The sequence below is a fragment of the Nicotiana tomentosiformis genome, chromosome 3, assembly GCF_000390325.3.
Source record: "Nicotiana tomentosiformis chromosome 3, ASM39032v3, whole genome shotgun sequence".
Classification (NCBI taxonomy): domain Eukaryota; kingdom Viridiplantae; phylum Streptophyta; class Magnoliopsida; order Solanales; family Solanaceae; genus Nicotiana; species Nicotiana tomentosiformis.
This window is the reverse complement of record NC_090814.1, coordinates 64,738,505-64,810,593: the sequence shown is the minus strand read 5'-3', so window position 1 is coordinate 64,810,593 and position 72,089 is coordinate 64,738,505. Positions and strand designations below refer to the sequence as shown.

The window sequence follows — 72,089 nt, the reverse complement described above, 5'->3', positions numbered from 1 at the left end:
CTAAGGAGATTGGGAGTGAGATTTATTTTTAGGGGGCTACTAATGTCGCCAGACGAGTCGAGATGGTTCTTACTCAGGGAGGTCAGGGGTCTGACAAGAGGCCTCATCATTCCGGTGAGTTCAGCGGTGCCTTATCTAGAGGCAGGAGTACTTTTGGTAGAGGCCATCCTCCCAGGCCGTTTCATCCACCGCTCCAGGCATCCCACAGCGCATCAGGTGGTCGTGGCCCTCAGATGCATTATTCCGACCAGCTAGCCTACAGTGACCACCAGCTCCTATTAGTGCACCTCACTCCAGAGTTATCAGGGTGGTTAATTAAGTCGACAGGGTCAGTTTCAGGGTCAGCAATCTCAGCAGCCGAGGTTATGTTATACTTGTGGTGTTTTGAGGCACATTGCTAGATTTTGCCCTGGGCAATGGGCAGCTCAAGGCCGAGGTAGGGGCAGGCAGCCTAGAGCCCGAGCAGTAGCCCCAGCAGTGGAGCCTCAAATAAAGCTTGACGAGGAGGTTCCAGCCTAGATTGCTCCTGCCGGACCAGCTCAGGTTCCGAAGGGGTTCATTGCTACCCCAGTACTTCAGGACCCTTTGGTCCGTTTGGTGGGCCTTATGGAGAGTGTGGCCCAGACTGGTGCATTTCCTATGGCAACAACAGTCTCTCAGGCTGGAGGAGGAGCCCAGACTCCCACCACTCCCGCTCTGGAGCAAATAGCTCCCCAGTATCAGGCTCCAGCAGCTCAGCCAGTCGGATTAGTTTAGCCGGTTATTGCGGCACAGGTCGGAGATGGGCCAACTATGTCTTCTGAGGCTTTATGGAGATTGGACAGGTTTACCAAGCTCTATCCTGTTCACTTCAATGGTTCTCCTTCAGAGGACCCCCAAGAGTATCTTGACAGTTGTCACGAGGTTTTACGGAACATGGGTATAGTGGAGACCAATGTGGTTGATTTTGCTGCATTTCAGATGACTGGTTCCGCTAAGAAATGGTGGAGAGATTACTTGTTGACCATACCAGCTGGGTTGCCTGCTCATACTTGGGACCAGTTCTCTCAGCTCTTCATAGAGAAGTTTCTGCCTATCACATTGAGAGAGGAGTATCGCCGTCAGTTTGAGCATCTCCAGTTGGGCAGTATGACTGTTACTCAGTATGAGAGCCGCTTTGTGGATTTGGCCCGTCATGCCATTCTTCTGCTTCCCACCGAGAGAGAGAGAGAGAGAGAGAGAGAGAGAGAGAGAGAGAGAGAGAGAGAGAGAGAGAGAGAGAGAGAGAGAGAGAGAGAGAGAGAGAGAGAGTGAGGAGGTTTATTGATGGACTTGCTCAGCCTATCAGATTGCAGATGGCTAAGGAGACTGGGAGAGAGATTTCTTTTCAGGCGGCTGCTAATGTCGCCAGACGAGTCGAGATGGTTCTTACTCAGGGAAGTCAGGGGTCTGACAAGAGGCCTCGTCATTCCGGTGAGTTCAGCGGTGCCTCATCTAGCGGCTGGAGTACTTTTGGTAGAGGCCATCCTCCCAGGCCATTTCATTCAGCGCTCCAGGCATCCCACGATGCCTCAGGTGGTTGTGGCCCTCAGATGTATTATTCCGACCAGCTAGCCTACAGTGCACCACCAGCTCCTATTAGTGCACCTCCACTCCAGAGTTATCAGGGTGGTTATTCAGGTCGACAGGGTCAGTTTTAGGGTCAGCAGTCTCAGCAGCCGAGGTTATGTTATACTTGTGGTGATCCGAGGCACATTGCTAGATTTTGCCCTCGGGCAACGAGCAGCTAACAACATCAGAGTTCTCGTGCCATGGTTCCGGCACCAGTTGCTGCACCACCTGCTCAGCCAGCCAGAGGCAGGGGTCAGACATCCAGAGGTAAGGGCCAGACAGTTAGAGGTGGAGGTCAGGCCGTTAGAGGTGGAGACCAGCCAGCTAGAGGCCATCCTCGGGACGTAGTTCAGGGTGGTGGAGCCCAGCCCCGGTGTTATGCTTTCCCAGCTAGGCCTGAGGCTGAGTCAAACAGTAAGGAAATATGCACGGCATCACCCTTCGTGCTTTTACTCTCAATCTCATCATAAAATCAATAGACACGGCACAGCATCAGCCTTCGTGCGTTAACTCTCATATCATGGCATGGCATCACCCTTCGTGCATTAATACTCACAATATGGCACGGCATCACCCTTCGTGCATTAACACTCACAATATGGCACGACATCACCTTTCGTGCATTAACGCTCACAATATGGTACGGCATCACCCTTCGTGCATTAACACTCACAATATTGCACGAATATTTACTTGAAAGAATTATATTTAAAAGAAATTTACTTGAAAGAATTATATTCGAAAGATATTTATTTGAAAGAATTATAATGGAAGGATATTTATTTGAATGAAGTATATTCGAAATATATTTATTAAAAATGATTATATTCTAGAGACTTTTATTGAAAAACTTATAGATAAAATATATATATTTAAAGGACTTGATTAATTGGTTGTACATGTGTTTATTATTCGTTTGAGTAATATTTTATGGTATTCCTGTTGCCTTGCTGTTTAAATCACTAGTTGATTTGTGTTGCTATCACTGCTATTTATTTTTTATTATTTTATATATCATATTGCACAGGTTATTAGATTAGTGAGTGTCTTGACTGTACCTCATCTCTACTCCACTGAGGTTAGTCTTGATACTTACTGGTTACCAACCGTAGTGTACTCATACTACACTTCTGCACATTTTTATGCAGAGCCAGGTATTGGAGATATCAGACTCGGACAGAGTTAGAGTGGGATCGCAAGGATTCAAGGTAGAGTTGCTTGGTCGTCGCAGTTCCTTGGAGTCTTTCTATTTTATTGTACTGTTATTTATTATTGAGTATTCGATCCTTGCAATCATTTCATGTATTCAGTTAGAGTTCGTGACGCAGTACTACCAGTCTTGGGAGGTTTTTAAAATTATTTTCCCTTTTGGTTTCGACATGTGTATTAAATTATATCTTTATAAAACAAATGGCTTGAATTATGATTATAATCGGCTTACTTAGTCTTAGAGACTAAGTGCCATCACGACGCTTGTGGTGGAATTTTTAGGTCGTGACGTGAAAAATTCATAACTCAAGTTAGGGACCTCCGAATTCGATTCCGGGCATACGCCCAGGTCCCATAATTCGATACGGACCCACCGGGACTGTCAAAGTACGGATCTGGGCCCGTTTACCAAAAATGTTGACCATAGTCAGCTAAAATTAACTTTTAAGGCAAAAATTCTTATTTTTATTAGTTTTCAACATAAAAGCTTTCCGGAAACCTGTCCGGACCGCACACGTAAATCGAGGAGGGTAAAAATGAGATTTTTAAGGCTTAAGAGCGCAGATTCGAGTTCTAAAACATAAGATGACCTTTTGAGTCATCACATGTATACAAAGGATACAAAATGTATCGATTGTATTTGTTCGCGCAACGAATACAACTAAGGCAAAATATAAAAATACAGAAAAATAAATGTTCTTGTTGAGAGTCAAACTCAAGACCTCCACTAACTAAGTGGGCGCTCTAAAATAATTAATCCTTTATTTCATAAATTTGTTATAAAATTCAAATGTAGCTACGAATGATAAATACAGTGTAAACGTTTGATGTGTTGAGTAATTTTACCTTTTCTAAATTGAACTCTTATATTTGAATCTTCAACTTTCTCCATTTGGTCTTCAACTACTTTCATTGAATCTTCAACTTTAATATTCCCTAAAATTTCTAATTCTTCAACTTCGTTAGCAGAATCTTCGTTAGCAGTACTCTCTCCATATTTTGGATAAGTATATTTTATAGTAATGGAATTTGTTTTAACCTCATATAAGAGATTGAAATAGATAGGAAAAAGTTAAGTTCTGAATCAATTAAATGCATTCACAAGAATAGTAATGGACTTGACTAAGAGTGTGTTCGGTACAAACGAAAATATTTTTCATAAAAAATATTCTCTTGGAAAATGTTTTCCTAGAAAATGAGTGGTTTTATCACTTATTTTCTCTTGTTTGGTTGGTGAGTGAAATTATTTTTTCGAAAAATATTTTTTAATGTTTGGTTAGATAGTAGAAAATACATTTTAGAAAAAGTATTTTTGATGCTACTCTCCTTACTCCTTCCCCCAAATTCCCATGTTTCATGTGCTCCTCTCCCCCCCCTCTCCCCTCCCCCAAATACACGGCGTTTTCCGAACTCTATTTTCTTTAATAATTTAATTATTCTTTTAAAAATCACATAAATTCAAAGGAATTAATGTGTTGTTTTACTTTTTTACACAAAAACAACGTTGAAATTTATGCTTCATTCCTAAAAAGAAAATAGTCTTTTTTTGGTTGAAGAAAGTACTCTTTCTATGCAACATGAAAAGAAAGTACTCATTTTGTTGAAATGAAAGGAAATACTTTTTCTACATCACGAGAAGAAAATACTCATTTTGTTAAAATGAAAGAAACTACGTTTTCTACATCATGAAAAGAAAATACTCATTCTGCTGAAATGAAAGAGAAATACTTTTTCTTCATCATGTTAAAAAACTCATTTTGTTAAAATGAAAGAAAATACTTTTTACTACCTCATTTTGTTGAAATGAAAGAAAATACTTTTTTTAATCAAGAAAAGAGAGTACTTTTTTTTTTAAATAAAAGAAAATACTTTTTTTACATCATAAAAGAATACTAATTTTATTGAAATGAAAAAAAAAATACTCGATTTACGTACAACATGAAAAGAAAGTGCTCTTAATAATATTTTTATTTAGGGTGGGGGATATGGGGTAAGGTGGACGTAAGGGCAGGGTAGCGTGGGTGTGTGTGGGGTAGGGGTTGGGTTGGGTGGGGTGGGTGGGGGTGGATTGGTGAGGATGGGAAGGGGAATTGGGGGGGGGGGGGGAGGGAGGGGGGAGGAGGTTGAAAAAAGTTTTGGAAAATGTTTCCCTTCTCTTGAAAGCGAAAATATTTTTCTCCAATTGGAGGAAAATAAGTTCACGAGAAAAATATTTTGCAAAATATTTAAGCCAACCAAACATAAAAAAATTGGAAAACATCTTCGAGAAAATATTTTTCTTTACGCCAAACACACCCTAATCGTTTAAACGATCAAGTTTTAGCCAATCTGAACAATCATAACTTTACGCGTTTCTACTCTTCCCACTTATATTTTTATGGTATGTAATCATTTTTTTTACTTTCCAGGATAATTAAAATTAAGGGTAAAATCGAAAAATGATAAATTATACTTTGATTTTGTAAAATGTTAACTATTTTGACCAAATGTATTAACTAATTATGACAATTAATATGGACCTCAAATATGGATATATGAGATTAAAATCCAACTGTAACCCCTTATTATAATATAATGACACCATAATATAATCACGGATGTCTCATGCCTTTATTTGGTCAGCCAATTAGCGGTGGAGCCACCTTATTTCACGACCCTTAGACGGAAAATTACAGTACCATGTAGCTAGAGCTGTTTGTGATTGACCTCTTTTCCATGTAGCTAGAGCTGTTTGTGGTGACCTCTCTATGGCCAAACACTAGCTAAATATAACGAAGTAGAGTACACATAAAACTTTAGATTTAACATTTAATATAAATACAAAAAAAAGCATGAGACATCAATCACAAACAACTAAAAAGAAATTTTTTTTATTGATAAACATTGCAGGTTACATCTCTGTTTATCCCTTGATTCTTCCCTCCAATTTGTTATCCTTAATTCGAGGGCTTAACCAGCATATTTTTCGAACGTAGGATGATGAGAACTTCCTTAGGATGTATTTGATCTCCATAAAAAGGAAGAACATCCGTTGATCAATTCGGCGACTTTGAGAAAGACAATATTTGATGTCTTTGATCTCTTTGAATATTCCATGTATTTTAATGGAATTTCAAGATCGTCTTTAAAGGATATATGTAGCCTTATTTATAGGCATGAATTAGGATTTGGGTGGAGTGGTCACCAAGTAACCCTAATAAACTTCTAATATTTTAAGAGTCGTCTTGAATTTTAGATTTATCTTGATATGCTAAAATTTCAGTGTCTACAAATGCCCCTACTTCAAGGTTTGTCGAGGTGTAGGCTTGCTAAAACTTGAAGACGAGACTTGCAGTACCCGACCATCACAACAGATAATCTTAAAGCTTGTAGATTTTGATTTGTAGGAGGAAGAGATGAAGGGCAGACGGGTCCCACTGGGCGTGCCAGAATTTGCACCACTGGAAAATGGCAGAATTTCGACCGTCAAAACGGTCGAAAATTACGAATTTTTGACTACTTTTCTACCAAAATTGGTCGGTCGAAAAATAATTGATCGGAAATAATTTTCGACTGAATCCGTCAGTAATTTCCGACCAAAGTAGTCGAAACGTTCAAAAGGTCGGACGACCAAATATTTTCAAATTTTCAACCAAAGTGGTCGGAATTTACCGACCAAATCAGTTATAATAATATAAATAAAATTATTTATTTATTTAAAATTAAATAATAATATAATTTCTGATCAAATTATTAGGAAATTAATAATTAAAAAATAAATTTTATTTAATTTTCGACGGAATCCGTCTAATTTGTTTTTAATTTCCGACCGAATCGGTTGGAAATCTGGGAATATTTGGCAAAATATGGGCAGTTGTCCGACTGTTTCCGTCGAAAATCAGTCGGAATTTTCTGTAAAACTGGGCAGCATTCGGTTCTTCATAAATGCACTTATATTTCGCCTAAATTCATGATTCATTGGCAAGAATCTACGGTGGCAATCGAACCATGTATTTTTACCTCCATATTTCAAAGTAAATGCTTTTGTGTCTTCCATAGAACAAGGTCAGGCTAACTTTCCAGCAGTCGACCACCCGGACAACATTCCATTAGCAGAAAAATCATTTATAGTCCACACCAAAGCAACATGCAATCTGAAGTTTCTTTAGTTGATATATCATATGTTTCCGCACCTTGATGCCATAATAATTGTAACTCATCAATCAAAGGCTGCAAGTATACGTAAAGTAAACTTTTCGTATTGCGTGGACCTGGAACAATACAAGTTAGGAATAGATATGGACTTGTCATACACAACTCGGGCGGAAGATTATACGGGGTAACAAACACTGGCCAACATGAATATGGTGCAGAAGAGTAAAAAACTCATGATGCTCAAAGGGTATCCAATGTAACTCAAAAGATGCACTCATCATCTTGAGACAACAAATGGAGTAAATCTATCAGTACATAATCCCAACCTAATGTTTCTTGGTTTACTAGCAAACTCGGGGAACACCCTATCAAAATGCTTCCATGCTTCTCCATCTGACGGAGAATAATTGAGACCGAAAATATTGCAACAATCGTAGTATTTGATTTCGAGTAATTTGAGTGTTTCAATCATGAATCCACTGATTCTTCTTTTCAATAGTAAATAAATTCAAGGGCCTTCGAGCTTGATTTTGAACCTATATTTGTTGTCACGAACGATGATCTTGAATTCAACTAGCATGAACTTTGATTTGAACTCGTACTCCTTGAATCTTGATTTGTTCTTTGTTCTTGAGCTTGAACTTGATTTGTTCTTCATTCTTGAACTTGATTTGTTGAACTTGAACTTGATTGCTTGAAGCTTGAAACTTATGGAGGAATTTGCAGCGTTTGATCCACGAACTCTTTCTTGCTTCTTGTTATAACTTATGATGTCTTTTCTAGGTTATGAAGACCTCTATTTATAGTTGTGGAAGGGGAAGAGTTATGATAAGAACAAATTCTTTTCGACCAATCAAATTGAAGTATGACATGACCGCATTTAATTGGCCAGAACATGTCACTTGCACATGTGGCGCGATTTCATTGGCCTTTTAATGTGACTTAGCTTGATAAGCCTTGTCATTTTGACACGTGGCATGATCCTATTGGCTCTTTCGCTTAACTTGGCGTGCCACGTCATATGACATGTGGCACCGAAGTGGGCCTCTAGGAAGATGACATCTTGAGCTTAATGAAGTGGGCTCATCACTTTCCCAATTAAATGGGCTAGCCCAATGGATTAAGACTTATTTATTTAATTTATGTATATTAGACTTATATAATTAATTCAATTATATTAGCCCATAAAATTTATTTGGACCAATATATCTTGAATTTTAAAATATAATCCTAATTATTTTATGGATTTAATTTTAATAAAATTTATATGCCTACGGTACCCTCCAGTAATTTAATGTTCAGTAATTGTCAATACACAAGTAGATGCAAGCCACATGTACATCAAAAAATACTGGTCAATACACAAGTAGATGCAAGCCACTAATTGTAAGCATGCAATTCGCCGATCGTTCTAATTATTGACATCCGTTACTGCTTAGCTTCCTCAAGATTTTTACTATAGACTTGTAGTGGGTGTTTGTTATAGTGCTTTCTGTTCCTATTTTTACGTAAGACGAGTAACGTAATTTCTCAGATTTCAACTTAAGAACGGGTAATTCATCCAAATTATTCGAAACCACTTGTAACTAACTCTAAAGATGGATTTTCCAGCAAACAGAAGAAGATGCGTTTGAATAAGTAACAAACAGCAGAAAAGGAAATACATGGCAATTCTATCATATCAAACTGGTATCGGCAAAAGTAAAAACCCCTTCTTAAAATGTTCCATCAATTTACCTTTTTAATACAATGCTTAATGTCGGAGCAATTTGATAGGTTTATATTAAATGTCTCGTTTATTAGTTATTCAAGTTTCTTAAAAAGTCAGTAACAAACACACCAACTTATTTATATTCCTACTTTCTTGTTCAACAATTTCCTACTCCTCTGTCTTGACCTTTTCCTTCATTAATCTACATTCTACACTATCATTACTCTAAGCTTCATTTCCAAGACAATATCAACACTTATATGTTTGCTGTAAATATTTTTCTCAATTGATAAAAAACTCTCCCCATAGCTTTGCCTAGAAATTAAAGTGACGGTTAAATATAGTGATTGCGTAATATGTTTTACGCTGTTTGTGTTAGTATATAGTTTAAGTTGATTTTTTACGTAAAACTAGGTTGGATATAAGGTTGTTTGCATGTAAAAGGTTAAGAAGCTGTCTTGTTTTCAATATTGTCATGCATGAATACAAGTACGTAATTTACCAAACTTATGAGAGTAAAAATGACGTGCATGACAGTGACAGAGATATCAGCTACAAACACGATGACATAAGAGAAATTAGTGTTCTCATCCACCAAAAACCTACTTATGGAAAAATTAAACTTAAATAAAATTAACACTTGTGCTTTCTAGAAGCACACTTTTTTGACTCGAGGTAAAGAAAGGAGTGAAGAAGTCAAAGAGAGGGGAATAGGAATATGTTAATAGACAGTCGACCAACTTTAAAGACATCATTAATCAAATCAAAACTTTAATTTGGTGTTGTTTTCTCTAACTAAATACTCACTTAAAAGTTAAAACCAATCAAATCTCATTATTCTGATAGAACACACCCAATTGAAAGGAAAATTTTATTCATCTCTAAAAGCGGACTTACCATTACCACAGTAACTTAATATTCCAGCATTGCATGATAAGCTACCCACCAAGTATTCAATAGTTAAACTTTCTCATTAACAACTGTTTGTTAATTATCAAAAACCAATATAGTTCAACTCAACATAGTTAAATTTAAACGCTCTCATTAACTAAAAAAAGAAAAGAAAAGAAAAAATAGAAGTGCACGAGCCTCAGGCGGCCCTCAGCTGATTTATATCTTAGTCGTTTAAGTAGAAATACTTAAGTTAAAATCTTAGTCGTCTGAAGCAATGCCGACTCGAAGTATATACTCAAGGAGCTTGATGTGATTAAAAGAGTCACATTAAAGACCGAGTATAGCAATTCTTGAAAGTCATGATTCCGGAAGTTATAACAAGAATGCTTTTTAACCTTGCTTATACTTTACAACAAATTTATCCTGTCGCTTATGTGCTATTTCACTTTTTTTTATCACATTAATTCGGTTTAGAATATAATATAATAAAATTTTACTGTTGATGTATATCTATAATTTAAATTTGATGAATTAACTTTTAAGGTTAGTAATATTTTTCAAAATGTTATTAACTTTGTTCAATATAGTTGATTTAATCCATATATTCGGTACTCTGCATTGAAAATAATGGATTAAATTGAGTCTATTGAACTCATTCTCTAATAATACCAAAGATTGTAGTGGGATAGATAAGGCCCCATCATTTTTAATCATATGGTTCAGCCGTGAAAATGAATTTATTTTTGGTAAAAAACACTTTGCTACAACCTAAATTAGGTAGAAAACAAAAAAAGAAAAGAAAAGAAAAGCAACTTATTCAATGACTTCGTTGAAAAAAGCATTGGCGACATCAAGTCAAATTCCGCTGATGTCATTACGTGGTTTACTTGTCAATTTCATCTGTGTTAAAGCTTTCAAAAAGTCATAATTTACGCATTGTTCCTTTTTTAAAAACGTTGTGGGGAACACCTATAATGCTCCTAGTTTCGGAATTAAGTGTCTTATCTTAATGTTATATGTTATTTCAATTAATACCGTTTTTTTTCTTCGTAAAATGGACTTACCAATACTTTTTTATTTTAAAAATCAACTGTATTTCTCCTTTTAGATTCATTTATGTTAGTGTTAACATAACTAAACCTTTTTTTAAAAATCTAAACAGTCGTCTTCTGAATAACATAATACACCCAAATTGCCTCAAAAGAAGAGAGATCCGTAACAATAAATAGTTTGGGATGATATTTATTGGACTCTGAAGGCAGGGAGACAAAACTTTATGAGTTAGGCAGCAGATTCTTAGAAAAATGTTACATTTTTTTGTAGAAATAATTTTTATTAATTTTTTTGCATAATTAAAGGTATGTGAGGTATGACATTACAATGAGTATGATATGGGATACAAGAATAGTGTTATGTTAATATTTTTTAAGAATTGAATGTTGATATTGATGCCTATATATGTGTTCATTGAAGCACATAACATGGAGCAATTTGAGATATTTTCAAAGCAAATGATTTCTCTCCAATAAGTGAAAGAAGCTAATTTCCTTTTTTATTAGAAGATATTTTTACTAGACAAAACATTTTTTATCATTCAAATAATCAAATAAAGAAAAGATTTAATCGAGGAAAAATATTTCCCAAAAGAATAGTTTTCGTCAAACCAACTATACTGTCACCAGTATCGTAATGTTTTTCCCTTTCTTCTGGAGTACTTCGTTTGCACTCAGTATCCTTTGCTTTCAAATGCAAGTATCACGATTAATTAGACGAAAGAGAATTCAAAATTTAAAGTCTATAGATTCCTACAATAATTTTAGATATTAGCTTGGCTCGCACTTAATTATTTAGAGATAATTTATTTAATTTCTTAATACATAGTAAGGCTCGCATTTAAATATTTATAGATAATTTATTTGATTTCTTAATACATATACCAGGTATGAACACAAGATATTGAGTTCATGAACCTATAACCTAATTAGATGATATATGATCCGCCCCTGAATTAAGTATAACGTAGTCGAATACCATGATATATAAGGTAGAAAGAATTGACGGATACAAAAAAAAAAAAAAAAAGGTTATTCACCGACTTCGTTGAAATCCCAAATGAAATATAAAACAATCCATCACACGGCAAGTAATTTAGTTATGTTTAACCTTTTGTCTCTCTTAGAAGTCAAACTTTACGAATCATGCACCCGCAATTCATCCGGCTTAGATCAATAAATTATTACAAAATTCAATCGTTAACACAAAAAACTAAGCATGACCTTTATATACGGGTAAAACCGAGGCTAATGAGCACCCCGATTTTCCGGTAGGGGCAAACGAAGCTAGGAGCCTCTCGTATCAAGGCCCGAACATAACATCTGCCCTCAGAGCCATTGAGACCACGCCCCCGGATCCGGTTCGAGTTTCAAGACCTCAGAAAGTATTACCAGACGTCCGCGCACGATTAACAAAGGGCCATGATATCCGTGCCCAACTGAATATCACGACGTAAATCTCGGCCCGTATCGACAGCATATCAGTGATTAGCGAAAAGGAAGATTTTTACCTTTCTTAGAATTGTACTTAGGGTAAAACTCCCCTACTATATAAAGGAAAAGTTTATTATTCAATAAACACACTATAACACGTATATCAATGCAATATACATTTATTTTCTCTGCTCCTAAAAGTCATTCAAAGTTCTTAATTTTGCTTACAGTTCTTCATAAGTGTTTGGCTCTGAACTGAAGGCAGGCTAGTTGTTAAGCTCATAACCGAGCCCGGACTCAATACTAATACTGGTTTGGTTGTTTATTCTATCTTTAATTTGCTCATCCAACGTTATTAATCACTAGTATTGAATTAGTTCACATATCATTAAAATTGCATATAAATCCAATTTTTATCCATTTTTAAGGGTAAACAGTATGGCGCCCATCGTGCGGCTAAGGATAATAGTGATAATTTGATGCAAATTTTCATAACACACTCTGTTTTACGCTTGTTCTTTGAGATTTTAATTTCAGGTCAACCTAAAAATGTCAAACTCTTAATCTTCTCACTTGAATGTTGATACTGAATCTGGACATCACGACAAAAACAACAATATAGTGCCCGTCAACGAGGTGCCCCCTGCTGATCCCAACAAAATCCCAGTTGCAGACCCAATTGATGCCAATTCACATGTGGCCATCGACGCCAACCTGCCGACCGACCCCGAGAACAGCGTTCGCGGATGAGCCTAACCTACGATTCAATGTACGCCCGAAGGTGAAGGCAACGAGATCAATCGGCGGGTGATCTTAGAAATGTTAGAGGCCCAACAGACGGCGATACCACAACTGCAGAATCAACACCGCGCCCCCAACAGAGTTGAACCCGAACCATCCCGGGAAAACACCCGAAGATATGAGCAAGTCATAGAAAGGTCAGGTGAAGCTGAGCTCGGGACCAACCCCGAAATAATAAAAATGCTTGAGGAGTTGACCAAGCGGGTGGAATCGGGGGAGAATAAAATTGAGGACAACAAAAAAGTGAAGACATATAACTCCAGAGTTGATCAAATCCCACGAGCGCCCCCGATATTGAAAGGCATGGACTCCAAGAAATTTATCCAAAAGCCTTTTCCTCCGAGTGCGACCCCGAAGCCAATCCCGAAGAAGTTCTGTATGCCCCATATTCCGAAGTATATCGGAACCAAGGATCCAAATGAGCACCTGACCTCCTACACGTGTGCCATCAAGGGAAACGACTTGGAAGATGACGAGATTGAGTCGGTTTTGTTAAAATCGTTCAGAGAAACCATATCTTAGGGAGCAATGATATAGTATCACAACTTATCCCCAAATTCTATTGATTCGTATGCTATACTTGCAGATGCCTTTGTGAAAGCGCATGTAGGGGCCATCAAGACCGAGACCAGAAAATCAGACATTTTCAAGGTAAAACAAAGAGATAACGAAATGCTTAGAGAATTCGTATCGAGGTTTCAAATGGAACGGATGGACCTGCCCCCGGTAACAGATGATTGGGCCATTCAGGCGTTCACTCATGTACTCAACCCCCGAAGCTCCTTGGGTTCACAAAAGTTGAAACAGAATTTGATAGAGTAACCGACGGTAACTTGGGCCGACATCCATAATAGGTACCAGTCAAAAATCAGAGTTGAGGATGATCGGCTCAGGGTCCTCTCCGAGTCCGTTTATCCTATTAAAACTAGTGACATGCCTAAGAGAGTCGTCGATCATGAACCAAGATCGAACAGATACCAGTATCAACTGTATAACGGGGATCGAATGGGTAACTTATCTGGGTGTAACCCCAAAATGAAAAGAGGAACGATCGAGGCCATAGTAGCTGGGTACTCATGAGAAAAAACGGTTTCGACAGGTCATTCGGGGCAAGGGAGGCACCAAGGTTATCGAAATATAACTTCAATGTCGATGATGCCATCATCATTTCTGCCATCGGGCGCATCAAAGATACAAAGTGGCCTCGACCATTGCAATCCGACCCTACCCTACCCAGAGAGACCCTAACTTAATGTTTAAGTATCATGGAACTCATGGCAAAAGAACCGGGGAATGGCGTCAGTTAAGAGAAGAAGTGGCCCGATTATTCAATAACATGCATCTCCGGGAATTTCTGAGTGATCGGGCAAAATCACTTTAGGAATAGGGACTCCAACAAACAGACCAAATAAGAGGAACCTCAACACGTCATAACCATGATCATTGGTGGAGTCGGCGTCCCCCAGGGACCAATGCTAAAGCACACTAAGGTGTCCATCACAAGGGAAAAACAAATCTGAGATTATATCCCATAGGGAACCATTTCGCTCAATGATGAGGACAAGGCATCATACATGTCACGCCCTTTTTTCTCTTGAACGCAGGTTTCGACGTGTGACAACTCTTTTAAAAGGGTATTAAAATAGAATAGTCGTTACCTAATGATTTTAAGGTGTGTTAGGGAACCTATTTGCAAATAACTATGTTTGATTAGTTTACGTTACCAAAGATCGGGTCAGGGCTCAAATTACCTGAAAGAGAAGGTGTTAGGCACTCTTCGAGGTCCACAACTGTGGGTACCGACCGAAGTTTACGCTATGTGTATTATTGAATTATAATTAAGCTAGGTGATCATATAAGTGAAGAAAGACGCGAAATTTAAAGGTTCTATTGTAATATAATCAAGTGTAAAGAAAACTATATAAATACGAGTCTCAAAAGTTACAAGGACACAACTATGTTGGTCTATATTTGATGACTAAGTGTGAACAACAGACACATAAAGGAAAAGGGGTCCTAAGTTTTTTAGCCTAAAGGATCACCCTGTGCAACATAAATAATACTTTGCAACTCCCTTAAGGTAGGGGTTGCTCATATTATTTAGCGGGCACAAACTATCATCTCATGCTACCCGATTACTATGTTAAAGTTGTTTACTTAGAGCGCTCTAATTCAATTCCAGGTCGTCTCCTATGCGTGCACTACCCGTCCTATGCCTATGATCCTGGAGGCTTTGGACCTACTATTGGGTGGTTCTAGACTTTACTTAGGATGCTCAAAATGATAAAACTAGGTGCGCATTCAAAGCATATAGGACTTCACATAAAGACAACAAATGGCTCAAGTTTGCCTCCACACATAAGCAAGAAATGCACATGGGAAGATATAGGCAGTACACAATTAAGACGCATTAGAGTCGTTGAATCCTATAAGCATGGTTTCTATATGATTCTGATTTTCAGCATTGTACAAGCAGTACTACAACCTTAGATTAACGAATTAGCAGCTTATAAATGTTACAAACCCTATAGGTATGATATCTAATTGTGGCGCGATGAGGCGGTAACAGCTTTGAGAGTCCAAAATTAGCAGCGTTAATTTCGTAAACAGTTTCTTATGCGAGTAACAATATCCTATAGGCAAGATTCCTAACAATTGACAATTAGACTTGATTTTATAACACTTTATCCCTATAGGCATATCATCTAAGTGAGGCGGTATAAAAGTGACTGAAAGCAGCTGATTAGTTAATTAAAACCCTATAGTCATTGTATCTATATGAGTATTATCAAAGGTGTGCATGATTGTATCCTATAGGCATGTTGTCTAATGGTTAAGCAAGGCGTTTGATTCCTATAAACATGTTGTCTAAAACGTTCAGTAGTAGATATGGAAACAAGTGTAGTAATTACTTGAGCTAGCATGCTTTGGATAATGTACTAGTGTTAGACAAGTCAAGTGAAGTGTGTGCATGATTCCTATAGACATGATTTCTATTAATGTGTAGAATCGAAGCATATCAAAACAAATATCAAACAAGGCAATTAAATCCTATAGCCATGTTTTATACCCGTTCGTGTGAGTATTAGAATACCCCAGCCCCCTTTTTTACTAATTTCCCCATTGTTTGTTATTACAAGTCATTACAGGCCCAAATGAGATAATACAAACTTGAATATGTCAAAATACAGACTGAAACAAACATAAGCCCACTAAAGTAATTACAGGCCCATTGCAAAAGTAACCCAGGGGTATCCCAGGCCTTTTTCGGACAAACAGTAAGCCCAAACAACAAGCTCATAAGACAACTAGAGCACACCTGAATCCAGTTCTCAGGTCCAACAATACACATGGGCCAATCCTAGACCCAATGAATAACTTACTTATCCAAAGGGATGCCAGATTATACAAGTGAAGAAATACTCATGGAACAGTTTAAACACTTAGTTCCTAAAGCTGTAGCCATCAATAACTCTAGCCAAGACACATAAACAGGATTATGCTAAATTGAAAGGCACACAAGACACGTATGAAGCAAGTTCATGTTATGTTTTCCAGGACAAATAGGTTTAGAACGACATGATTAAACACTGTAAGATAGCAAAGCATTCCAAGTAGAATTTTAAAGCAAAGCATGATCCATATCAGCTTGAAAGTGACTTTAGATATAAGAGTCCTAATTATGAAAGTCTAGTAGAATTACAACCAAGGAGGATAGAAATTTTCTCATGAAAATATCTAACACCTAATATAATCATAAACAGTATAACAAATAACCTGAGCAAGAAAAACCTAACATGCTGGGTATTAGTCATAACACAGAGGCTCTAAATCTATATAAAAAAAAAGACAGTGTAAGAACTCATGGAAGATGAGAATGAGCCAACTTCTAGGTTAACATGGCAAACATGCATCACATGAAGAGGGCCAAAACTTATTCTAGTTGACTACACATAGGAATAATAGGCTAAATATATTTTGGAACTTACCCTAGGAGTCTTAAACAATCAGTGATCACATAATGATAACACAACATCAAGTTCACAAATAGCATAGAAACAAGTTTGCCTGGGAATTGAAACAGTATTGGCATATGGAATTCACATGATCACAGATTAATTTCAAGAAAGTAGCAGGTTATACATGAAAGACTTAGCAGGAAGAAGTATATTCGAACAAGTTCTGGGCATAAATTAGTTTCCTAGGAGTTTTAGCAAGGCATGAAGATGAACAAGAAACAAATATAAAAGATTCATGTATACATAAACATAGTTGACTAAACAGTTTTAAGATGATCAGAAGTCACCCATAATGAGCAGATATAAAAGTTTAGGATTTAGGTAGGTTTGGGTGCTAGAAAATACAGGACTGCATACTAAGTTCAAGGCGGATAAGATTGCAAAAAAAAAAAGACAACACAACACCGAAATCATATTGGTTCACAAAATAATTCGAACAACATGGATATACAAAGCATGAACACAAGTAAAAAACGATAGAATCGCAAGAGTCAAGGTACTCACCAGTTGCAAATTAACGAGCAAGTAAAGGAAAAATCAAATGCCAAGAGTTCCAAAATCCCAGTGCGCCAGAGTTCCCAAGGGTTTCAAGTGAACCCTGGGCAGTGCTCGCATTGAGAAAAGATCAACAATCGAATTCTGGTGGCCTTGGCTTTCAGCCGGCCAAGGTCTCAAAATTTAGAATAGTAGAACGAGTGAGAGTGAGAGAGTAATAGCAGTAGTTAAGGTCTGTTTTATGGGAGTTGTGAATGGATTTATATAGTAGCAAAATTAAACACACAAACAAGGAAAAATAGTCAATTAAACATAAAATAGGAAAGAATAGCATGCGAAATCGATTCAAAATTAATTTAGGAGAAATCAGACGAACCCTAGTTCAAGATGGAGAACAAAAATATTAAAAGATGAATCGGGCCCATATAGCCTAGTAGTGAGTGTATACAGACGAAATATCATCAAAATCTCAAAGATTGAAGGCGATGGCACTTGTTTTGAGAGATTGGTACTTGTCAAAAAAGAGTGTCAGTACTATATAATATCATAGTCTTGTAAGAATCACGTAGGGAATCCATGACTTGATCGGATTTGGAGAAGATTGGGGAAGGCGGTTTCTAGGGTTTCTTTCAGAGAAGGGAGAACATTCTAGAGGTTTTGGGGGCGACTGTTAGGTGGGAAATGAAGTAGGGTTTTCGAGTTTGGTTAATTAAACGGGCTTGGGGCGGGTCAAGAAAACGGGTCCCGACCAGGTTGGAATAAATGGTCCATTTTGTTTGGGCCAAGGTTTTGGCCATCTTTTGGTCCGAAAATTGGCTTATGATTGAGATATGACTTAAAATATGCGAAAATTATTTAAAATACTTTATAAAAAGTAATTTATAAATAATAAAATATTGTTTATGCAGTAAAATAATTTAAAATAATAGCTTAATACTATAAAAATATAAAAATGCTATTTTAGCATGAATAATGTAATAAATATAATTATGCGTAGAACATAGGCTATTATTGCAAAATTATGTAAATAGCTCAAAATGCAAATATAATTATATGAAATGAAGTAAAATATTATAAACATGTATGCAGATGTAAATAATACGTTTTGATGATTAAGTCATTACAAAATAATTTGAAAGGGTAATTAATAAATATTTGAATAATTTAAACGCAATAAAATCAATTTTAAAGCCTTAAAAAATATGGAAAAATTACAGAAAATACTTTTATGACTCTTGTAAATTGTTGGTGATGCAAAAAGGATATTTTGAAAATATACATGATATTTATAAAATATGAGGGCAAAATTGAGTATCAACAGTACAACCGCATAATGATGCATTGGTAATATATGTACTTATAAATAAATCTCGAGTTACGCGAGTGTTGATTGATCCAGGTAGCTCGGCTAATATCATCAGATCGAGGGTCGTAGAGCAGTTGGGTCTACAAGACCAAATAGTGTTGGTAGTCCGGGTTTTAAACAGATTCAACATGGCGTGCAAAACTATTAAAGGAGAGACAACCCTGCTGGTGAACACCGCCAGGACCATTCAGGAAACAAAATTATATGTGATCGGAGGGGATATGAGATATAATGCTCTATTCGGAAGACCATGGGTTCACAACATGAAGGAAGTGCCCTCGACACTAAACCAGGCACTGAAGTTCCCCACACCGGGAGGAATCAAGATGGTTTACAGAGAGCAGCTGGCCGCAAGAGAAATGCTCGCAGTTGATGAGGTGATCCTGATGTCCGCACTCTCGACATCAAAGAACACATATCCAGTTAGGAAGGAAGAAACTAAATAGCAATCATTGATACTGACCCCAACCGAATCGGAGTAGCAAGGAGCATGTGAGGATGATGATTATGGAGTCCCTAGGTCATTCATCGCCCCTGATGATTCTGATGCCCCCAAATAAACGGTCGAGGAGCTGGAGCAAGTCATATTGATCGAACACTTGTCCGATCGAAAGGTAAACCTGGGCATGGGGTTAACTCCCGAGCTCATGAAAAAACTCATTAAATTCCTTATAACTAACATAGCTTGTTTTGCTTGGTCCCATCTTGATATGACAGGGATCCCGCCAGAAATAACTACTCATAAGCTGAGCTTGGATCCGAGGTTCCACATGTTAAACATAGGAGGCCTCAGTCCAAAGTCAAGCATGCATTCATCTAAGACGAGGTATTCAAACTCCTTAAAATAAGTTCCATTCGGTAAGTTAAGTACCCTGATTGGTTAGCTAATGTAGTGGTAGTGCCTAGAAAGGGAAATAAATTAAGAATGTACGTAGATTACGCAGACTTGAACAAGGCATTCCCTAAGGACTCTTTTCCTTTACCTAACATCGATCACATGATCGATGCGATGACCGGGCATGAGATACTCAACTTTCTCGATGCCTATTCCGGGTACAACCAAATTTGGATAAACCTGAACGATCAAGAAAAAACTTCCTTTATCACTAAGTTCGGCACCTATTGTTATAACGTGGTGTCGTTCGGACTAAAGAATGCTGGTGCCACTTATCAATGCCTAGTAAACCGGATGTTCGGAGAACAAATAGGAAAATTAATAGAAGTTTATATTGACTACATGTTAATTAAGTCCCTGCGAGCAGAGGACCGTTTGAAACATTTGCAGGAAACCTTTGACATAATGACGAGGTATAATATGAAGTTGAACCCGGAAAAATGCGCATTCGGGATCGGATCCAAAACATTCCTTGGATTCATGGTGTCCTATCAAGGGATTGAGATCAATCCCGATAAAGTCAAAGTTATAGAAGACATCACCGTGGTGGACAGTGTCAAGGTCGTTCAGAGGCTAACAGCGTGCATAGCCGCCTGGGCCGGTTCATATCAAGGTCCTCAAACAAGAGCCATCGGTTCTTCTCATTATTGAAGAAGAATAACTTTTCTTGGACCCCGGAGTGACAACAAGCTTTGGAAGAACTCAAATGGTACCTTTAGAGTCCACCCTTGCTCCATACTCAAAAGGCGGACGAGCAACTGAACCTTTACTTGGTGGTATCCCAGGTAGTGGTAAGTGGAGTCCTAGTCCGGAAAGAGGAAAGTACGCAATTTCCTATTTACTATGTTAGTAGAACTCTAGGAGAGGCCGAAACAAGTTATCCTCACCTAGAAAAATTGGCGCTCGCTTTGTTAAGCGCCTCTAGATCATTAAAGCCATATTTTCAATGCCACCACGTATGTGTCTTAACTTCTTACCCACTAAGGAAAATTATGCACAAACCCGAGCTTTCAGGGTGATTAGCCAAATAGGCCGTAGAAATTAGCGGATACGATATCGAATATCAACCCCAAACCGCCATCAAATCACAAATTTTGGCAGACTTCGTGGCTGACTTTACACCGACCTTAATACCCGAAGTCGAAAAGGAATTGCTGTTAACCTCCGGGACTTCCTCGGGAATCTGGACTCTTTTTACGGATGGTGCCTCAAACACAAAGGGGTCCGAACTCTACATCGTGTTGAAGCCGGTTATGGGTAGCGTAGTTAAGTAGTCTATTAAAACTTTGAACTTGATTAACAATGAGGCCATAATTGTAGGTCTTGAATTGGCTAAAAGCCTTGGGGCCGAGGTGGTTAAAGCCAAGTACGATTCCCTCCTTATGGTAAATCAAGTCAATGGGATGTTCGAAGTAAAGGAAGAACGAAATGCAAAGGTATTTAGACAAATTGCATGTAACATTGCATCGATTCAAGGAATGGACTCTACAACACGTGCCCCGAGATCAAAATAGCGAGGCCGATGCTCTGGATAACTTGGGGTCATTGGTTGATGATGATGAATTCAACTCAGAAATAGTCGTACAACTCATGAAATAGGTAGTGGAAGAAGGCCATGCCGAAATAAACTCAACAAGTTTAACTTGGGATTGGATAAACAAATATATAGTATTTGAAGACTAGGAAGTTTCCCTCGGATCCTAAAGAAACAAGAGCTCTACACACGAAGGCGGCCAGGTTCAGCCTATCCGAAAGGACTCTATTAAGAAGAACATTCGACGACCCGCTCGCCATATGCTTGGGGCCGGGAGACACCGAATATGTCTTGAGAGAAGTTCACAAAGGCACATGCGAAATCCATTCGGGGGTAGAATCTTTGGTTTGGAATATAATCAGGGCCGTCTATTACTGGATCGATATGGAGAAAGATGCAATGGACTATGTACGGAGATGCGACGATTGTGAAAGACATGTACCGATGATCTATCAACCTGGAGAGCTACTCCATTCGGTCTTATCCCCATGGTCATTCATGGAATGGTAGGGGTGGGCATAAAATTCGAAGAATTGAATTTCGAACCGAACCGAACCGAACCGAATTAATTTGGTATTTCGGTATCGGTTTTTTTGGTATTTTAGTATACTTCGGTATAAATATTGCGGTATTTCGGTACGGTATTCGGTATTGAGTTTTTGATATTTCGGTATACCGAAATACCAAAATTTTTAAGTCCAAGTCCCCACCTCTATCTCTATTTCTATTTTTTCAGCCCAATAAACCTAAGCCCAACACCCTAAGACCCCTAATTCCCTAATCCCTTAGCGCCTAGTGGCCTCCCTTACACTTAGAGACTTACGACAGTAGGCATTTTTTGTTTTCTTCCCCTTTTGTATATAATTTTCTAAGTTTGCCTTTGAGTCAAAGCAGGTCTTAATGAAATCAAAGCAGAAGATAAAATACATTTATGTGCACAAAGAGGTTGAATTCTCAGCAGAAGAGACATTAGGCATAATCTTGGGAGATTTGAAAGACTTTGGTATGATATCGAAACCGTACCGAACCAAATAAGAAAATACCGAACCGTACCGAACTATTTTGGTATGGTATTTGGTATACATAATTGATATACCGAATACCGAAGTACCGGACCGTAGTTATTAAATACCGTACCGAAGTACCAAACGCCCACTTCTATGAAATGGGGAATGGACATCATTGGTCCCCTGTCATGGGCACCTGGTAAGACTTAATTTGTGATGTTTATTACCGACTATTTTTATAAATGGGTCGAAGCTTAAGCGTTCGAGAAAGTCTAGGAAAAAGGATTCATTGACTTCATTTGGGATCACATAATATGCTGGTTCAGGATACCAGCCGAGATCGTGTGTGATAATGGGAAGCAATTCATCGGCAGCAAGGTAAATAAGTTTTTCGAAGACCATAAGATTAAAAAGATACTATCCACACCCTATCACCCTAGTGGGAGCAGCCAGGTGGAATCTACAAATAAGACCATACTCCAAAACTTGAAAAAGAGGTTGACAAATGCCTAAGGGAAGTGGAAGGAAATTCTGCCCGAAAGTTTATGGGCGTACCGTACAACTTCAAAATCTAGTACTAGGGCCACCCCATTTTCATTGGTCTACGGTGCCAAAGCATTAATACTGGTTGAAGTGGGAGAACCGAGCCCCAGGTTCCAATATGCGACCAAAGAATCAAACAGTGAGGCCATGAGTACGAGCCTGGAACTATTTGATGAAAGACGAGAGGACTCCCTAGTCCGGTTGGCCGCCCAAAAACAGTAGATAGAAAGATATTACAACCAAAGAGCCAGCCTCCGACACTTTAAGATCGGGGACTTAGTGTTAAGAAAAGTAACACTACATACCTGAAACCCGAACGAGAGAAAGTTGGGACCGAATTGGGAATAACCATATCGGGTCGTCGGAATTATCGGCAAGGGCTCGTACAAATTCAAAGTGGGAAACGGTGCACATCTACCGAACAACTGGAATGTGGCGCACTTAAAGCGGTACTATTGCTAAGGTACGATCTCATTTACTTTTTTATAATATTATAAATCGGACTAACACTTGCAAGCAACAACCAAAGGAAAATATGACTATTAAGTATGAAAGCACGTGTTGCACTCTTTTTCCCTTGAACCAGTTTTGTCCCAAATAGGTTTTTCGGGAAGGTTTTTAACGAGGCAACAGTAAATCGTGCTAACTTAGATTTGAAGACCAGTTTTAAATCAGAATCAATGATCGTATCAACAGTATCCGATCCCTCTCAAGATCGACCTCGAATACTGGGGGCCATCCCCTTCGGGTTAAGGTTCTTAGCAAGGAAATAATGAAACTTTGTACTTGAACAACTTAGGCTCGGTGGTTAGAATTTGTTATAAGGGCCAAACGGTTAAGTGAACTGTGCCCGTATAGGCCACCTTAGCCATAATACAAGCTTTTGCATGCTTCCGATTATGTACTTTACACACGCTGCCGGTCACACCGAGATTTCAAGGCCTTGAGCAAACAAAGTTGCATCGAAGTCAGGCTTTGTTCAGATATATGAAAAACGAACAACTTATTGATACATTTGATTATATGCTAAGGCATCAGAAATATATGCAAGTATAGAGATTATGAAAAGATGCTAAAAAAGTAGAGACTTGAAATTGCCAGAAAGGAAAACTTTATATATTCCGGAATGTATTTACAAATGACAAACAAAAACGGCCTAAAAATAAATAAAAAATTTTCACAAGACAAAAACTAAAAAAGTTTTGAGGCATTCATGCCTGATCTTCACCGGGGCCCGACTCGTCATCAGAACCGTCGGAGTCTTTGGATCCGCCAGAACCCTCGGAGCCTTCGGCATCTTCAGGCTAGAAATGTTTCTTCACCTCGGCCATATGCTTGGGGCCGGGAGACACCAAATATGTCTTGAGAGAAGTTCACAAAGGCACATGCAGAATCCATTCGGGGGCAGAATCTTTAGTTTGGAATATAATCAGGGCCGACTATTACTGGATCGACATGGAGAAAGATGCAAAGGACTTTGTACGGAGATGCGATAATTATCAAAGACACGCACCGATGATCCATCAACCTGGAGAGCTACTCCATTCAGTCTTATCCCCATGGTTGTTCATGGAATGGTAGGGGCGGGCATAAAATCCGAAGAATCAAATTTCGAACCGAACCGAACCGAATTAATTTGGTATTTCGGTATCGGATTTTTTGGTATTTCGGTATACTTCGGTACAGTATTCGATATTGAGTTTTTGATATTTCGATATACCGAAATACCAAAAATTTTAAGTCCAAGTCCCCACCTCTATCTCTATTTCTATTTTTCAGCCCAATAAACCTAAGCCCCTTAATTCCCTAATCCCTTACACCTAGTGGCCTCCCTTAGGCTTAGAGACTTACGGCAGTAGGCATTTTTGGTTTTCTTCCCCTTTTGTATATATTTTTCTAAGTTTGCCTTTGAGTCAAAGCAGCTCTTGATGAAATCAAAGCAGAAGATAAAATACATTTATGTGCACAAAGAGGTTGAATTCTCATCAGAAGAGACATTAGGCATAATCTTGGGAGATTTGAAAGACTTTGGTATGATAATGAAACCGTACCGAACCAAATAAGAAAATACCGAACCATACCGAACTATTTTGGTATGGTATTTGGTATGCACAATTGATATACCAAATACCGAAATACCGAATCGTAGTTATTAAATACCGTACCGAAGTACCGAACGCCCACTTCTATGAAATGGGGAATGGACATCATTGGTCCCCTGTCGTGGGCACCTGGTAAGACTTAATTTGTGATGTTTATGACCAACTATTTTTATAAATGGGTCGAAGCTTAAGCGTTCGAGAAAGTCCAGGAAAAAGGATTCATTGACTTCATTTGGGATCACATAATATACTGGTTCAGGATACCGGCCGAGATCGTGTGTGATAATGGAAAGCAATTCATCGGCAGTAAGGTAAACAAGTTTTTCGAAGACCATAAGATTAAAAAGATACTATCCACACCCTATCACCCTAGTGGGAATAGACAGGTAAAATCTACAAACAAGACCATACTCCAAAACTTGAAAAAGAGGTTGACAAATGCCTAAGGAAAGTGGAAGGAAATTCTGCCCGAAATTTTATGGGCGTACCGTACAACTTTAAAATCTAGTACTGGGACTACCCCATTTTCATTGGTCTACGGTGACGAAGCATTAATACCGGTCGAAGTGGAAGAACCGGGCCCCGGGTTCCGATATGAGACCGAAGAATCAAACGGTGAGGCCATGAGTACGAGCCTGGAACTATTTGATGAAAGATGAGAGGTCGCCTTAGTCCGGTTGGCCGCCCAAAAATAGTAGATAGAAAGATATTACAACCAAAGAGCCAACCTCCGACACTTTAAGATCGGGGACTTAGTGTTAAGAAAAGTAACGCTGCATACCCGAAACCCGAACGAGGGAAAGTTGGGACCGAATTGGGAATAACCATATCGAGTCGTCGGAATTATCGGCAAGGGCTCGTACAAATTCAAAGTGGGAAACGGTGCACATCTACCGAACAACTGGAACGTGGCGTACTTAAAGCGGTACTATTGCTAAGGTACAATCTCATTTACTTTTTTATAATATTATAAATCGGGCTAACACTTGAAAGCAATCACCAAAGGAAAATATGACTATTAAGTATGAAAGCACGTGTTGCACTCTTTTTCCCTTGAACCAGGTTTGTCCCAAATATGTTTTTCAGGAAGGTTTTTAACGAGGCAGCAGTAAATCGTGCTAACTTAGATTCGAAGACCGGTTTTAAATCAGAGTCAATGATCGTATCAACAGTATCCAATCCCTCTAAAGATCGACCTCGAATACTGGGGGCCATCACCCTCGGGTTAAGGTTCTTAGCAAGGAAAGAAGGAAACTCTGTACTTGAACAACTTAGGCTAAGTGGCTAGAATTTGTTATAGGGTCCAAACGGTTAAGTGAACTGTGCCCGTATAGGCCACCTTACCCATAATAAAAGCTTTTGCATGCTTCCGATCATGTACTTTACACACGTTGTCGATCACACCGAGATTTCAAGGCCTTGAGCAAACAAAGTTGCATCGAAGTCAGGCTTTGTTCAGACATATGAAAAACGAACAACTTATTGATACATTTGATTATATGCTAAGGCATCAGAAATATATGCAAGTATAGAGATTATGAAAAGATGCTAAAAAAGTAGAGACTTGAAATTGCCAGAAAGGGAAACTTTATATATTCCAGAATGTATTTACAAAGGAAAAACAAAAATGGCCTAAAAATAAATAAAAAATTTACACAAGACAAAAACTAAAAAAGTTTTGAGGCATTCATGCGTGATCTTCACCGGGGCCCGACTCGTCACCAGAACCATCGGAGCCTTCGGATCCGCCAGAACCCTCGAAGCCTTTGGCATCTTCAGGCTCGAAAGGTTTCTTCGCCTCAGCCTTAAGATTTATTGCTTCCTTAATCTCGGACGACAGGTCAATGCCTCGAGCATGAATTTCTTTGAGGTTCTATCTTCGAGACAACCGCCTTGCATATTCGGCATTGGTCTTCAGGCGGGCGTCAGATGCTTTGGCATCGGCCTTGTATTGGGCCATCATCTCCTCAGAAACGGCAGAGGTTGTCTCCATCTTGGACTTTATTGCCTCGTGCTCTCTACCAAGGACATCCCGTTCTGCGACAGTCGAGCTTAGCTGTACCCGGAGATCTTCATTCAGCTAAGCCCGTTTGTCAGCTTTCTCCTTCGCCACTCGAAGTTGAACCTCTGCCGATGCTATTTTTGCCTGGGCAGTTTCCTTCTTTGAAGTTAGCAGAACCATATTTCTCTTCCACCCATCGTCCATGGCTTGGATCTCGTTCATATCTTTTCGGAGTTGGTCGACCTGGTCGATCTTCTGTTGGACCTGCAAGGTTTTGTCGTCAGCCACTATGACTAGTTCCTCATTTCTAACTTCAAAGACCTTTACCTTTTTAACTAAGTTGGCGTGCTCCCGCCTCAGGGCCCATGCTTCCTTCTGAGCCCTATGAAGCTAGGCCTGAAGATCCTTGACGGTCCTGTCTTGTTGCTCGCTGAGGAGCTTGTACATACCCTTCTTTCGAGCCTGCTCCTTGATCTAGAGCTCGAGCTGATTGACCTCGATACAATACTGGAGGAAGCTCTCATGGTGAAGTACCGAGGCCTGCAAAATAATGAATTCATGAGAGATATCAAAACCTAAGTAAAATTCAAAAAGACGTAATGATGCCTTGAACCGTCTTCAGCGCCTGCTGCGCCTCATTGAAAAGACACAACACGTCCACCTCGTTCATTTTTGCCTGGTCCTCCTCAGTCACCAGGCATCGTAGGTAGCTGGCTACTCCCACAGGAGCAGATAGAACCTGGGCATCCTCTAAGACAGTAAGGATAACGGATCTCTTGCGACCAGGGTCCACACTCGGAGCAAGAAACTGATTAATCAATTTTAGGCTCGAATTCGGCCCACCAACTCCTAAAGATGTATCTTTCTTCGGGACTTCCAGGTCGCCCAGCCCGAAAAAATCTTCCAAAGTAGATGAGTCCACACCATCAAAGAAAGAATGAAGGGGATCGTTCGCTCCATGAACCCTTTCATTGGACTTCTCTTTTCCTACTTGGGCCTCCTCAAGCATGAACTCAGTGTAGGAGGGCATCCACATAATTTTTATTACACTGGGCGCTTCCTTCGGAACGGAGCCAACATCCCGGGGGGTCCCACCCCCATCTCCATATCGGCCTCATAAGTCTGAGGGAGGTCAGCCTCACGAATCTCCCCCTTGACTGCCGCCTGCTCCCCGGGAAGGGTCGATCCATGGGCGATAAAAATGTCGTCTTTTTCCAACTCATCCTGAGCCGGAGAAGCGAATCGGAGTCTGGAACCCGGGAGCTGGCGCTCTTCTTGGGCTTGCGAGCCACAATCTTCTTTGGTTTCACCTCGGGACCCGGGGAGCCCGAAGGTTTTCTTTTCCTCTTTTTTTCCCCCTGCGATAGCCCCGATCTGTCCCGTAATAGAGAAATCTACGGACAAGGATACGTCCTCGTCCCCTTCCAAAGGCCTAATCTAGGTGGTCTTAAATAGACCTATAAAAGAAAGAAGAAAGTTTAGTGTGATGAGAGTTAAGAACACGGTAATAGCTATTCGAAGGAGGACCTTACCATGAGAACGGGCCTCCCATCGACCCTTTGAAAGCTTGCACCATGAGGGCTCGAAGTATGACATCTGTTTGCAGATGCCTTCGATCCACTCCTTAAGCTGGGGGACCGCATTTGGATATGGTTTGATTCGAAATTTCCTAAGAATCAACTTAGTGAAATCCCCTATTTCGTATATCAGAAAAAGAAATTATCCGCCGGGGTCAGGATTGCTCTCTGATAATGGATCCGAGATAATCCTTTGTTCCATAGCCCTTAGGCTATTTACAACTAGCCAATTAAGAAGTCTCAGGTGTACTAGTACTGCATCAAAGATGCAGTCATCGATTCTCCCCGGGAAACAGCTGCACAACCACAAATACGAATGATGAGAAAGAAAATAAAGAAAAATCGACGCTTAAGGAAGTGCTGCACTTACGAGATGCATTCCACTTCTCGGGGAATGACATAAAATCGAGAGGGATCAGATCTTCGGTCTTCACCCGAACGAAGCGCCCCTGCCAATCTTGTTCCCGGTCTTCATCAATACTCGAAAAGGGGGCCTTGCTGGCCCGACGAGTAAGCTTGATTAGTCCCCCTCGAAAAATTTGAGGATTGTATAGACGGGGCAGGTGGTCGATGGTGAACTGACGAGACTCAGTGTTATTCACAAAGTAACGGAGGAGGATCACGATCCTCTATATAGACTGGTGGATTTGCCTAAGGTACACCTCGTTTCTCTTGCAAAAATACAAAATAATTGGGTCTATCAGGCCCAATGTGAAGGGGTAAGTGTAAATACTTAAATACCCCTCCACGTGAGTAGTACTATCGTCCTCAGGCCCGAGGACTACTACGTCCTTGCCTTCCCATTTACAGTCCTCTCGGACCGTGGGAAGGATGTCTTCGGTAATGGAGCATATATACCTCGATGCTCCTTCACACCGGTCCTGTTTGGATAAGGGTTTCTCGACCTTGAAGTTGTCCGCAATTGAACAGCCCCCGGGAATAAACATTTTTAAGGGGGCTCGGGAGTCGATTCGGTGGCAGCCACTTCGGGAGCAGCTATATCGAGAACAACTATTTCAGGAGCGACCGCCTTAGTATCGGCGGCCGGTTGAGAAGATGAAAAGGCAGCCTGCTAAGGGACTGACTTGGAATTTTTGGCCATTACTATCTGAGAAAGTTTGAAGATTTAAAGAAAAAGTATGGAGGTTTGAAGGAACAAGTTTGAAGGCTGAAGAATAGAGTATGAAGATTCGAAGGAAATCTGGGTAAGAACCGAAGAACAACTATGAGAATTTGAAGATCGAGGATAAAGATATGAAGGTTTGAGGGAAGTTGGTGATAACTAGAGAGTTTAAAGGTAGAAGATTGATCGGAAAGTGGAAAAAGAGCAGGGGATAAAAGCTTTTATAGGGAAAGTACGCGACGCTTCGCATTCGGAGGCAACCAACCGATGGTTGACACGTGTCCGAAATCAGAGCAACGCAGCTGGTGGGACATTTCGACTTCTTCGTCGTTTTGATTGTAACAAGTAAGGAACCGAAGAACATCTATCATTTCTCATCGTTTCAGCAAATCTACTCTTTGAGAAACGAATGGACTATCTGTATACGGGTAAAACATGGGCTAATGACCACCACGATTTCCCGGTAGGGGCAAACGAAGCTAGGAGCATCTTGTATCTAGGCCCGAACAAAATAACTGCCCTCGAAGCCATCGAGACCACGCCCCACAGATCCGGTTCGAGTTCCAAGACCTCGGAAAGCATTACCAAACGTCCGCGCACGATTAACAAAGGGCCGTGATATCCGTTCCCAATCGGATATCGCGGCGTGAATCTCGGCCCGTATCGGCAGCATATCAGTGATTAGCGAAAAAAAAGATTTTTACCTTTCTTAGAATTGTACTTAGGGTAAAACTCCCGTACTATATAAAGTGGAAGTTTATTATTCAATAAACACATTGTAACATGCATATCAAGGCAATATACATTTATTTTCTCTACTCCTAAAAGTCATTCAAAGTTCTTAATTTTGCTTACAGTTTTTCATAAGTGTTTGGCTCCTAACCGAAGGGACGCTAGTTGTTAAGCTCATAACCGAGCCCGGACTCAATACTACTACTGGTTTGGCTGTTTATTCTATCTTTAATTTGCTCATTCAAAATTATTAATCACTTGTATTGAATTAGTCCACATATCCTTAAAATCGCGTATAAATTTAATTGTTATTCATTTTTAAGGGTAAACAAACTTGGAATATAATTTATTTCTAGTAACAATACTGAAAAGTGTGGATGAGTTGGGTCAGTGCCGAAATAGAACAAGTCCATTTAGAGACGGATCTAGAATCAAAAGTTGATGAGTTTAAACTTTAAAATACTTAGCATAAACTTATACTAGTACTTTTAAAATTATGAGTTCAAAATATAATATTTATTAAAATTTTAGAGGTTCTTTATCATATATTTATTTTTCATATTAAAAATTTTGAGTTCAGATAAACCCATAGTTTATGAACTCCATCCAGCAAGCTCAGTTGGTTGTGTCAATTCCAGCTCAATAAAAGTTACAGAAATGGTGGTATGTTGGTGATGATAGTGGCCTTGGTGGTAGAAGGGGAGGGGTTGCTAGTGATAGACGAAGTGAAAATGGGGTAAAATTGGTTGGGGCTGATTAGATGGCATATCACGTGCTGTCCTTGTAACTAAATTATAGTGTTATATGGGATTGGATATCCACCTTAAACAGTTTTAATGGAAACGGTGTAAATTTAATTGAATTGTTAGAGAAACCAATATTTTCGTTTAAGGAAATAAGGTCAAGTTTAGTGGGAAGGATCGAAAAGAAACGGAAATAAATATGAGCGAGGGTGTTATTAGTTAATTATGCTCCATCCTTCTTAATTTATATGACTAATTCTATTTGAAACGTCCCAGAGTATCACAATCGCACTAATAATGTTATATTTATATAATTTTCCACTTTACGAGGGTGCTCTTTGATGTTTCCAGTATTTTACTTTACATTTGTATTGATTTGTAGATATATACGTATATTGTTTCCTTTTTTTATTTCCTTTTTTTTGGGGGTTGGGGGGAGGGTTATTGTTTCCTTTTTACGCTATAGTAGTAGATTAATTGGTTTGACCAGTTTTGATCTTATTAAGAGCCAATTTTGCCAAGTTGCAAAAAAATATTTATTTTGAGAAGTGCTTTTTGAAAAAATACTTTTGCAAAGTAGTAGTTTGTATTTGGCCAATTCATTTGAATAGTGCTTTTTGTAAACAAATTGTGTTTGACCAATCTTTCCAAAAAATAATTTTGAGTATCAAATTACAAAAAAAGACAGTAAAGATTCGGCTCGTAATTAGTATTATTTAAAAAGAGATAATAAATTCAAATATTTATTATAAAGGAATTCAACTAAAATATAAAATATAAAGTGACGATATAAATTAAAAAAATTAGTTAATATAAAATGTAATTATTCCAAAGCAATAATATTGGGTACATGGTATTACTTATTATTTACATGATAATTTAAATATATCAAAATACATCATTCAATATAAATTAAAAATCTACTCTTTTAAATCACTATATAAAAGAAGAGATCTATTTATAATAGAGAGAATATTCCAAAAAGGAAATAGGAGAAAGAGAAAAAAAATTATGGAAATAAAAAAGAGAAGAAAGGTATGGTAGGAAAAAAAAGGAAAATAAAAAATTGAAATTAATAAGGTATAATTTAAAAAATATAAATTTATTGCAAGGATATTTTTATCTTGAACAAATTAATTTTCTGCTTATGCTTCTTGGAATAAGCTAGAATTCGTAGCTTCTCCCTAAAAGTACTTTACCTTCAAGAAACTTGGCCAAACAGACTCTAAATTAGGAAAAGTATTTTCATTTATGCGGCACATACATATAATCATCACAAGTAACTATCATTAAGAAATGATAGTTTATTTAATAAAATTTCGCCGTTATAAGAAAAAAAATATCATTAAGAAATTAAGAAGAAAAAAAATATTATTATTGTAAAGCAACCATAAAAATGTTACATATTTCCTTGAAATCTAAATACATTATTAACCTCAAAATAGAGACATTTGAAGAAAGCATTTGATGGAAATTTCTGCAGGTTGATAGGCTAATAAGTGGGTGCACCAACTCTTTCTACAGGGTTGAATTAGTTTTGCCCCATAATGTGACCTTCATGCTTAATCAAAACCTAATCTGCCAAACTTAAACCACCCTCTCTCTCTTCTTCTTTTCCTATAAAACTAAAGCCTCAACTCTCAATTTTTTCAGAAACATAAACTACTTGTATCTACTCTTACACTAGAAAGAGTTCTTACTAAAGGAAAAGAAAAAAACAATGCAGGGCTTCAACATGAGCATTGCCAACCCTTTGCGCTCTTTGTTAATCTATGGCATTTTGCTTCTTTTTGCAAATGCTGTGTCTTTAGCAAAAGCAAAAATCCACAACCACGATTTTGTTGTATGTTATCCAAATGTTCCCCTCTTTTCTCATTTTGCTAACATTTAGAAAATTTAAAACTATAGGAGCTAGACTGATCTCTGTTTTTGTGTTGGAACAGATTCAAGCAACGCCAGTAAAGAGGCTGTGCAATACGCGCAGCACCATAACAGTGAATGGACAATTTCCCGGACCAACTTTGGAAGTGAACAATGGAGATACTCTAGTTGTCAAAGTTGTCAATAGAGCTCAGTATAATGTCACCATTCATTGGTAAGTATTTCATGCATGCAGAATGCAAAGGACTTCAGTGTATATAACTTAAATCCTCCCTTTTCGTATTTTTGTTTTTCACAATTGTTTTTTCTTTTGCATCTGAAAATTAGGCATGGGGTGAGGCAAATGAGAACAGCATGGGCAGATGGACCAGAATTTATCACTCAATGTCCAATAAGACCAGGAGGGAGTTACACTTATCGGTTTACAATTCAAGGACAGGAAGGCACACTTTGGTGGCACGCCCACAGCTCATGGCTCAGGGCCACTGTTTATGGAGCCTTAGTTATCCACCCTAAAGAAGGAACTTCCTACCCTTTTCCTAAGCCCAAAAGAGAAACACCTATTCTTCTTGGTACTACTATTTCCTTCACCCTACATATTTTTGTAAATTTTATGTTTAATTTACAAGCATTCTTGAAATAATAATGATTTGGACATGGTGATTAGGTGAGTGGTGGGATGCAAACCCCATTGATGTTATTAGACAAGCCACACGAACAGGAGCAGCGCCTAATGTATCTGATGCTTACACTATCAATGGTCAACCAGGTGATCTTTACAAGTGTTCTAGTCAAGGTGAGTGTTTACATAAAAAATGTAAAGACGACAAATTTTAGACTGTCAGTATATATAACTTAAATCCTAATGCAGATACTATGATAGTCCATGTGGATTCTGGTGAAACGAACCTCCTTCGTGTCATCAACGCTGGACTCAACCAACAACTTTTCTTCACAGTAGCCAACCACAAGTTTACTGTTGTTGGAGCAGATGCATCTTATGTTAAACCTTTCACCACATCAGTCATTATGCTAGGACCAGGCCAAACTACTGATGTCCTCATCACAGCAAACCAACCACCAGCCCGATATTACATGGCTGCGCGCGCCTATGCAAGTGCTCAAGGTGCACCCTTTGACAATACCACCACCACAGCCATACTAGAATACAAAGCTGCTCCTTGCCCTGCCAAAGGTGTCAAAATCAATCCAGTTCTCCCATCTCTGCCCGCATTTAATGACACTGCTTCTGCCACTACCTTCACATCCAGTTTCAGGAGCGCAAGAAAAGTTGAAGTCCCAACTGAAATCGACGAAAATCTGTTCTTCACAGTTGGATTAGGACTCAACAATTGCCCTGCAGGGGCAAGCTCCAGCAGCTGTCAAGGTCCAAATGGAACGCGATTCACTGCTAGTATGAACAACGTGTCATTTGTACTACCATCTAATTTCTCCCTACTTCAGGCTCATCACCAGGGGATACCTGGAGTTTTCTCAACTGATTTTCCAGCAGTTCCACCAGTTAAATTCGATTACACAGGGAACGTGAGCAGGTCACTCTGGCAACCTATTTCAGCAACTAAATTATACAAGTTAAGATATGGTGCGAGAGTGCAAATTGTGTTACAGGGAACTAGTATATTCACAGCTGAAAATCACCCAATTCATCTTCACGGTTATGATTTTTACATTCTTGCTGAGGGATTTGGGAATTTCAATCCACAAACTGATACTGCTAAATTCAACCTTGTCGATCCACCTCTTCGTAATACTGCAAGTGTACCAGTTAATGGATGGTCCGTCATTAGATTCGTCGCTGATAATCCAGGTAAGAAGATAAAAAATGTTGAATTTTTTTGTATAACATGTCATTTATTCAAACTATTGGACTTAACAATTTTGGTTAACAGGAGTTTGGATAATGCATTGTCACTTGGATGTGCATATTACTTGGGGTTTGGCCATGGCTTTCCTCGTCGAAAATGGAGTTACTGAATTGGAAGCATTGGAGGAACCTCCAGTTGATCTTCCTGTCTGTTAACAGCACCATAGAACAAAATTCACAACATACAAAATTCACTTTTAATATTTTAGTCCTTGTCAAATTGATGTTCCCCTAATTTGGGGTAGTTCTTTTTATTTTTATTTTTTAATTAAGTACTAGTTTCTTTTTTGATACTCCTATATGATTTGTGTCAAGATGGTGCCAACACTTGCAAGTGATGAATACAACAGTTGTATTCTTTCACGTGCAATTAATAGAGATGAATTAATTTGATTTCTGAATTTACTTCCCATTCTGTTAAGCAACTTGGCATGTTCGCTGCCTGCTAAATGAACGCTATTTCCAAATTATACAGCAAAATAACAAGAAAATTGCAATATTTGCAAACCGAGAAAGAATATGTAAATCCTTACAAGAGAATTGAATAGTTCTAAACTGCAAGAATTGCTTAGCGCTCTGCCTCTCCTGAAACCAAACACTAAAGTAAAGATAACAAACTGGTCTGGAAAAAAAAGCACCACAACGAGGTAGTAACAGTAAGGAAAATTTACCTAGCTATGCGATTATGGGAGCCTAATTGCTGCTATTAGGGGTTGAGATCCCCTCCAGTAAACTTTTGTCCAGTTTTTCTCAATAGGGCTTTAGATGATTGCCACATGTACTAAGAAATTTAAATGGTGCTGATTTATTTAACTTACTCAATGACTAACTAGGGTATAAACGTGGGTTAACTAGACAACATCCCTGTCATCGTTACCATTGCATGTCCCCCGGCTTCGTCCTTTCATTCCCGTTATTAAGAAGCTAGTATCATATCTTAGCAAAGTTGCTAAAACTAAAATGACACACCCAGTAGTTCTCCCTCTGTCCTAAACTTAGAGAAATGAATTACTAAATTGTAAGTAATTAATATCTTTCTACCTATAATATAAATTCACAAGTGCAAGTGGCAAATCAGAATTCTGCAACTAATTAATTTATTCAACGACGAGTATTCGGTAAGTATGGTTTGTTCTCTGTTGTGACCATAGCTGGAAGTATATATAGTGAGTGAAAGCCATTGAAAACGCAATAAATTGATTCTAGAGTGACTATATGATGATACAAGTTGATATCCGATACCTTAGAGATTAGGTTATAAGCACGGTGTATAAACCCATTTCTTATTAGTATATTCTTATGCGATAGTGAGTTTAATTTGATGCGTACCCGTAATGGAATGAAAAGAAGAAGCTGGGGACATACAACGGTAATGATGCAAGGGATGGTAGGTCTTATACCCTAGTTAGTTCTTGAGTAAGTTGAATTAATCAACACCATGAAAATTTCTTAGTACACGTGGCAACCATCTAAAGCCCTATTGAGAAATACTGGACAAAAGTTTACTGGAGGGGATCTCAACCCTGCTATTAGGGACATTTACACCTAATTACCTAATATATCAAGATTTTTAAAAACATAGCAACTTAAGGGTTTATTGTCTCCTTGATTTTATACTCCAATGTTCTCCATTTTATTTTCCCCTCTAGCTCTTTCTCACGCCTCTTCCAAATAAAAAATTGTCAACTAGCGGTATATAATTTATTTAATAATCGTGTTGGGTTATAGCAACTCTTTACTATCGATTTGCTCATACAAATTATCACTCACCATTTGTCGCAACAGATTATAAAATTATTAACTAAAATTAAGCCGCACAAGAAAACAAGGCTAAACTTCAACAAAGTAATATATGAGTCAATATGAATCATATAGCTCTAGGCTCTAGCCCATGAAGCAAAATAACCAAATGAAGAAATGAATATCTGTGCGGAGGACGTCCTCTGGAACGGGTAAAATACGCAAATAGCCCTCAAAGTGGATGGTCTTGAATTTTTGTCATCGCTTGTCTCATGGGTAGAACTTCAACTTTAACAAGTTTTGCCCCTCCTGTTGGATAATAAAGGCCCAATTCTCTTATTACTAGATCAATAAGTCTGAAGTATTTATTATTGAGCTGTATAGTTGTATAGTCCAATTTTGTATTAGTATGTAGCCCATTGGTAATTAGTAAAGACCCGGCCCAACGACTTTGTATATAAAAGAAAGATATTCACATCTGGAAGCTTCGGATGCTCATTTTCATTTGAATACAGAAATATCTTCTCTCTTTCTCTCTCATTTCCTCGATACTCAAATTCTCGATTGTTTGATTTTCCATGAGTTTTACATGGTATCAGAGCGGTTCGTCTAGGTAATTCGATGAGGATTCTTCAAATTCATGGGCATCTCATTGTTCTCCATCAGAGATGAAGAGAGTGAGGTTTTCAGTTTGCCGGAATTTTGACGATTTTCTAGTTTCTACCGGTGATTTCTTCCCTTTTCTCTTAGATTTCCATTGTATTGTGTTTTTGCCTTATTCTACTGTTTGAATTTGGTTGTTGAATCCCTTTATTTTGTCACAATCACAACAAAAATCTAATTTTGAGTAAACCCTAGGATCATATTTTGCTATGGGTTCTGAGAAGTCTTCTTCTACTAGTTCTGATCTTCCTAGTTGTGATGATTCGTCTGGTAACATAATTGATCATAATCATCCCCTATATATTCATCTCTCAGATAATTTGGGACTTTCACTAGTAAGCAATATCTTTGATGGGACATGGTATAGTGACTGGCGACGAAGCATGTTAATTGCTCTTTCTGTGAAGAACAAATTGTGTTTCATTCAACCAGATTATAAGAAGCCACCTCCAAACTCACCTCATTCTCATCAGTGGGATATGTGTAACAACATGGTGATTTCCTGGATTCATAATCTCCTAACCCCCGTAATTCGAAAAGTGTTCTATACTGTCAACTCGCTAAAGATATCTGGATAGAGTTTGAAGATAGGTATGGACATCCTAGTGGGATTAGGATTTATCAAGTTAAGAGGGAACTTTCTTTAATATCTCAGGGCAACATGAATATTCCTAAGTATAATGCGAGAAAGAAAAGTGTTTGGGATGAACTTAGCACTTTAACTGTTCATTCTGATTTTCATTGTACTTGTGGAGGTGGTAGATTGGATATTCAGAAGCATGAGGAGGATCAGAAGTTGTATCATTTCCTGATGGGTTTGAACGAGAGTTATGCGAATGCTAGGAGTAATCTTCTGATGATGAATCATTTCCCTAATATTAACAAGGCATATTTTCTCTTAGTTACTGATGAGCGCCAAAGAGAAATTCAACCTCCTCCTTATCAGTTCATCTCAACGCAGCTTCTTTCTCAGTGGGTTCTCAAAGATCTTTTCCTCCCAAAACAAGTTTTGATCCCAGGAGATCCAATGTAGTGTGTAGCTATTGAAACAAGCTTGGGCATATAATGGAGAAATGTTATAGAAAGCATGGGTTCCCTCCGAACTTCAAGTTTACCAAGAACAATAGAAGGACTACAACCAATGTTCAGACTGAACTTGTCACGACCCAAATTATCCCTCCGTAAGGTGTCGTGATGGCACCTAGTCTTTACGACTAGGTAAGCCTAATATTACGAAAAATATAAAGAAAATATAACATTTTAAAGATAAACAACATATTATAAATAGCCAAGAGTAGTACCGCTCGGCATATATAAAATAATTTCCCAAGACCCGGAATATCACTAAGTCACAAACTGCTATAATCTATGTAACTCTATACAAAAGTCTGAAGATAATAAAGAAAGTCTCTAGGCGAGGGAGTAGAAGGGGACTCCGAAGATCTGCGGACCCAAGCAGTAGTACCTTGAAGTCTCCTAAAATCAGCAGCACGTACTAACCCCGAGGCTGATAGCTCGCACATGGATCTGCACACGAAAAATATGTGCAGGGAAGGGCATGAGTACACCACAATGGTACCCAGTAAGTGCCAAGCCTAACCTCGGTCGAGTAGTGACGAGGTCAGGTCAAGGCCCTACCGGAGTAAATATAATAAATTAAACAATAAAAGATATAAGTAAAATTTACGGTAACATAGTTAAAGAAATTCTCGAAAATTTAATAGTTAAGGGAGCACTCGGCTCAAAACAAGGTAAACACAATGGAAAATCTCCCGCGATACCGTCCCGTAGTTCCGAATGAATATGCAGTACAAGGGGATCTCCCGGAATACGTCCATAGTCCCAAAGTAAATATGTAGTGCTGAGGGATCTCCCGAAATACGTCCGTAGTCCCAAAGTAAATATGCAGTACTGGGGGATCTCCCGGAATACGTCCGTAGTCCCAAAGTAAATATGCAAGACGGGAGGGGGGAGGAGGGATCTCCCGGAATACGTCTGTAGTCCCAATTTAAATATGCAACGCAGATAAAATGGCAGGTATGGCATCGAGTTATACAGTTTATATTGAACACAGGTAAGGGAATAGGGATTTAACTAAGCATGGCGCACAGAATGTCAAATAGCAGTTAAAATACGTAAGCATGCTTTTCTACTCTAAACTAAACAATTAAGCATATTAGTGCAATTTAATAAAAGAAGCAATTTATGATTTTAAAAAGGATAAACAGGATTTTTGCAATAACAGCCTGTGTACGTACTCATCACCTCACGTACATGGCGCCCATACACCAAATAATATCAAGACATCCTAAGGGGAAAGTCCCCAACACAAGGTTAGGCAAGCCATTTACCTCGAACCACTCAAATTACCTCGATAACACGTTCTTACCACGAGTATCCGACTCCAAATGGCCCGAATCTATTCAAATAAATTGCATAATGTAAATATAACTACAAGTAATTAATTTAGCTAATTAATTCGAAGTTAAAGCGTGAAATTAGAAAAAATACCCAAAAAATACCCCTGGCCCACATCTCGAAATCGGGTAAAAGTCACAAAATACGAACACCCATTCACTCACGAGTTTACTCGTACCAAAATTGCTCAAATCCGATACCAAAATCTCTATCAAAACCCCACAATTCGGCCTAAGAATATTTCTCAATTTTTCACCCCAAATCCGAAATTTAACAATGAATTCAAGCATAGATTAGTGAAATATAACCATAAAGGAGTTAAGAATCGTTACCCAATCGATATCTTTGAAAATCCCTCAATCCCTCGTCCAAAATCCGAGTTCCCAACTTAAGGTTTTGTTAAAAATGGCATAACCTCTGTATTTTTGGAACTTTAATACTGCCCAGACGCGCCCTTCTTCGCGAACGCGGCTACACCCTCGCGTTCGCGAAGTACAATTTACTTCGGCCCAAAATCCTCCATTGCGAACGCTATACACATGTCGCGAACGTGAAGACCACTCAGTTTGACCCTTCGCGAACGCGGGATCTCCATCGCGAACGCGAAGCACGAAATCTCGCCTGCCTCCAGTTCTTCTTCGCGAACGCGTTGCTTAGAGGTTCCACACCTTCGTGAATGCGAGAGCGACATCGCGGACGCGAAGAGTAATTCAGCTGCCCTTCCCAGATACCTTACGCGAACGCAATGAAGAAAATGCCTGCAATAGAATACTAGAAATCTGCTATCTTCCAAAGTCCAAAAGTGATCCGTTAAGCATCCGAAATTCACCTGAGGCCCCCGGGACCTCAACCAAATATACCAACAAGTCATAAAACACCATACGAACTTAGTCGAGCTCTCAAATCACATAAAAAGGAGCTAAAATCACGAATCACCTTCCAATTCAAACTTAAAGAACTTGAAACTTCAAAATTCTACAACCGATGCCGAAACCCATCAAACCACGTCCGATTGACCCCAAATTTTGCACGCAAGTCATATTCGATATTACAGACCTATTTCAACTTCCGGAATCGGATTCCGACCCCGATTTCAAAATTTTCACTACCGGCCCAAAATTTCAAAAATTCGACTTTCGTCATTTCAAGCCTAAATGAGCTACGGACCTCCAAAACACAATCCGGACACGCTCCTAAACCCAAAATTACCTAACGGAGCTAACAGAAGTGATGGAATTCTATTTCGGAGTCGTCTTCATATAGTTCCAACTACGATCCAAATCCTAAGGCTTAAGCTCTCATTTAGGGAATAAGTGTCCCAAAATACTATGAAACTCAAAACCAATCATCCCGGCAAGTCACAATAGCAGAAATAGATTTGGGGAAAACAGTTAATAGGGGATCAGGGCTATTACTATCAAAATGACCGGCCGGGTCGTTACATCCTCCCCCTCTTAAAACAATCGTTCGTCCTCGAACGAGTATAAAGACATACCTGAAACTGTGAAAAGATGAGGGTACTGGCTACACATATCCTGCTTGGTCTCCCAAGTTGCCTCCTCGACCGGCTGACCCCTCCATTGGACCTTTACTGAAGCAATATTCTTTGACCTGAGCTTTCTGACCTGCCTGTCCAAAATGGCTACTGGCTCCTCAACATAAGATAGATCTCTGTCCAACTGGACTGAGCTGAAATCCAATACATGAGTCGGATCACCGTGATACTTCCGGAGAATAGACACGTGGAATACCGGGTGAACTCCTGCTAGGCTGGGAAGCAAGGCAAGCTCATAAGAAACCTCCCCAACACACCGCAATATCTCAAAAGGACCAATGAATCTCGGGCTCAACTTGCCCTTCTTCCCGAACCTAATGACACCCTTCATAGGCGATACCCGAAGCAAGACCCGCTCACCAACCATAAATGCCAAATCACGAACCTTACGGTCTGCATAACTCTTCTGCCTGGACTGGGTTGTGCGAAGTCTCTCCTGAATTACCTTTACCTTATCCAGGGCATCCTGGACCAAATATGTACCCAACAATCGGGCCTCGCTTGGCTCAAACCATCCCACTGGGGACCGGTACCGTCTACTATACAAAGCCTCATATGGTGCCATCTGAACGCTGGACTGGTAACTGTTGTTGTAGGCAAACTCTGCAAGTGGCAAGTATTGGTCCCATAACCCTCCGAACTCCACCACACAGGCACAGAGCATATCCTCAAGAATCTGAATCGTGCGCTCGGACTGCCCGTCTATTTGAGGGTGAAAGGTCATGCTCAACTCCACCCTAGTACCCAACTCCTACTGTACGGCTCTCCAAAATCAGGATATGAACTATGTACCTCTGTCTGAAATGATGGATACTGGAATACCATGAAGGCGGAAAATCTCTCTGATATAAATCTCAGCCAACCTCTCAGAAGAATAAGTGGTCAACACTGGAATAAAATGAGCTGACTTGGTCAGCCGATCCACGATCACCCAAATAGCATCGAACCTTCTCAAAGTCCGTGGAAGTCCAACTACAAAGTTCATGGTGATCCGCTCCCACTTCCACTCTAGGATCTCTAACCTCTGAAGTAATCCACCCGGCCTCTGGTGCTCATATTTGACCTGCTGACAGTTGAGACACTTGGCCACAAACCCAACTATATCCTTCTTCATCCTCCTCCACCAGTAGTGTTGCCTCAAGTCCTGGTACATCTTCGCGGCACCCGGATGAATGGAGTACCGCGAGCTATAGGCCTCCTCAAGAATCAACTCCCGAAGCCCATCTACATTGGGCACACAGATCCGGCCATGCATCCTCATCACACCGTCATCACCAATAGTCACATCTATGGCATCACCTTGCTAAACTCTATCCTGAAAATCTAGAAGATGAGGATCATCATACTGGCGCTCCATGATACGGTCATAAAGAGAAGACTGAGTAACCACACAAGCTAATACCCGACTAGGCTCTGAAATATCCAATCTCACCAACTGGCTGGCTAAGGCCTGAACATCCAAGGCTAGGGGCCTCTTAGCTGCCGGAAGATATGCCAAACTCCCCAAACTCTCTGCCCGGTGACTCAAGGCGTCGGCCACTACATTGGCCTTCCCCGGGTGGTACAATATAGTGATATCATAGTCTTTAAGTAGCTCCAACCACCTCTGCTGACGCAAATTAAGGTCCTTCTGCCTGGACAAGTACTACAAACTCCGGTGATCAGTGTAAATCTCACAGGGAACACCGTACAAATAATGATGCCAGATCTTCAGGGCGTGAACAATAGCTGCTAACTCGAGATCATGAACCGAATAATTCTTCTCATAAACCTTCAACTGTCTAGACGCGTAGGAAATCACCTTATCGTCCTGCATCAATATCGCTCCAAGGCCAATCTTCGAGGCATCACAATAGACAGTGTAGGATCCTGAACCTGTATGCAATACTAATACTGGGACTGTAGTCAAAGCTGTCTTGAGCTTCTGAAAGCTCTGCTCACACTCCTCGATCCACCTGAACGGAGCACCCTTCTGGGTTAGCCTGGTCATAGGTACTGCAATGGATGAAACCCCCCCACAAAGCGACGGTAATACCCTGCCAAACCAAGGAAACTACGGATCTCCGTAGCTGATGATGGTCTAGGACAACTCTGCACTGCCTCCACCTTCTTCGGATCTACCTTGATCCCATCACAAGACACTATGTGGCCCAAGAATGACACTGAATCAAGCCAGAATTCACACTTAGAAAATTTTGCATACAACCTCTTCTCCCTCAAAGTCTGAAGCACGGTCCTCAGGTGCTGCTCATTATCTTCCCAATACCGGAAATATACTAGGATGTCGTCAATAAACATAATGACGAAGGAATCAAGATAAGGTCGGAATACACTGTGCATCAAATGCATAAAGGTTGCTGGGGCATTGGTCAGCCCAAATGACATGACAAGAAACTCATAGTGACCATATCGGGTCCCGAAAGCAGTCTTCGGGATATCCGGCTCCCAAATCTTCAACTGATGATAGCCAGAATGCAAGTCAATCTTGGAAAATACCCTGGCACCTTGTAACTGATCAAATAAATCATCAATGTGAGGCAAAATATACCTGTTCTTCACTGTAACCTTGTTCAACTGCCGATAATCAATACACATACGCATAGAACCATCCCTTTTCTTCACAAATAAGACCGGAGCACCCCAAGGTGATACACTGGGCCTGATAAAGCCCTTATCAAGCAATTCGCAACTACTCCTTCAACTCAGGAGGAGCCATACGGTAGGGAGGAATAGAAATGGGCTGAGTGCCCGACAACAAATCAATGCCGAAATCAATATCTCTATCGGGCGGCATACCCGGAAGATCAGCTGGAAACACATCTGGAAAGTCCCTCACTATTGGAACTGACTTGAATGTAGGGGTATCAATACTGACATCTCTCACATAGGCCAAATACGCATCATACCCCTTCTCAACCATTCGCTGAGCCTTAAGAAATGAAATGATCCTGCGGGGAGTATACTCTAAGGTACCTCTCCACTCTAATCTCGACAAACCTGGCATAGCCAGCGCCTCGGTCTTAGCGTGACAATCAAGAATAACATAATGGGGCGACAACCAGTCCATGCCCAAGATAACATCAAAATATACTATACTGAGTAATAACAAATCGGCTCTGGTCTCAAAACTACTAAAAGCAATCAAACACGACTGATATACGCGGTCCATAATGAGAGAATCTCCCACGGGAGTAGATACATAAACAGGGGAACTCAAAGAATCCTGAGATATCCCCAAGTGTGGAGAAAAATAAGAAGACACATATGAGTACGTAGAGCCTGGGTCAAATAATACCGATGCATCCCTATGACAGATAGGGATGATACCTGTGATGACTGAATCTGAAACAACGACCTCTGATCGGGCTAGAAGGGTATAGTACCTGGTCTGGCCTCCCCCTTCAGGGCGACCTCGACCTCCCCGACATCCACCTCGAGCTGGATGAGGAGGTGGGGTGGCAGCTGGTGTTGGAAGAATGGACGGAGGACCCTTGGAGCACGTAGAGAACGTGGAGGCTGATAAGTCTGTGGAGGTGAACCCCTCCTGGCTCTGGGGCAATCTCTAACCAGGTGATGAGTGTCACCACACTCAAAACAACCTCTCGGAGGGCGCGACGGCTGAGACTGACTCGGACCTAGCCTGCTGGACTGGCCGGTAATAGCACCTTGAGTAGGAGGTATACTGGATACTGGCGGTGCATAATATGGCTCCTGAGGTCTAGGAGGAGCTAGAACACCGCTGGCTGCTGGAAGAGCTGAATGAACAGGGCGACTCACAAAACCCCTACCATAGCGTGTTGCTGGTGCACGAGATCCTGAATAATGACCAGTCTCTCGAGACCTCTTGGCCTCTCTCTCCTCTTTGCCCCGGGCAAACATGCCATCCACCCTCCTGGCAATGCTCATTGCCTGCTGATAAGTGATGTCCATCTCCAACTCCCTGGCCATACTTTTCCGAATACTGGTGTGGAGTCCCTCAATGAAGCAACGAACCCTCTCTCTGACGGTAGCAACCAGAGCCGGTGTATGGCGAGCTAACTCACTGAAACGGACTGCATACTCCGACACAATCATAGCACCCTGACGCAACTAATCAAATTCAGCGCGCCAAGCATCCCTGAGGCTCTGAGGAACATACTCATGCAAGAACATCTCTGAAAATTGAGTATAAGTGAGTGAGGCTGCCTTGTCCGGACTACTCAAATCATAGGCATGCCAACACTGATATGCTGCTCCCCTCAACTGGAAAGCGGTGAAAGAAACCCCACTCGTCTCCACAATGCCCATAGTGCGGAGAATACGATGACACTCCTCAAGTAAACCCAGAGCATCATCTGAAGCTAGTCCGCTGAAAGTAGGTGGGTGGTACTTCTTGTACCTCTCAAGTCTGAGCTGCTCTGCCTCAGAAGCAGCTACCCTGATCTCATGCTGCACCGGAGCCATTGGGGGCATAGGAATATACTCTGGGGCCTGATCAACGGACCCTCTGCTCAGGAGTGCGGGATGCGGGAGTCTGTGCCCCTCCCCTGGCCTGAGATGTAGCGGGAGCTATCAGAAATAGTCCAGCCTGAGCCAGAGTACTGAACATGCTCAAGAACTGAGCTAAAATCTCCTGGAGGGCTGGAGTAGCAATAGGGATCTCCAGTGCTGGCCTTCCAGCTGGAGCTGCTGAGGGCTCCTCTGATGCAGCTCTCGCAGGTGCTCGGGCTGCACCACGTGGTCGTTCTCTACCCCGACCCCGGCCTCTGGCGGCTCTGACAGGGGGCTCGGGTGCCAGATCGTTGGTCCTCCCGGTACGGGTCCTCAACATCTGTGAGAAAGAATAGAATAGAATCTTAGAATTTTTTTTATGTCAATAACTCGCACGACAAGGAAATCAAAGAAATATGATTGTTCTTAACAGTTACATAGCCTCCCGAAGATAAGTACGGATGTCTCCGCACCGATCCGCGAGACTTTAATAAACCGGCTTGTGACTCGTGACTCCTATGAACCCATTGCTTTGATACCAACTTGTCACGATCCAAATTATCCCTCCGTAATGTGTCGTGATGGCACCTAGTCTTTACGACTAGGTAAGCCTAATATTGCAAAAAATATAAAGAAAACACAACATTTTAAACATAAACAAAATATTATAAATAGCCAAGAGTAGTACCGCTCGGCATATACAAAATAATTTTCCAAGACCCGGAATATCACTAAGTCACAAGCTACTATAATCTATGTAGCTTTATATAAAAGTCTGAAGATAATAAAAAAAGTCTCTAGGCGAGGTAGAAGGGGACTCTGAAGATCTGTGGACGCAAGCAGTAGTACCTTGCAGTCTCCTAAAATCAGCAACACGTACTAACCCCGAGGCTGATAGCTCGCACCTGGATCTGCACACGAAAAACATGTGCAGGGAAGGCATGGGTACACCACAATGGTACCCAGTAAGTGTCAAGCCTAACCTCGGCCGAGTAGTGACGAGGTCAGGTCAAGGCCCTACCAGAGTAAATATAATAAATTAAACAGTAAAAGATATAAGTAAAATTTACGGTAACATAGTTAAAGAAATTCTTGAAAATGTAACAGTTAAGGGAGCCCTCGGCTCAAAACAAGGTAAACACAGTGGGAAATCTCCCGGGATACCGTCCCGTAGTTCCGAATGGATATGTAGTACACGGAGATCTCCCGGAATACGTCCGTATTCCCAAAGTAAATACGCAGTGCTGGAGGATCTCCCGGAATACGTCCGTAGTCCCAAAGTAAATATGCAGTACATGGGGATCTCCCGGAATACGTCCGTAGTTCCAAAGTAAATATGCAGTGCTGGGGGATTTCTCGGAATACGTCCGTAGTCCCAAAGTAAATATGCAGTGCTGGGGGATCTCCCGGAATACGTCCGTAGTCCCAAAGTAAATATGCAAGACAGGGGGATCTCCCGGAATACGTCCGTAGTCCCAATTTAAATATGCAACGCAAGATGAAATGGCAGGTATGACATCGAGTTATATAGTTTATATTGAACACAGGTAAGTGAATAGGGATTTAACTAAGCATGGCGCACAGAATGTCAAATAGGCAGTTAAAATACGTAAGTATGCTTTTCTACTCTAAACTAAATAATTAAGTATATTAGTGCAATTTAATAAGAGAAGAAATTTATGATTTTAAAGAGGATAAACAGGATTTTTGCAATAACAGCCCGTGTACGTACTCGTCACCTCACGTACATGGCGCCCACACACCAAATAATATCAAGACATCCTAAGAGGAAAGTCCCCAACACAAGGTTAGGCAAGCCACTTACCTCGAACCGCTCAAATCACCTCGATAACACGTTCTTACCACGAGTATCCGACTCCAAATAGTCCGAATCTATTCAAATAAATTGCATAATGTAAATATAACTACAAGTAACTAATTTAGCTAATTAATTCGAAGCTAAAGCGTGAAATTAGGAAAAACGCCCAAAATGTCACCCCAGGCCCACATCTCGGAATCGGGTAAAAGTCACAAAATACGAACACCCATTCACTCACGAGTTTACTCGTACCAAAATTGCTCAAATCCGATACCAAAATCTCGATCAAAACCCCAAAATTCGGCCTAAGAATTTTTCTCAAATTTTCACCCCAAATCCAAATTTAACGATGAATCAAGCATAGATTAGTGGAATATAACCATAAAGGAGTTAAGAATCGTTACCCAATCGATATCTCTGAAAATCCCTCAATCCCTCGTCCAAAATCCGAGTTCCCAACTTAAGGTTTTGATAAAAATGGCATAACCTCTGTTTTTTTTTGGAACTTTAATACTGCATAGACGCGTCCTTTTTCGCGAACGCGGCCACACCCTCGCGTTCGCGAAGTACAATTTACTTCGGCCCAAAATCCTCCATCGCGAACATGATGCACATGTCACGAATGTGAAGACCACTCAGCTTGACCCTTCGCGAATGCGGGATCTCCATCGCGAACGCGAAGCATGGAATCTCGCCTGCCTCCAGTTCTTCTTCGCGAACGCGAGGACTATGTCTCGAATGCATAGCTTCGAGGTTCCACACCTTCGCGAACGCGAGAGCGACATCGCGGACGTGAAGAGTAATTCAGCTGCCCTTCCCAGATACCTTACGCAATGGCGAGGACTCCCTCGCGAACGCGATGAAGAAAATGCCTGCAACAGAATACCAGAAATCTGCTATCTTCCAAAGTCCAAAAGTGATCCGTTAAGCATCCGAAACTCACCCGAGGCCCCCGGGACCTCAACCAAATATATCAACAAGTCCTAAAACATCATACGAACTTATTCGAGCTCTCAAATCACATAAAAAAAAAGAAGCTAAAATCACGAATCACCTTCCAATTCAAACTCAAAGAACTTGAAACTTTAAAATTCTACAACCGATGCCGAAATCTATCAAACCACGTCCGATTGATCCCAAATTTTGCACGCAAGTCATATTCGATATTACAGACCTATTACAACTTCCAGAATTGGATTCCGACCCTGATATCAAAATTTCCACTGCCGGCCCAAAACTCCAAAAATTTGACTTTCGCCATTCAAGCCTAAATGAGCTACGGACCTCCAAAACATAATCCGTACATGCTCCTAAACCCAATATCACCTAACGGAGCTAACAAAACTGACAGAATTCCATTCAGGAGTCGTCTTTACATAGTTACGACTACGGTCCAAATCTTAAGGCTTAAGCTCTCATTTAGAGACTAAGTGTCCCAAAACACTCCGAAACTCAAAATCAATCATCCCGGCAAGTCACAATAGCATAAATAGATTTGGGAAAAATAGCTAATAAGGGATCGGGGCTATTACTCTCAAAACGACCGGCCGGGTCGTTACAGAACTGGAGGTTCCCAAATATTTTGCTCAGACTGAGACTAAGACTTTTACTGAGGCAACAACTTCCATTGCTCCGGTTATTACAGGCTTGCATTCTACTGCTTCAGCTATCCCAGGATTGACAAATGAGCAATGTAGCCAGCTGCTCTCATTACTAAAACAACATCATGTATCTGATCAGCCATCTTCCTCAGCTTCCCATCTTACTACTTCCGCAAATTTTGCAGGTATCCTTAGCTTCTTTTCTAGTAATACACCTAAGTGTTCAGTTAATACTTGTTATTTTTGCAAGGTTGATAAGAGTTTTTAGATATTGGCAATGTTCATTTAAGTTACTTTTTGGCAATGTTCCAACTTATTCCAATTTAAGGGTGTTTGGTTGTCTTTGCTATGCTTCTAAGACTCCTGCTCATAGAGATAAATTTACTAGCAGGTCTATCCCTGCGGTCTTTATGGGTTACCCTTTTTGGGAAGAAAGGCTACAAGCTTATTAATCTTGAAAACAATACATTTTTCATCTCTAGGGATGTTCTGTTTCATGAGTCTGTATTCCCTTTTGCTATCATGTCTTCTGGTGTTTCTTCTCCTATTCTCCCCCCGCCATTTTTGCTTATGATTGTCCTGTTCCCTCTTCTTATTATCCTTCTCCTCCTATCTCCTCTTCCTCAGTTTTTTCCCCCATTTCTTCTCCTGTTTCTGGTTTACCTATTTCTTCTTCTCCAACTTCTGATTCTACCCTTTCTTCTGATGAATTTCCTGCCACTCGCTCTCCTTCATTTCCCTTTCCTATAACTTCTGAACATCCAATTTCTCCTACCAGTCCACCACTTAGTAATGCTCCCACATTCTCCAATCTTGTTTCTGTGCCTTTGAGAAAATCAACCAGAACCCATGTTACTCCTTCTTATCTCAATGACTACATTTGTTCTTCTGTCTCTACTTCCTTTCCCCAAGGCCCTGGGTCCAGCTCCTTGTCTGACCAACCTAGGACACAAGTAATTCTTTCTGAGCCTTACACCTAATCTCAAGCTGCTTTGGTGCCTGAATGGCAAGAGGCAATGGGGAAGGAATTTGAGGCTCTTGAGGCTAATCATATATGGTATGTTGTTCCTATACCTATTGGGAAGAAGGCCATTGGGAGTAAATGGGCGTATAAGATTAAGTTTAGAGCTGATGGTTCTGTAGAGAGGTATAAAGCAAGATTAGTAGTAAGAGGTGACACTCAAACTGCTGGGATCGACTACAACAAGACTTTTTCTCCTATGATCAAGATGACCACTGTAAAATGTCTCATTACTGGAGCTGTCAACAATCAGTGGCCACTTTTCCAGCTTGATGTGAACAATGTCTTCCTTTATGAGGACTTATCTGAGGAGGTGTACATGAAGCTCCCTCAAGGTTTCTTTGTGGATTCTTCTTCTAATTTTGGCCAGCCTTTTGTTTGCAAGCTTCAAAAGTCTCTTTATGGCTCAAACAAGCTTCAAGGCAATGGTATGCCAAACTTTCAAGTGCACTTTGTGCAAAAGGATTTATTCATTCTCTCAATGATTACAGTCTATTCACCAAGAGGTCTGGGGGGGGGAGGGGGTATATGGTTCTTGTGGCAGTATATGTATATGTCATCATTCTCACTGGGAATGATTCTTCCGAGATCTCTGCATTAAAGACCTATCTTGATGAGTAGTTTAAGATAAAAGATTTGGGGAGTTTGCATTACTTTATGGGCATTGAAGTGTCTTCTACTCCTGCTGGGTTGTTGTTGAATCAGAGAAAATTCATCTTAGACCTCTTAGCTGAATACAAATATACTGAAGTATCTCCAGTGGTTGCTCATCTAGACCTTACTTTGAAGCTAAAAGCTGCTGATGGGGACTTACTTCCTAATATAGAGTTGTACAAAAGCCTTATTGGTAAATTTAATTTCCTTACCCATACTAGGCCTGACTTGAGCTTTGCCGTCTAGCATCTCAGCTAGTTCCTCCAATCTCCCAGGGTTCCTCACAATTCTGTTGCTTTGCATCTTTTGCGCTATCTCAAAGGAACTTCTGATTATGGCATTCTTCTTAATAACTCTTCAGATTTTGCCTTGCATGGTTATTGTGACAGTGATTGGGCTGCTTGCCCTGATTCCTGCAAGTCTGTGACTGGTTTCTTTGTGCTTCTTGGTGGAAGTCTTGTTTCCTGGAAGTCCAAGAAACAGTATGTTGTTTCTCTTAGTAGTGCTAAAGCTGAATATCGGGCTTTGAGTAAGCTTGTTGCAGAATTAACTTAGTTAACTAGACTGCTGGCAGATTTGGGTATTGATGGTATATCTCATGTCTCTGTGTTTTGTGATAATCAGTCCGCTTTGCACATTGCTCGTAACCTTGTATTTCATGAGCGTACCAAACACGTCGAAGTTGATTGTCATTTTGTTCGGGCTAAACTTTTAGATGGTCTTATTGCATTATTTTCTGTTAGCAGTGCAGATCAGTTAGCCGACATATTGACCAAGCCTCTTACTGGATTAACATACCATGGTTTTCTATCCAAGTTGAAGGTGCTTCCCCCCTCCAACTTGCGAGGAAGGAGGGGGGGGGGGGGATTGGATAATAAAGGCTCAATTCTCTTATTACTAGATCAATAAGTGAGAAGTATTTTTTATTGAGCTGTATAATTGTATAGTCTAATTTTGTATTAGTTTGTAGATCATTGGTAGTTAGTAAAGACCTGGCCCAACTACTTTGTATATTAAAGAAAGCTATCCACATCTGGAAGTTTCGAATACTCATTTTCATTTCAATACAGAAATATCTTCTCTTTCTCTCTCAGTTCCTCGATACTCAAATTCTCGATTGTTTGATTTTTCATGAGTTTCACACCTTCCATGGTCAACACTTTTAATTTTTTATCTTGAAGTTCGGCCCATAGGGCAAACAGAGGTCAAAAATTAAAAACAACCCCAAAAAAATATCATGTTTCTGCAATCTTTTGCTTTGGAACGGGCTAATATTAGAGTGCTTCAGCACTGGGCTTCAACTAACTTCTTTTGGGCTGATTGTAATTTGTAGCCCAATTAATATTCTTGGACTTGGTTAATCCCATCCGAGGACCCAATTTCAATAACCATATACTCCCTTCGTTAAGAATAACATATTTCTATAATTGGAAATAATTCAACTTTAAACTTTTTACTTTATCTATTTTATCCTTAATGAGAATCTTTTATAACCACACAATGTTATGGCCCACAAAGCTTTTACCCCTTAAGCTTTTAAGACCACAGGTTTCAAAAGTTTCCCTCTTTTCTCTTAAACTCTGTGCCGAGTCAAACTATCTCGGAAGGAGTAACTTTTTTCTTTTCATTTATCCCCTCTTTACCTAATCAAGTAACGAGAGTACTGAACAACCTAGGAATCTTGATCAATTTAACAATCAAATAATTATTAGATTAGTGAGAAGATCTTAGATTCTCGTGGAGATTTCTTTCAATTGTGACACTGTAAACGAAAAATTCAGCATGACTTGCTTTGATTTGTTTACTAGTGCAAAATGCGCTCATGAATAACAAATTTCTTCAATAAAAAGAATCTTAAAATGTACTCGTCCAGAAGGAGAAATCTGTCAGTGCAATATTGATTTTTCTCTTTCCTTTGCAGATTTATTCTTTGGTTCTGTTATTTGTAAACTTTTTAAGGACGTTGTTGCACTCTTGCATTAACCAGACAAGAAAAAATTGAAAAACATTTTTCTTCGTACCAAACACATTCATAATGTTCTTTTATAATGACCACTAAAAACCCTCCATACTGAACGATCCGTATTAATTGAGTCAGTGGTTCAGCAATCGGATGGTTAGAAAAAGAGAGCATGAATTCGTACTCGAAGAAACATATCTCATTGTCTACTCTTGGTTCAGCAATCGAACCCGAGACTCCTTTGGTGGTGATAATTCATGCTCCTTAAAGTAAGGGAGTGACGGAATTTATTGAGTAGGGACAAGTACAGCTATCAGTATTTATGATCCATTAATTATTACTCCTATAACATTGCATAATCAAATCTGTCCACAGAGGTCCATAACGCTAGTCAAAAGAAATGCAGCTTGCTGTGTGAGATCGATACTACACGTAATACATTTTGTTCAGTATTGGTAAGTTTTATTTCTTGGAGCATTTACGGTCATGTCCTCTCATATCTCTGAAATTCTGGCCTCCCACTTCTATTAAACCATCTCATAACTCCCTTGCAAAACTTGCTAAGAGTACCTCATTAGTACATTCACAAAACGCAATCTTATTTATAAGTAGAATAAATGGAAGTCGATCAAAGTAAAGCATAAGCAAAATTTTTTAAAAAAAGAAAGTATTTTTGATTTTTTTTTTTTTACTTTTTCATGCTTCTCAAAACTCGATTCTATTTTTACTCAAAAATATTTTTTCTTCTTCTCAGCGCTTAGCCAAATACTTTAACTTTTAAAAAAATATTTTTGACCAAAAAATATATTTTTTGGCCAAACAATTAAGCAAAAAATTACTCCCTCAATTTCAATTTAAATGACACTCTTTTCTTATTAGTCTATTTAAAAAAGAATGATATATTTATATATTTAGAAATAATTTAAGTTTAAATTTTTAATTTTACCCACTTTATCCTTAATGAGAAATTTTTATAGCCACACAAATATTATGGCCCCACAAAACTTTTGCCCCTTAGGATCACATATTTCAAAAGTACTTCTCTTTTACTTAAACTTTATGCGAAGTCAAATTATATCATTTAAATTGAAACGAATGGACTATCACAGAATATATTGCTAGGTTGTGATAGTGCCACGCAGGCATGCTTGCCGATCGAAGCGACCGGTATGATTCTTGCTAACGATTAAGTGGGGACCAATAGATACTCTCTCCAACTCTGCATGTGCGCCACGTGTCCTCTAAGTAATACATTGATGTACGCGTTAGACTTAAAGAATCTACTGAGCTGACTGCTCTCATCTTGCGGCGTAATGGATGGCGGTGTTTTGCCCTTGGCGGCGTATATTTGGAACAAATAAATAGAAAATTGAAAACATAGAAGATAATTATCGCCCCCCCCCCCCCCCCGGGGCCCGTATAATACATACACATATTTCATATAATGAATATACTCAGGTTAGCATTATTTTTAACTTTTTTTTCATTATTGACACCTTAAATTACCACTACTACATTGTAATTAAGGGACATGTTTGTAATATTTGAACCAAATAATCTTCTTTCACTTCCTTTTGCTGCCTCTTTTCCGATCGACTTTCGTCTATTTACAATAACATGTCTTTCCATTTAAGGGCTCCTCTTGGGTAGGGCCGTTTCGAGATGTTTACTTTGGACAGTCTATCCCCAACTTGGTTTTAGTAATGTTTTATTGAACCAAGTGGAATAATAACACTTCATTATCCATGTGATTATCAATGTCAAAAGTATCCACTTGCAACTTGCAAAACTGCTGGCTCCTGTTAGTTTGGTAGTTGGAATTACAGTTTTAGGCAGCTAATACAAGACTGGCGAAGGATTTAGACCTATCGCGAACTAAGGGCATAATAGAAATTAAGCTAAAAGATTGAGGTCAAATAGAAACCTTCAGAGGTCAAAATCGGAAATCTAATGGCACAAAGAAAAAGTTAAACGAGTGGTTCCCGAAGCTTCAGGTGACACGTGCTGAATCATGCGGTATCTCAAAATCCACGACTCGACTTAACGATTGCCACGTCACCATATAGAGGAATTAAATAAAAAAGATGGAAATATCATGAAGTACTAGAAATATCTGGAGAAGGCTATAAATAGGCATTTAGCTATGTTACTAATGGATTTCTGATTCTCATCGTGTACAAAAGATTTTCAGATAAACCACACTCCAAAAACCAAACTCAACGAACAGAGCTATTTGATAAACCAGAGACCAAGAAGAAGAAAATACAAAGAAGAACAAAGCTAGGTTTTCGTGAAACAAGCGCGATTCTTGATTGTAGAGGTTCTTTAAAAAGGGCTATTGTTGGTGCATGCCTTCTGATTATTCTGAGAGGTATTTTAATCTCATTCCTTTTTATTCACTTAGATGTTGTTGGAATTACGCTTTCAATATTGGTTTATTTCTTGGGCTTTTTGGTTTCAATATTGTTTCTTAATATTTGATTAGTTTGGTTAGATGGAATTTTACTTCTTGCTCCTTTTCTCGGTTACATTGGTCTTCTTTTTTGCCATTTTTTTCTATATGTATATGTAATTCGAGCCGAAAGTAGCTATGATTCACACTTCTGGGTATTAAGAGGAAGTTAGGTCTCTCCTCTGTTTGTTGAAATGTGCTATAAGTGAAATCATGTGGTTCATTATTTCCTGATTTTGGTTTTCACCCTTAAATTGTTTTAAGGGTATAGTAGGGTTTTTCTTGGATTGTACTCCTAATAGATGTAAAACCTAGAGAAGTAGGGTTTGCAAAATAGATAAATAAATAAATAAATAAAAACCGGTGGATATATCAATTGTTGGTAGAATTGTTTTTCCTGCATGTTTTTTGTTAAAGCTTTAAGGCTTAGTTGGGATGCAGAGTTGCTTATTTTGTGAACAATTGTATCTAACGGTGGTTTTTGTTGCTTACAGAAATCAAAAGATGGCTATTCTGGATCAGGCTCCTAAAATGACTTCTTTGCCCCTGGATTGTTCTCGAAAGAGGAAATCAAGGAGTAGAAGGGATGGAACAAAGAATGTGGAAGAGACGCTAGCTAAGTGGAAAGAATATAACCAGAAACTAGACTGTGTTGATGATGAAGGGAAGACAGTGCGTAAAGTTCCTGCTAAAGGTTCAAAGAAGGGGTGTATGAAGGGTAAAGGAGGACCTGAAAATTCGCGTTGTAATTACAGAGGTGTTAGGCAAAGGACATGGGGAAAATGGGTTGCTGAGATCAGGGAACCCAATAGAGGCAGTAGGCTCTGGTTGGGTACTTTTGGCACAGCAATTGAAGCTGCTCTTGCCTATGATGAAGCTGCTAGAGCTATGTATGGTCCTTCCGCAAGGCTTAATCTTCCCAACTACCCTTCGTCAAAGGAGTCTTCCAAGGATGATTCTTCTTGGGCAACTACATCTGCATCCGACTCCACGGCCGGTTCTAGTCTCTCTGAGGTGTGTCCTGCTGCTGAACAGAAAGGTATCTCTGAGATAAAATTCGAAGATGGAGAAGGTGAATCAAGAATTGATGGCGTGACAACAGCCATCCATGAAGTTTCCACACCATTGACTTCAGAGAAACATGAAGCCAAGAGCAAGATGGGTGTTGTTGAAGCTAAGGAAGAGCCTAGAAGTATAGAAAGTATCAATCAAGATATGCTCAAGTCTGGACGGGATTATCTGGACAACCTTAATTGGGATGAGTTGTTTGATGTAGAAGAGCTACTGGGCATGTTAGATTCTATTCCTGCGGGTGCTCCAGCTTTTATGCAAGACTTTGGTTCAATTGCCGGTCAAAAAGAGCAATATGATGCCTATAACAACAATCAGCTCTCAAATTCGTCATTTCAGCACCAGAATGCGGACCTTAAACTGTTGGGAGGTACGCAGCAAATGGAGCAGCAGGCACCTATAGCAGTTGATTATGGATTTGATTTTCTGAAACCAGGCCGTGAAGAAGATCTCAACTTCAGTTTGGATGACCTTGCGCTTATGGATTTGGACTCTGAACTTGGGGTCTAAAACATTGCCTGGTTAAAAGATGCTACAAGCAACAACGTAAATAGAGGGCGTATCGTCACTAGTTGGCAGAGTTGAAATGTTAATTGTCATATTTTCGAGAGTTCTCTTGCTAGTTCTCTGGAGTTCTTATTTGATCTGACGAAAGACAATAAGACAGAGTTGTTAAGTTCGGAAAACTTGTGTAATTTGTTTTTCTTGCTGTTGGGCATTTATAGTTGCCCCCTCCCACACCAACAGCCAGCTTATTCTCTATAAGTTTTTGTATTAGAGAATTTGAGCTAGGTGGTCTAGAGGAGATAAAACTTTGTACAGATCTAACCTAACATTAGCAGTTCGTTTTGCCACTGTGAGCAGAAATAAACATCTTTCTAGAATGAGTGTAATATCGGTGTGGATGTATACCTTTCTTCACGTTTGTTCATGTAAATTTTGTCTTTAATATCTATGTTCTGGTGGTGTTGCTGATGTTGATTATCGGAACTCTTTATCTTTGGGATGGTGAGTATCCATTGATTGAGAACATATTGTCTTGGTTATGCACTTTATAACGTGATTGATGATATCTACGATGGATTGGTATATGGAAGAAAAACGCTGGAATTTAGTTGGAAACAAAGTTATAGAACAGTATGCCCGATCGAGGGCTGAAAGAGGGTTGTAACAAACGCTTCGCATCTTCCTGTCAAGTGTCAACCGTAAATTACATATGTAAAAACATAGAAAGTACGACCAGGACGTTACGGGTTGAGTCGTGGAAACATCGTCTTGCAACTGCGTACAATAAATTCTTGTGGTTCGGTCTTTCCCTGGATCCCACGCATAGCAAGAACTTAGTGCATCAGACTACAAAGAGGAAGGTAGAATCTGAATAGAAGAACATTTACGTTAGCGATTATTTTAATCTTATTGGTAATCTATGGCTTTCCGACCTTCCTCTTGATATCTCATGTCTGATACGAGTGTTCCTATTTGCTTGAAGTGAAGTGTTTCTGTTTGCTTGAAGTGAATACTGTAGCTTTTGATCATTATTATGTTGAGGATACTGTTTCTGTTGGATTAGGGGTGTTCGAGCTTCAAATGTATATCTAACCGTTTCCTATTAATTTTCTACGATTTTTGTTGGAACATCCCGAACTGTCTAATCCCATGTCTTTTATAAACTTCAATTCATGAAGTTATTTTTAGTGTAATCTCTGATGTAATATCTTCTCTCAAATAACTATACAAGAAAAAAAAGAACTTTTTTTTATAAAGAAAAAATTCCTTTATATTACGCTGGGGAAGGTAGATCACTGGTCTGGGCACTTTATCACTATCGCTCGACTAACCTTCGCCTTGGGCCTATGTTGTTTACTTTTGTCCTTGGTCTTCTCTGGACCTACAACAGAAGTAGAAATGGCGTGGCATAGCTACTTTTTAACATGATATTTAGTTTTTATCTAGTATTTTTAATGCTGAGCAAAAATAGCCACTACACTATTAAAATTAATTCGAAAAGACGGTGTTACCCTTTCTTCATGAGTGCTGTGTAAATATTAAGGACATAGTGTCCTTAACATTTACACTGCACATATGAAGTTAAGGACGTTGTGTCCTTAACATTTACACTGCACATATAAAGTAATTGACATGATGTCCTAAAGTTTAACAAAGGAAGATGCAAATACAGGACACTTTATCCTTAATATTTATACAACATTCATGAAATTAAAGACACTATGTCCTTGATATTTACACTGCATGCATGAAGATAAGGACATCATGTCCTTAATATTTCAACTGCACATATGAAATTAAGGACATGAGGTCTTAATGTTTAACAATAGAAGGTGCAAATACAAGTTAAGGACATTATGTCCTTAACATTTACACTGCACGCATGAAGTTAAGGACGCCATGTCCTTAACATTTACACTGCACATATGAAGTTAATGATATGATGTCCTAAAGTTTAACAACGAAATGTGCAAATACACGACACTTTGTCCTTAATATTTGCACATCATTCATGAAGTTAAGGACACCATGTCCTTAATATTTACATAACACTCATGTCTAGCACAAGGGTATTTTCGTTCGGGCAGGTAAAAATATAATAAGCACTGGCTAAAGAGTAAATACATTTTAAACACTAGTTAAAGAGTAAAGACTTCTCTAATTAGTGGCTAATTGTGCACTTCTCTCACAACAAAAACCCTTCAATTCAAGTAAGGAGATTTGCACAAGTGATTTTTACCTTCCTATACATTATTTGAAACCTTATTATCTTTCCTACTCAGGTTTCAATTTAATTACATGGTCATATATAATTTACCAATTATATACAAATAAGTTTTAAATGAGTATCCCTTTATATTAGGAATTGAATAAGGAATATCAGTTATTTTCTTATCCCTTTATACTTGCCCACACTCTCTCTCCGTCTCTATCTCTCTCCGTCTCTCTCTCTCTCTCTCTATGTCTCTCTACTCTCCTTTATTTTTTCTCCCAATTTTTCTTCATTTGATGTTCTCTGTTTTTTATGCTTTCTTTATGTATAGAGTTTTAATGTAATTCATCAATGGATTTCAATCATTTTAACTTAGCAATTTCTTTTCATGTTGCACAATTGGTGTTGAAATTGAAATTGTCAATCAATAAATTTTGAAGGTATTTGTCTCTCCACCATTGACCACCATTAAAAGCTTTGAAATCGAATATGGGTTTTTAAAAACCATTATTTGTTTGGATTGGGTATTATTTCAAACAATTGAGAATATTTTTTGGAGTTTATATCTCAATTTTGAAAGTGTTTTGGTGAATATTAGACTTGATTTTGGCTGAATTCCAGATTGAAACTCGAAAAAGAAGAAAAAGACGAACACATGACATACAATATACTTAAAAAATTGTAGTAAAATTGTATTATAATTGTATGTAAATTGTATTATGTTGTATATATATATATATATATATATTTATTTATTTGAATGTTGTACGAAAGTTAAAAAAAAGTTGTATAATGTATGAATCGTTATATAAAATTTGTGTTTAAGTTATCAATACCGTCTTTTTACATAAAGTTGCTAATATGTATCAAAATTGTATTAAGAGAGTGTCATGACCCAAAATCCATTAAAGGTCGTGATGGCGCCGGACACTGCTGTCAGGCAAGCCAAAAATAAATACTTAATTTGGTTCTCATTTTTAATATTTCTGAAATCATATTTTCTTTAATTAAATAGTAAAGGATGGAGTTTACAAGATAAATAATAATATCTTTAAAACTTCCAATACAGTGCAACCCATAATCGCCCAAAATCCGGTGTCACAAGCGCACATGCATCAATTAGGAATATAAAATAAAATACAATATCTGTCCGGAATACAAATTGGACAGGACAAATATAAATACTCTGAAGGAGACTCTGCTGGCTGCGGACTCGTAACGTGGAAAGCAGCTCACCTAAGTCCCCGCAATAACCGCGCCTCTGCGCCCACAAGGCCACTAGACATATATGCACCTACACACAAATGTGCAGCAAGTGTAGCATGAGTACGTAAATCAATGCATACCCAGTAAGTATCTCGCCTAACCCCGAAGAAGTAGTGACGAGGGGTCGACTTCGACACTTACTAAGGGCCAACAATATGATAATATAAAATTCTAATTATGTATGATATATATATATATATAAAGGCCAACAATATGATATTATGAAATTCTAATTAAGTATGATATATATAACAATAAAACTCAGAACAAGAAATAACTGAACAATTCATCACCATATTTAAGAACCCAAATCACTTCCTTCATTTAAAACAAATAATCTTTCAAATAAATAATTTATACCAATTATAAAAGGGACTTCCAGTTCTATTATCACGCACAAAATTTCACCAAGGATGTTCGGCCCGATCCAACATAAATGTAAATTGTGCATTGCCGAGGGTTGAACGGCACGAACCATAGATGCATCTATTAACCTGCCGAGGCGAACGACCTGCTCCCATGAGAGTAGTAGAAAGAATTACCCATCTCGCCGATCATACTTGCGATACAGTCAAATATATATTATCAATAAATCATAACTCTTTCTTGTTTCTTTTCAAAATAAAGACAATTCAACTTGAAGCTTTTAAATCCTTAAAATCCTCGACTTAGTTTCATTTGATACAATTAACAAATATAATCAAAAAACGGTATCCACAAAGTATGGTGTAAACCTAAAACTACCGGACATAGACAAGAATAGTAGCTACGTATGGACTCTCGTCACTTCGTGTGTATGTATCCCCCACAAATAATAGCACATAACTTAATTTACCTATGGGGTTAATTCCCTCTTACAAGGTTAGAAAAGAGACTTACTTCGCTCCGAAGTTCCATCACCGGCTCTCAAGCCCTTTCAATAACTCAAACAGATGCCCAACACTCCAAAACTAGTCAATAAACATGAAAATCCATAAATATACACTATAATATTTATTATAATCCAATTTATAACAATTCCTAACTCCGCTTGAAAAGTCGATAAAATCACCATCGGGCTCACGTACGCAGATTCCGAAAATTTTTGAAGATAAACCTTACCCATAGAACTACGAGCTCAAATATATAAGTTATTCTCAATTTCACGCCCCAATTCGTGGTAAAAATTCAAAAATATAATTTCTAGGTTTTTCTTCAAAATCCCAAATTTCTACAAATTTTCATGTCTTAATCCATGTATAAACCTGTAACGACCTGGTCGGTCGTTTTGAGAATTAGATCCCCGATCCCCTAATATCTTCTTTCCCCACATTTGTTTCTGCTTTTGGGATTTGCCGGAGTGATTGGTTATAGAATTCGGGGAGTTTTGGGATACTTAGTCCCTACTTATGAGTTTAAGCCTTAGAAATTAGACCGTAGTTGGAACTGTGTGAAGACGGATCCGAAATAGAATTCCGTCGACTCCGTTAGCTCCGTTGAGTGATTTTGATCTTAGGAGTGCGTCCGGAATGTGTTTTGGAGGTCTGAAGTAGATTTAGGCTTGAATTGGCGAAAGTTAGTTTTCGGCGATTTCGGCCGATAGTGAAAATTTTGATATCGAGCTTGTAATGTAATTCCGAAAGTGGGTGTAGGTTTGTAGTGTCATTTTTGACCAGTGTGTAAAATTTGAGGTCATCCGGACTAGATTTGATGTGGTTCTGCGTCGTTTGTAGAATTTGGAAAATTCTAAATTCTTAGGCTTGAATCCGTGCTTAATTCATGATTTTGGTATTGTTCGATGTGGTTTGAGGGCTCTACTAAGTTCGTATGGTGTTATAGGATTGGTTGGTAGGTTTGGTTGAGGTCTCGGGGGCCTCGGGTGTGTTTCGGATGCTTAACGAAATGAAATTGGACATAGGAAAATCTGGTGCCTTTGCTGGTTCTAGTGTTTTGCACCTGCAGAAGGGAGGCCATAGGTGCGAGAGCCGCAAGTACGGAGGGAGTGCGCAGATGCGGAACTGGTGGGGCTGTGATAGAGCGCAGGTGCGCAAGTTTGACTGTACTTGCGAGCCCATAGGTGCGAAGCGTGGGCGCAGGTGCGGAGCCTGGCTGCTTTAATGAAATGCGCAGATGTGCCGTTTGGACCGCAGGTGCGGACTCGCAGGTGCGCATGGGAAGCTCGCAGATGCGGAAATGGGCTTGTCAAGCTGGGCTCGCAGGTGCGGCTGGTGTCCGCAGAAGCGGAACCGCAGATGCGGCCCAGGGGTCGCAGGTGCGGACATAGTCCAAATAAGTGGACTTCGCACCTGCGATGGGTTTGTCCGCAGGTGCATAACCGCATGTGCAGTCCTAGGTCCGCAGGTGCGGAAATCGCTGGGTAGAAAAGGGGATTTCGAGGGTTTGAATAATACAAAATTCGATTTAGAGCTCGGTGGGAGACGATTTCTCGAGGGATTTTGAAGAAGAACTATTGGGTAACTAATTCTAACTCTATTTTGATAATAATACATTAATCTATTATTGTTTTCCTTGTGTAATTAAGGAAATTGAGGGTAGAAGTTTGGAAATGGGGGAAAAGTTTCCCTAATTAAAAATATAAGATTTGAATGGGAATTTGACGTCTGATTTATATGATTTTTGTTCGAGTGAACTCGTGAGTGAATGGGTGTTCATAATTTGTAATTTTTACCCGATTCCGAGACGTGGGCTCGGGGAGACTTTTTGGGCATTTTTCCTAATTTCACGCTTTAGCTTCAAATTAATTAGTTAAATTAGTTACTTGTAGTTATATTTACATTATGCAATTAATTTGAATAGATTCGGACCATTTGGAGTCGGATACTCGTGGCAAGAACGTGATATCAAGTTGATTTGAGCGGTCGAGGTAAGTGGCTTGCCTAACCTTGTGTTGGGGACTTTCCCCTTAGGATGTTTGATATTAATTGATGTGTGGGCGCCGTGGACGTGAGGTGACGAGTACGTACACAGGCTATTATTGCAAAAATCCTGTTTTTCCTTTCTAAATCATAAACTGTTTTCCCTTATTAAATTGCACTAATGCGTTTAATTGTTCAGCTTAGATTAGAGAATCATGCTTACATGTTTTAACTGCCTATTTGACATTCTGTGCGCCATGCTTAGTTAAGTCCCTACTTTCCTTATCTGTGTTCAGTGTAAACTATATAACTCGATGCCATACCTGTTATTTCATCTTGCGTTGCATATTTAAATTGGGAATACAGACGTATTCCGGGAGATCCCCAACACTGCATATTTACTTTGGGACTACAGACGTATTCTTGGAGATCCCCCAGCACTGCATATTTACTTTGGGACTACTGACATATTCCGGGAGATCCCCCTTTACTGCATATTCATTCAGAACTACGGGACGGTATCCCGGGAGATTCCCCATTGTGTTTACCTTGTTCTGAGCCAAGAGCTCCCTTAACTGTTAAATTTTTGAGAATTTTTTTAACTATGTTACCATAAACTTTACTTATATCTTTTACTATTTAATTTATTATATTTACTCCGGTAGGGACTTGACCTGACCTCGTCACTACTCGTCCGGGGTTAGGCTTGGCACTTACTGGGTACCATTATGGTGTACTCATGCCCTTTCCTGCACATGTTTTCGTGTGGAGATCTAGGTGCGAGCTATCAGCCTCGGGGTTAGTGCGTGTTGCTGATTCTAGGAGACTTCAAGGTACTTCTGCTTGCGTCTGCAGATCCTCGGAGTTCCCTTATACTCCATCGCCTAGAGACTTTCTTTATTATCTTTAGACTTTTGTATAGAGCTACATAGATTATAGCAGCTTATGACTTAGTGATATTCCGGGTCTTGGGAAATTATTTTGTATATGCCGAGTGGTACTACTTTTGGTTTTTCACAATATGCTGTTTATTTTTAAAATGTTGTGTTTTCTTTACATTTTTCGTAATAAAAGGATTACCTAGTCGTAAAGACTAGGTGCCATCACAACACCTTACGGAGGGTTAATTTGTGTTGTGACAAGTTGGTATCAGAGCACTAGGTTCATAGGAGTCGCGAGTCACAAGCCGTTTTATTAGCGTCTTGCGGATCGGTGCGGAGACGTCAGTACTTATCTTCGGGAGGCTATGTAACTGTTAAGAACAATCATATTTCTTTGATCTCCTTGTTGTGCGAGTTATTGACATCAAAAATTCTAAAATTCTATTCTATTCTTTCTCATAGATGGTGAGGACCCGTACTGGGAGGACCGACGATCAGGCACCCGAGCCCCCTGCCAGAGCCGCCAGAGGCCGGGGTCGGGGTAGAGGACGACCACACAGTGAAGCCCGAGCACCTGGGAGAGCTGCGTCAGAGGAGCCCCTAGCAGCTCCAGCTGGAGGGCCAGCACCGGAGATCCCTATTGCTACTCTAGCCCTCTAGGGGACTTTAGCTCAGTTCATGAGCATGTTAAGCACTCTGGCTCAGGATGGACTATTTCCGATAGCTCGCGCTACATCTCAGGCCGGGGGAGGGGCACAGACTCCCGCAGCCCTCACTCCTGAGTAGAGGGTCCAGGTTGATCAGGCCCTAGAGTATATTCCTATACCCTCAGTGGCTCCGGTTCAGCATGAGACCAGGGTAGCTTCTTCTGAGGCAGAGCAGCTCATACTTGAGAGGTACAAGAAGTACCACCCACCTACTTTCAGCGGACTATCTTCAGATGATGCTTTGGGTTTTCTTGAGGAGTGTCATCGTATTCTCCGCACTATGGGCATTATGGAGATGAGTGGGGTTTCCTTCACCACTTTCCAACTGAGGGGAGCGGCATATCAGTGGTGGCCTGCATATGAGCTGAGTAGTCTGGACGAGGCAGCCTTACTCACTTGGACTTAGTTTTCAGAGATGTTCTTGCATGAGTATGTTCCTCAGAGCCTAAGAGATGCTTGGCACGCAAAGTTTGAGCAGCTACGCTAGGGTGCGATGACTATATCAGAGTATGCAGTCGGTTTCAATGAGTTAGCTCGCCATGCACCGGCTCTGATTGCTACAGTTAGAGAGAGGGTTCGTCGTTTCATTGAGGGACTCCACCATAGTATTCGGGCCAGTATGGCCAGGGAGTTGGAGATGGACATCACTTATCAGCAGGCAGTGAGCATTGCCAGGAGAGTGGAGGGCATGTTCTCCCGGAACAAAGAGGAGAGAGAGGCCAAGAGGTCTCGAGAGGCTGGTCATTATTCAGGAGCTCGTGCACCAGCAGCATGCTATGGTAGGGGTTTTGTGAGTCGCCCTATTCATTCAGCTCTTCCAGTAGCCAGCGATGTTCCAGCTCCTCCTAGACCTCAGGAGCCCTATTATGCACTGCCAGTATCCAGTATGCCTCCTACTCAAGGTGCTATTACCGGCCAGTCCAGCAGGCCAGGTCCGAATTAGTCTCAGCCGCCACATCCTCCGAGGGGTTGTTTTGAGTGTGGTAACACTCGTCACATGGTTAGAGATTGCCCCAGATCCAGGAGGGGTGCATCTCCACAAACTTATCAGCCTCCACGTGCTCCACCGGGTCCTCCGGCAATTCTTCCAGGCCCAGCTGTCACTCCACCTTCTCAGGAAGATCGAGGCAGAGGTCGGGAAGGTAGAGGTAGCCCTAGAGGGGGAGGCCATACCAGGTACTATGCCCTTCCATCCCTTTCAGAGGCCGTCGCTTCAGATTTAGTCATCACAGGTTTCGTCCATGTCTGTCATAGGGATGCATCAGTATTATTTCACCCAGGTTCTACGCATTCATATGTGTCTTCTTATTTTGCTCCACATTTTGGGATATCTCGGGATTCTTTGAGTTCCCCTATTTATATATCTACTCATGTGGGAGATCCTCTCATTGTGGACCGTGTATATCGGTTGTGTTTGATTACTCTTAGTGGTTTTGAGACCAGAGCCAATTTTTTATTACTCAGTATGGTAGATTTTGATATTATCTTGGGCATGGACTGGTTGTCGCCCCATTATGCTATTCTTGATTGTCACGCTAAGACCGTGATGCTGGCTATGCCAGGATTGCCGAGATTAGAGTGGAGAGGTACCTTAGAGTATACTCCCCGAAGGGGTGTGATGCGTATTTGGCCTATATGAGAGATGTCAGTATTGATACCCCTATAGTTGAGTCAGTCCCAGTAGTGAGGGAATTCCCTGATGTGTTTCCAGCTAATCTTCCGGGTATGCCGCCCGATAGAGATATTGATTTCGGCATTGATTTGTGCACTCAGCCCATATCTATTCCTCCTTACCGTATGGCTCCTCCTGAGTTGAAGGAGTTGAAGGAGCAGTTGCAGGAGTTTCTTGATAAGGGTTTCATCAGGCCCAGTGTATCACCTTGGGGTGCTCGGTTTTATTTGTGAAGAAGAAGGATGGTTCTATGCGTATGTGTATTGATTACCGGCAGTTGAACAAGGTTACAGTGTAGAACAAGTATCCCTTGCCTCGCATCGATGATTTATTTGATCAGTTACAGGGTGCCAAGGTATTTTCCAAGATTGATTTGCGTTCTGGCTATCATCAGTTGAAGATTCGGGAGCCGGACATCCCGAAGGCTGCTTTCAGGACCAGATATGGTCACTATGAGTTTCTTGTCATGTCATTTGGGCTGACCAATGCCCCAACAACCTTTATGAATTTGATGCACAATGTGTTCCGGCCTTATCTTGATTCCTTCGTTATTGTGTTTATTGACGACATCCTGGTATATTCCCGGTCTCAGGAAGATCATGAGCAGCACCTGAGGACCGTGCTTCAGACTTTGAGGGAGAAGAAATTGTATGCAAAATTTTCTAAGTGTGAGTTCTGACTTGTTTCAGTGGCATTCTTAGGCCACGTAGTGTCTTGTGATGGGATCAAGGTGGATCCGAAGAAGGTGGAGGTAGTGTAGAGTTGTCTTAGACCGTCATCAACTACGGAGATATGCAGTTTCCTTAGTTTGGCGGGGTATTATCGTCGCTTTGTGGAGGGATTTTCATCCATTGCAGCACCTATGACCAGGCTGACCCAGAAGGGTGCTCCGTTCAGGTGGACCGAGGAGTATGATAAGAGATTTCAGAAGCTCAAGACAGCTTTGACTACAACCCCAGTATTAGTATTGCCTACTGGTTCGGGGTCTTACACTGTCTATTGTGATGCCTCGAGGATTGGCCTTGGAGCGGTATTGATGCAGGACGGTAGGGTGATTGCCTGCGCGTCCAGACAGTTGAACGTGGATTAGAAGAATTATCCGATTCATGATCTCGAGTTAGCAGCTATTGTTCACACCCTGAAGATCTGGCGTCATTATTTGTATGGTGTTCCCTGTGAGATTTTCATTGATCACCGGAGTTTGTAGCACTTGTTCAGGCAGAAGGACCTTAATTTGCGTCAGCGGAGGTGGTTGGAGCTACTTAAGGACTATGCTTTCACTATATTGTACCACCCGGGGAAGGCCAATGTAGTGGCCGACTCCTTGAGTCGCCTGGCAGAGAGTTTGGCATATCTTTCGGCAGCTGAGAGGCCCTTAGCCTTGGATGATCAAGCCTTAGCCAGTCAGTTCGTGAGATTGGATATTTCAGAGCCTAGCCGGGTATTAGCTTATATGGTTGCTCGGTCTTCTCTTTATGACCGCATTAGAGAGCATCAGTATGATGATCCCCACCTTCTGGTTCTTCAAGACAGGGTTAGGCGAGATGATGCCAGGGATGTGACTATAGGTGATGACGGCGTGATGAGGATGCAGGGCCGGATCTGTATGCCCAATGTAGATGGGCTTCACGAGTTGATTCTCGAGGAGGCCCACAGCTCGCGGTACTCCATTCATCCTGGTGTCGCGAAGATGAACTAGGATTTGAGATAGCACTACTGGTGCAGGAGGATGAAGAAAGATATAGTTGGGTTTGTGGCCAAGTGTCTCAACTGTCAGCAGGTCAAATAAATATGAGCACCAGAGGCCGGGTGGATTACTTAAGAGGTTAGAGATCCTAGAGTGGAAGTGGGAGCAGATCAACATGGACTTTGTAGTTGGACTTCCATGGACTTTGAGAAAGTTCAATGCTATTTGGGTGATCGTGGATCGGCTGATCAAGTCAGCTCATTTTATTCCAGTGTTGACCACTTATTCTTCTGAGAGGTTGGATGAGATTTATATCAGAGAGCTTGTCCGTCTTCATGGTATTCCAGTATCCATCATTTCAGACAGAGGTGCACCGTTCACATCACGGTTTTGGAGAACCGTACAACAGGAGTTGGGTACTAGGGTGGAGTTGAGCATAACCTTTCACCCTCAGAAGGACGGCAGCCCGAGCGCACGATTTAGATTCTTGAGGATATGCTCCGTGCCTGTGTTATGGAGTTCGGAGGGTCATGGGACCAATACTTGCCACTTGCAGAGTTTTCTTACAACAACAGTTACTAGTCCAGCATTCAGATGGAACCGTATAAGGTTTTGTATGGTAGGCGGTGCCGGTCCCCAGTGGGATGGTTTGAGCCGGGCGAGACCCGATTGTTGGGTACAGATTTGGTCCAGGATGCCCTGGATAAGGTGAAGGTGATTCAGGAGAGACTTCGCACAACCTAGTCCAGGAAAAAGAGTTATGTGGACCGGAAGGTTCGTGATTTGACATTTATGGTTGGTGAGCGGGTCTTGCTTCGGGTATCGCCTATGAAGGGCGTCATGAGATTTGGGAAGAAGGGCATGCTGAGCCCGAGGTTCATTGGTCCTTTTGAGATATTGTGGCAAGTTGGGGAGGTTGCTTATGAGCTTGCCTTGCCTCCCAGCCTAGCAGGAGTTCACCTGGTATTCCACGTGTCTATGCTGTGTAAGTATCACGGTGATCTGACTCATGTATTGGATTCCAGCTCAGTCCAGTTGGACAAGGATCTATCTTATGTTGAGGAGCCAGTGGCCATTTTGGATAGGCAGGTCAGAAAGCTCAGGTCAAAGAATATTACTTCAGTAAAGGTCCAGTGGAGGGGTCAGCCGATAGAGGAGGCGACGTGGGAGACCTAGCAGGATATGAGCAGCCAGTACCCTCATCTTTTCACAGTTTCAGGTATGTCTTTATACTTGTTCGAGGACGAACGATTGTTTTAAGAGGGGGAGGATGTAACGACCCGACCGGTCATTTTGAGAATTAGAGCCCTGATCCCCTAATATCTGCTTTCCCCATATTTTTTTTTTCTGCTTTTGGGATTTGCCGGAGTGATTGGTTATGGAATTCGGGGAGTTTTGGGACACTTAGTCCCTAGTTGTGAGAAAGCCTTAGAAATTGGACCGTAGCCGGAACTGTGTGAAGACGGATCCGGAATGGAATTTTGTTGACTCCGTTAGCTCCTTTGAGCGATTTTGAGCTTAGGAGCGCATCCAGAATGTGTTTTGTAGGTCTGAAGTAGATTTAGGCTTGAATTGACGAAAGTTAGTTTTCGGCGATTTCGGCCAATAGTGGTAATTTTGATATCGAGCTCGAAATGGAATTCTGAAAGTGGTTGTAGGTTCGTAATGTCATTTGTGACCTGTATGTAAGATTTGAGGCCATTCGAACTAGATTTGATGTGGTTCGGCGTCGTTTGTAGAATTTGGAAAATTCTAAATTCTTAGGCTTGAATCTGTGCTTAATTCATGATTTTGGTGTTGTTCGATGTGGTTTGAAGGCTCGACTAAGTTCATATGGTGTTATAAGATTGGTTGGTAGGTTTGGTTGAGGTCCTAGGGGCCTCAGGTGTTTTTCGGATGCTTAACAAAATGAAATTAGACTAAGGAAAATCTGGTGCCTTTGCTGGTTCTTGTGTTTCGCACCTGCGGAAGGGAGGCCGCAGGTGCGAGACTCGCAGGTGCAGAGGGAGTGCGCAGATGCGGAACTGGTGGGGCTGGTGATGGAGCGCAGGTGCGCAAGTCTGACCACACTTGCGAGCCCACCTGTGCGAAGCGTATACCTGCGCTGCTTTACTGAAATGCGCAGATGTGCCGTTTGGACCGAAGGTGCGGACTCGTAGGTGTGCATGGGAAGCTCACAGATGCGAAAATGGGCTTGTCAAGCTGGGCTCGCAGGTGCGGTTGGTTGTCCGCAGATGCGGCCCAGATGTCGCAGGTGCGGACCCACCCCAAGTAAGTGGACTTCGCACCTGCAATGGGTTTGTCCGTAGGTGCGTGACCGCAGGTGCGGAAATAGCTGGGCAGAAAAGGGGATTTCGAGGGTTTGAAATTTCATAACACAAAATTTGATTTAGAGCTCGGTAGGAGACGATTTCTTGAGGGATTTTGAAGGAGAACTATTGGGTAACTAATTCTAACTCTATTTTGATCGTAATACGTTAATCTATTATTGTTTTCCTCGTCTAATTAAGGAAATTGAGGGTAGAAGTTTGGAAATAGGGGAAAAGGTTCCCCAATTGAAAATCTGAGATTTGAATGGGAATTTGACATCGGATTTAGATGATTTTTATTCAAGTGAACTCGTGAGTGAATGGGTGTTCATAATTTGTAATTTTTACCCGATTCCGTGACATGGGCTCGCGAAGACCTTTTGGGCGTTTTCCCTAATTTCACGCTCTAGCTTCGAATTAACTAGTTAAATTAGTTACTTGTAGTTATATTTACATTATGCAATTAATTTGAATAGATTCGGGCCATTTATAGTCGGATACTCGTGGAAAGAACGTGATATCAAATTGATTTGAGCGGTCGAGGTAAGTGGCTTGCCTAACCTTGTGTTGGGGACTTTCCCCTTAGGATGTTTGATATTAATTGATGTGTGGGCGCCGTGTACGTGAGGTGACGAGTACGTACACGGGCTATTATTGCAAAAATCCCATTTTTCCTTTCTAAATCATAAACTGTTTAACCTTATTAAATTGCACTAATACGTTTAATTGTTCAGCTTAGATTAGATAAGCATGCTTACGCATTTTAACTGCCTATTTGACATTCTGTGCGCCATGCTTAGTTAAGTCCCTACTTTCCTTATCTGTGTTCAGTGTAAATTGTATAACTCGATGCTATACCTGTTATTTCATCTTGCGTTGCATATTTAAATTGGGACTACAGACATATTCCGAGAGATCCCCTTATCTTGGATATTTAATTTGGGACTATGGACGTATTCCAGGAGATCCCCCAGCACTGCATATTTACTTTGGGACTACGAACGTATTCCGGTAGATCCCCCAGCACTGCATATTTACTTTGGGACTAGAGACGTATTCTGGGAGATACCCTGTACTGCATATTCATTCGGAACTACGGGACGGTATCCCGGGAGATTCCCTATTGTGTTTACCTTGTTCTGAGTCGAGGGCTCCCTTAACTGTTAAATTTTTGAGAATTTCTTTAGCTGTGTTACCCTAAACTTTACTTATATCTTTTACTGTTTAATTCTTTATATTTACTCTGGTAGGGCCTTGAACTGACCTCGTCACTATTCGACCGAGGTTAGGCTTGGCACTTACTGGGTACCATTGTGGTGTACTCATGCCCTTTCCTGCACATGTTTTCGTGTGCAGATCCAGGTGCGAGCTATCAGCCTCGGGGTTAGTGCATGTTGCTGATTCTAGGAGACTTCAAGGTACTTCTGCTTACGTCTGCAGATCCTCGGAGTTCCCTTCTACTCCCTCGCCTAGAGACTTTCTTTATTATCTTTAGACATTTGTATAGAGCTACATAGATTATAGCAGCTTGTGACTTAGTGATATTCCGGGTCTTGGGAAATTATTTTGTATATGCCGAGTGGTACTACTTTTGGTTAATCACAATATGCTGTTTATTTTTAAAATGTTATGTTTTCTTTACATTTTTCGTAATATTAGGCTTACATAGTCGTAAAGACTAGGTGCAGTCACGACACCTTACAGAGGGTTAATTTGGGTCGTGACAAAACCTTGTATTTAACTCACAACTAGGAGAAATCACTTACCTCTTGATGATGATGGAACCCCCTCTCAAAATTCTCTCATAGATTGCCTAAGTCCAAGTGGGAAATGAGCTAAG

At 40.2% G+C, this 72,089-nt stretch overlaps 3 protein-coding genes across 3 annotated transcripts; all 3 read left to right on the top strand.

Moving 5' to 3' along the window:
• Positions 1-32,611: 32,611 nt before the first annotated feature.
• On the top strand, positions 32,612-35,130 carry LOC104094403 (laccase-12-like). Its single transcript, XM_009600332.4, has 6 exons — positions 32,612-32,806; positions 32,907-33,058; positions 33,172-33,416; positions 33,512-33,640; positions 33,716-34,672; positions 34,755-35,130. Exons 1-6 carry the CDS (start codon positions 32,684-32,686, stop codon positions 34,883-34,885), a joined length of 1,737 nt encoding a protein of 578 aa, XP_009598627.1. The 5' UTR covers positions 32,612-32,683; the 3' UTR covers positions 34,886-35,130.
• Positions 35,131-37,341: 2,211 nt separating this feature from the next.
• Positions 37,342-38,165, top strand: LOC117276323 (uncharacterized). Its single transcript, XM_070198553.1, has 2 exons — positions 37,342-37,615; positions 37,699-38,165. The coding sequence occupies exons 1-2, from the start codon at positions 37,342-37,344 to the stop codon at positions 38,163-38,165; spliced, it is 741 nt and encodes a 246-aa protein (XP_070054654.1).
• A 16,619-nt stretch (positions 38,166-54,784) lies between these two features.
• LOC104106089 (dehydration-responsive element-binding protein 2C-like) lies at positions 54,785-57,108 on the top strand. Its single transcript, XM_009614568.4, has 2 exons — positions 54,785-55,001; positions 55,577-57,108. Exons 1-2 carry the CDS (start codon positions 54,979-54,981, stop codon positions 56,661-56,663), a joined length of 1,110 nt encoding a protein of 369 aa, XP_009612863.1. The 5' UTR covers positions 54,785-54,978; the 3' UTR covers positions 56,664-57,108.
• Positions 57,109-72,089: the final 14,981 nt, after the last annotated feature.

Coding starts and splice junctions, on each gene's coding strand:
- LOC104094403 (XM_009600332.4), top strand. CDS start 32,684: ATGCAGGGCTTCAACATGAGCATTGCCAACCCTTTGCGCTCTTTGTTA. Junction 33,417..33,511: donor AGAAACACCTATTCTTCTTG/GTACTACTATTT, acceptor CATGGTGATTAG/GTGAGTGGTGGGATGCAAAC. Junction 34,673..34,754: donor ATTCGTCGCTGATAATCCAG/GTAAGAAGATAA, acceptor TTTGGTTAACAG/GAGTTTGGATAATGCATTGT.
- LOC117276323 (XM_070198553.1), top strand. CDS start 37,342: ATGGGTTCTGAGAAGTCTTCTTCTACTAGTTCTGATCTTCCTAGTTGT. Junction 37,616..37,698: donor TTCTCATCAGTGGGATATGT/GTAACAACATGG, acceptor AACTCGCTAAAG/ATATCTGGATAGAGTTTGAA.
- LOC104106089 (XM_009614568.4), top strand. CDS start 54,979: ATGCCTTCTGATTATTCTGAGAG. Junction 55,002..55,576: donor CCTTCTGATTATTCTGAGAG/GTATTTTAATCT, acceptor TGTTGCTTACAG/AAATCAAAAGATGGCTATTC.